This window comes from Manihot esculenta, chromosome 12 (genome assembly GCF_001659605.2).
Source record: "Manihot esculenta cultivar AM560-2 chromosome 12, M.esculenta_v8, whole genome shotgun sequence".
NCBI lineage: Eukaryota > Viridiplantae > Streptophyta > Magnoliopsida > Malpighiales > Euphorbiaceae > Manihot > Manihot esculenta.
The window spans coordinates 2,646,997-2,699,739 of record NC_035172.2 but is presented as its reverse complement, the minus strand read 5'-3'; the positions used below and the strand labels follow the sequence as shown (position 1 = coordinate 2,699,739).

The 52,743-nt window shown below is 31.9% G+C and overlaps 4 protein-coding genes and 3 non-coding genes across 12 annotated transcripts; 3 read left to right on the top strand and 4 right to left on the bottom strand.

Annotated features, from left to right (window-relative positions):
• Positions 1–10,534: 10,534 nt before the first annotated feature.
• On the top strand, positions 10,535–18,173 carry LOC110628274 (transcription factor bHLH155). Of its 6 annotated transcripts, none has more exons than XM_043948815.1 (11): positions 10,535–11,609; positions 12,016–12,186; positions 12,433–12,517; positions 12,671–12,712; positions 13,694–13,753; positions 14,684–14,803; positions 14,943–16,172; positions 16,279–16,380; positions 16,693–16,812; positions 17,132–17,257; positions 17,810–18,173. In XM_043948815.1, the coding sequence occupies exons 1-11, from the start codon at positions 11,515–11,517 to the stop codon at positions 17,888–17,890; spliced, it is 2,232 nt and encodes a 743-aa protein (XP_043804750.1). In that variant the 5' UTR covers positions 10,535–11,514; the 3' UTR covers positions 17,891–18,173. The 6 variants fall into 6 exon arrangements, 4 of the variants coding, with proteins under 4 accessions (XP_043804750.1, XP_043804749.1, XP_043804751.1 ...); XM_043948814.1 differs by having other exon boundaries at positions 16,681–16,812; XM_043948816.1 differs by lacking the exon at positions 12,671–12,712 and having other exon boundaries at positions 16,681–16,812.
• Positions 18,174–21,716: 3,543 nt separating this feature from the next.
• LOC122721428 lies at positions 21,717–21,800 on the bottom strand. The gene has a single exon (XR_006348107.1). It is a non-coding gene; the product is annotated as a small nucleolar RNA Z102/R77 (small nucleolar RNA).
• Positions 21,801–21,881: 81 nt separating this feature from the next.
• On the bottom strand, positions 21,882–21,971 carry LOC122721427. Its single transcript, XR_006348106.1, has one exon. It is a non-coding gene; the product is annotated as a small nucleolar RNA Z102/R77 (small nucleolar RNA).
• A 78-nt stretch (positions 21,972–22,049) lies between these two features.
• Positions 22,050–22,138, bottom strand: LOC122721426. Its single transcript, XR_006348105.1, has one exon. It is a non-coding gene; the product is annotated as a small nucleolar RNA Z102/R77 (small nucleolar RNA).
• A 418-nt stretch (positions 22,139–22,556) lies between these two features.
• LOC110627763 lies at positions 22,557–29,264 on the top strand. The gene is made up of 8 exons (XM_043962234.1): positions 22,557–22,815; positions 23,601–23,879; positions 24,282–24,481; positions 25,457–25,807; positions 25,963–26,163; positions 26,340–26,410; positions 27,848–27,987; positions 28,733–29,264. Exons 1-8 carry the CDS (start codon positions 22,776–22,778, stop codon positions 29,056–29,058), a joined length of 1,608 nt encoding a protein of 535 aa, XP_043818169.1. The 5' UTR covers positions 22,557–22,775; the 3' UTR covers positions 29,059–29,264.
• An 8,742-nt stretch (positions 29,265–38,006) lies between these two features.
• LOC110627277 (LOB domain-containing protein 29) lies at positions 38,007–39,120 on the top strand. Its single transcript, XM_021773526.2, has 2 exons — positions 38,007–38,350; positions 38,436–39,120. Exons 1-2 carry the CDS (start codon positions 38,072–38,074, stop codon positions 38,838–38,840), a joined length of 684 nt encoding a protein of 227 aa, XP_021629218.1. The 5' UTR covers positions 38,007–38,071; the 3' UTR covers positions 38,841–39,120.
• A 2,973-nt stretch (positions 39,121–42,093) lies between these two features.
• LOC110628268 (potassium transporter 6) lies at positions 42,094–48,763 on the bottom strand. Its single transcript, XM_021774843.2, has 8 exons — positions 48,188–48,763; positions 47,380–47,869; positions 47,185–47,238; positions 45,873–46,133; positions 45,739–45,791; positions 44,520–44,643; positions 44,172–44,426; positions 42,094–43,266 (listed from the first exon to the last, which is right to left on the bottom strand). The coding sequence occupies exons 1-8, from the start codon at positions 48,224–48,226 to the stop codon at positions 42,206–42,208; spliced, it is 2,337 nt and encodes a 778-aa protein (XP_021630535.1). The 5' UTR covers positions 48,227–48,763; the 3' UTR covers positions 42,094–42,205.
• Between the last annotated feature and the right edge of the window lie 3,980 nt (positions 48,764–52,743).

Sequence of the window (52,743 nt, the reverse complement as noted above, 5' to 3'; positions counted from 1 at the left end):
GTTTTCATGTGTGTTTAAGAGTTTTGAATGTTTTAAGTGTGAAAGGAAATGAGTTTTGAAAGAAAAGCAATAAGGGAGAAATGCAAAGGTTCGGCCGCCGAACATTGCATGGTTTCGGCTTCGTGTTGATCCGTCCATGCTGAGATGTGATTACTTGTGATGTGATACATTTCATGAGAGCATGTTTTATCACCTGTTCTTTAATACTGTTCTACTCACTGGGCTATAGTAGCTCATCCCTCTCCCCTAACTCCAGTTGTGCAGGTTCAGAGTTCAGAGGGAAATCAGCAGGGTACAGGAAGAGTATATAGTTTGTAATAGCTAGTATGGACATGTAAATGTAAAGAGATAAAGTATGTGTACAGTGTATAGAATGGTGCTTGATTATAAGAGTTGTAATCCCCTTTTGTGTTTGTATATTTATGAGAAAACCAGGCTTAACATTATGAGTTTTATCCGCCTAGAGCAATGAGGAGCTCTAGTAGGGATTGGTAGAGAACAGAGATAGTGCATGCACAAGTTAAGCCCTGGAAGAAAGAAAAGTTTGAATAGTTTTACAGAAACTATATGATCATGTATGGGATGTCACAGGTTCACAGTCAGGATAGCAGGCTTACTACGGGTCCCGGTGACCTTAAGTCGATCTGGATCCTAGTGCCGGTGGCAGTTCGGTTTCCGGGCTGTTACATTAGCTTTACGTGCTAAGGAGAAGATAGGTTTTGTTAAGATAGTTAAACCTCCAATTCATTCTCCACTTCATGAAAAATGGCTTACTTATGATTCTATGGTCAGATCCTGGATCTTAAATGCTATATCTCGTGACATTGCTGAAGGTTTTTTATATACTAGCAGTGCTCAAGCTTTGTGGTCTGATATTGCTCATAGATTTGGTGAAGGTCATGGTCCTTTGTTTTTTCCAGATTAAGAAAGAACTTGTTACTGTGAATCAAGGATCTTCAATTTTAGCTGCATATTATACTAAGTTGAAGAAGTGCTGGGATGAAGAATTGTCTGTTCTATGCTCTTTACCAAGTTGCAGTTGTGGAGCTGCAAAGGCTTTGACTATTTTGAGGAAAGAGAAAAGTTAATTCAGTTCCTCATGGACTTAATCACTATTATGATCATGTCCGCAACCAGATCCTGATTATGGAACCACTTCCATCTGCTTCAAAGGCTTATGCAATGGTTCTCAATGTTGAGAGACAAAATGACATTCAGGTTGCCTTTCCTGAATCAACTGAAACAATAAAGGTCTTAGCAGTTCAAAGATCTTCGGGATACAGGAAATTTCCTTCGGCAATAACTCTAAATTCAATCCTAAACCAAAATCTGACAGGTTATGTGATTATTGTCAGAATTCTGGACATCTCAGAGAGAAATGTTTCAAACTCCATGGCTATCTAGTATCTAGAATGGTTTACTGATTTTAAAAGGAAAAAACCAACTACTCAAGCCTATTCTGTTCAGCAAGCAGCTGAAACACCTTTAGCAACTGATAATTCTACTAAACCTGATCTGTCTAGTTCTGTTTCTAAGCCAAATGCTGCATTTAATGATAATATTTTCAAACTAATTCAGTTTGGAGTGCAGAGAACTCTTAAAGGCAAAATGATACAGGACAATTCTGCAGATAGCACTGCTGCTCACTTCAGCTCTACATTTGCAGGTATTGTTTCTTTTCATTCCTCAAATAGTGTCACTTGTTGTCCAAAAGGTAATTGGATAGTGGATTCTGGAGCCACAGATCATATGACCTGCCATTTTTCCAACTTTACCTCAGCTTACAAATTGCCAATACCAAGACCTGTAAATTTACCAGATGGATCTGTAAAACATGTTACACATATTGGTAACATTGTTTTACATCCAAGAATCACCTTGTATAACACTCTTTATATTCCTGATTTCACATGCAACCTTATTTTTGTAACTGCCCTAACTGATTCCTGTACTGTTTCTGTTAATAACTTCCCTGATCACTGTGTTGTGCAGGATTTGCAGAGTAAAGAGTGTATTGCTATTGGACTTGTCATTGATGGACTTTATCATTTGAATAAGCATTCCTTTCATGTTCATAAACCTAGTACAGCTTTACTTACTTGTGCTTCCCACTAAGAACCATTTGTCTTTGTTATGGCACAGTAGATTAGGACATAGTTCATTAGTTAAAATGAAACATTTGTCCTTTGTACCTGCTGTTGCAGAAGAAATCCTAAATTGTACTGATTGTCCTTGGCAAAACAAGAGAGAATTTCTTTTAAATCAAGTGATTCATGTGCTTTAAACCCTTTTGATCTTATACATTTGGATTTGTGGGACCATATAAGGTCAAATCAGTAACTGGTGCACGTTACATGTTGACTATTGTTAATGATAAATCCAGGTTCAGTTAGATTTACATGCTCACATTCAACTGTTTTAAAACACTTTCCGACCTATGTCACAAACCAATATCACAAGTCTGTTAAAACCATAAGAACTGATAATCGTTCTGAGTTCTTAAACTCAAACTGTCTCACACTTTTCCATGACACAGGTGTCAAACACCAAAGAACTCAACAGAATGGGGTAGTTGAGAGGAAATATAAACATCTTCTTCAAGTGGCCAGATCAATTCTATTTCAAGCCAAATTTCCTTCTAAATTCTGGTCTGAAACACTTCTCTCAGCTACTCACATTATTAATAGACAACCTGCAAAAGTCTCAACTGGAAAAGCCCTTTTGAAATTCTTCATGGTCATTCTCCAAACATAGACTACTTCAGAGTCATTGGTTGTTTGTGCTTTGTCACAAATGTGTATCCAAACAAAACCAAACTCAGTAAGAGGGCTATTCCAGGTGTTCTTTTAGGTTATGAACCTCAACAAAAGGGTTACAAAATCTATAATTTGAAAACTAAAAGCATCTTTATTTTCAGAGATGTCAAATTCATTGAAACCATGTTTCCATTTCATTTAACAAATCCTACTTCTGTCACAGATTTCTGTTTGCCATTATGTCTTGCAGACGATAACATTCCCATTTACCCCATCATAACCAATGATCATTCCACCACCAATATATCATCTCCTGAACCTTATCCTTTGTCTGATAACTCCAGTTCCCCACATCCCAGCACTCCCATAACTAACACTTATATACCTTCTGAACCACCTGTTTTACCACACACCAATACTGATACTTTACCTATTGTATCTGCTACTATAGATCCTGCTGCAAAAAATCAGCAGATTGTTGCTGTGCCTGATACTACTACTTCTTCTTCTCTTAGAAGGAGCACTAGACAAACACATCAACCTAAATGGATCAATGATTTTGTTCCTACAAAGACTAAGTCCAGTAACAATCTTCTTTTTACTGTTAATGATTCTGCTAACACTAACCAACCATATCCAGTTTCTGTTGTATTTTCCAAACCTTATGTAGCTTATAAGGCTCATGTTTTCAAGATCCATGAACCTTGTACATATAAGCAAGCTATTAAAGATGTGAATTAGATCAATGCCATGCAAATCGAGTTGGAGGCTTTGGAAAAGAATCAAACATGGACATTGACTGCTTTGCCTGCAAATAAGAAGCCAATTGACTGTAAATGGATTTACAGAGTCAAATACTTGCCTGATGGATCTGTTGAAAAGTATAAAGTCAGACTGGTGGCAAAAGGCTTCACTCAAATGCTTGGACTGGATTATTTAGACACTTATTCACCAGTTGCAAAGCCAGTCACTGTCAGATTATTGCTGGCTGTCTGTATTTCCTTTAATTGGCATATGCATCAACTGGATGTCAATAATGCATACTTGCATGGAGATCTTGATGAAGATATTTATATAGTTCCACCTAAAGGCTATACTAAAGCATTACCAGGTCAGTTTTGCAAACTACAGAAATCACTGTATGGCCCGAAACAAGCAGGCAGACAGTGGAATAAAATGTTCACACAAACCATTACTGACTTTGGTTTTCAACAGTCTGCTCGTGATTCATGCCTTTTTACTAAAGGTTCTGCAGATAATTTTGTGGCCTTGCTTGTGTATGTGGATGATGTGCTTTTCATAGGTCCCAATGATGTTTTACTTTCTGAAGTAAAGACATTTCTGGATAAATCCTTTACTATTAAAGATCTTGGGATTGCAAAGTACTTTTTGGGAATTGAATTAGCAAGATCTTCAACTGGTTTATTCATTTCTCAACAGAAATTTATCAGAGGCATGCTTGAGGAAGCTGGACTAACTGATACTAAACCTGTATGCACTCCATTAATTCAGGGTTTAAATTTAGTTCCTGATATGGGAGCTAAACTTGAGCAACTAGAACAATACAGAAGGCTTGTAGGCAGACTATTATACCCAAGCTTGACAAGGCCAGATATTACTCATGGTGTGCAGCAGTTAACTCAATATATGCAAGAGCCTTGTCAGGGACATTTTAAAGCTGCTATTCATTTGCTCAAGTACTTAAATGGAACTTACTCCAGAGGTATATTCTTTCCAGCTTCTAATACAATGCAGTTACAAGCGTACAGTGATGCTGATTGGGCAACCTTTTCTGCTACTAGAAAATCCATTACTGGTTATTGTATTTTTCTTGGTAAATCATTGGTATCTTGGAAGACTAAGAAACAGGCAACAAGTTCAGCTGAAGCTGAATGCATAGGTCTTGCTTCCACAGTATGTGAATTGCAGTGGATTACTTACATCCTAAATGATCTACAGGTTCCTGTTCAACCTATACCCTTATTGTGTGATAACCAAGCTACATTACACATGGCAGCTAATTCAGTGTTTCATGAAATGACCAAACACTTGGATATAGACTGCCACATTGTCAAAAATCAATTGAAGGCTGGCTTTATAGATACAAAAAATGCAGCTTGCAGACTTATTCACCAAGTCCTTACCCTCAAACACTTTCAACTTCTTAATATCCAAGCTGGGGTTAGTTGATTTCTCACCACCACCAGCTTGAGGGGGGCTACTGAGCTGTTATTTCCAATCTGTCACAGCATGTGAGCAAACTGTTTTTAATTTATGGAGGCAAAACTTTACTGAGCTGGAAGTTAGTTATCTTTTAGAAGTTTCTAGCTATTAGTTCTTGTATATAAAGACTAGATCAGACCAGTTTTAGGAGGGAAGCTCAGATTGTACATTGTATCTTTCTTATTCATTCCATAGAGATTTTCAGACTCTCTTCACAGCAATTGAATTATTGAATTTCTGATAAACATTAGGGTCATTCTTGATTTGATTAATTAAGCACTATTTAAAATATCATGCTACTTCAAAAACTATTGACGTGCAATACCTAATATCTTATTGATTTTCATTACATCAGTTAAATTTTAGAAACCCAGAAATCTTGCAGTAAATAATAAATGTTAGAATTATTATTAAATCTGTAAAAAAAAAAAAAAATCTTTATGTATATATATTAGTAAGATAATATTAAAAATTGATTTAAAATTAAAATTAACGTGTTTTCATATTAGAATTTCAAAACAAAAATCATTTAAACAGTGTTTTTCTTTTAAAAAAAAGTACCTTTCTTTTAGCTTCCAACCACAAATTCCAAACAGAACCTTATTGCTTTGCTATGGTCTTGTCAATGGATTTTGGATAGAAACATGAATAATTTTGTGATCTATTCAACAATAAATAATTTGACAGTTTTAAAAAATTGGCAATAAGCTGGAGCACAGCCATTGGAGCAAGTCGATCAACTCGTTATCCTATCAATATATGATTGAAGTCGACTCCACCCTCGTATACTTAATTAATAAAAAACCAAGTCAGATATGTTAAAATCAATTGATACCCACTTATGGATTTATCTACAGCAAGTCCTTTTAAGATATATTTCAAGAGATGAAAGAAGGTTAGCTATGCTCATTCTCTTTTGTCTTGGGTGACTGTATGTCACCAAACATGTAACTATAAAAATACCCTCCATCATATATAAAAATGACAACACAAACAACTCTTTCTTTGTCTTTCCCTCTTGATACTGCATATCCAAGTGTTAAAACATGAAAATAATAGAAAATTTTCTGGTGTTTCTTGTGTTGATGCAATTTTATATCGTTCTTGTCTATGCAACAATTCATGCTCGTGTGATTAATGAGCTTGGAGAAGGAAGGTGCATCATTGTACATTGTCAATCCAAAGATGATGACCTTGGATATATCAATTTGGATAATGGATCTGAATTTCAATGGAGCTTCAATATTAATTTCTGGGGTACTACCTTATTTTTCTGTGATTTACAATGGAAAGACTCATTCGCAATACATTTTAATGCTTTCGATGCAAATAAAGATTATAATAAGTGTGTTACAGAATGCAAATGGTTAATTAATTCAAATGAAATCTTATTTCGCTATAGTCAAGAAGTAGAGAAATGGGAGCCTTCTCCTTTCTCGGTAGTACCATCCATGAGAGAAGAGAAAAATACAACTCATGGTCACGTTAAGTGATATTTTTTATGTTCTTATTAGGAATAATTTTCATTGTAATATTCTTTTTAATATCACTTTTGTTTTCATATTATCATTTTATTTTGAGTAATTTATAATATAATTCTTGACAAATTTATAATTGAGGTTCTATGAATTTATTTTGTTAATAAATTTTTTTTTAATTTATTGTTAAACTATAATAATTTAGTAATTTAAATTTATTTTTTTTATTATAGTTTAATCTCTTCAATTTTAATAATTTATAACAATTTAATAAAGCTATTTTCCTCCTTAATTTTAAAGTTGATTTGTATAACATATTATTTTAGCAGTATCTTTTTTTTTATTTTGGTAGAGAAAAGACAAATAAAAAAAATATTAATTAATTAAAAAATGTAGTTAGATTATAGTGGAAGGCTACTCTCAAATTTGATGTAATCCATTTGAATGAATAAGACCACTAAACCTCCTTTTATCTTCCAAGTGTAGAATTTGGAGTAAGCACCTAATCCTACCAGACTTACATGAGGCTACAAATTCAGGATTTTATTTTCTACCTTACTCTCATGGTGGGTAGAAAGCATTTTTTTATTTTATGCACATTTATTCCTTTGAACACTTTTAGTTTTTGACTTACTCCTAACACCTGGATTTTCACTTGGGATTACCATTAATTTTATAATATAACTGTTATTGAAAAATAAATTATTTTATTAAAAAATATTTTTTAAATACAAATTATTTTTTAAAAATAAATAAAATCTTAAATTTTATTTTTTTTTATCCTTCTGATGTTCTGACATATAAAAAAACAGAGTTTACGGTGATTGTTACAGTGTCATCTGTCTCTTGTCACTCAGGTCTGTACGTACAGATATATCAGGATTTCTCTCTATGCTTAGGGGCCATTTAATTTTTTAAGCGTGTATACAGATAGGGTTGCGAGGTGATCTGACTTGCTCTCCTATATCTTGTCACGTCATTGGACTATACTTCTTTCGGATGAATCCACGCGTGTAGTCTATCTGGCCCACTTGAATGAGACTTGATGGATCTTAGCCAGCGTTCTTTTCCGGGACCTGATCTTATCTTTAGATATAAAAAATCCGACGGTCATCAATCTCAAAAATAGAAAATGACCCTTACTTCTACTGTTATCTATTACCATCATGGCATGAAATTAATAATAAAGAAAATCTTCTTTTTTATTAAAATTGGTAGTTCTTATTATTATTAGAGAGAAAAAATCTAAATTTTGATTTTTTTTTTTTTGCTTTTAGCTACAGCATTACAGAAGGCCAACGCCCAAAACATCAAGGTAATGTTGCAGAAGCGGCTGATATGTAGGCCTAACTTGAACTTGAAAAGGTTCATTAGATAATAGAAAATTTAATTTTTATTTAATACTCAAATAAAAAAACTAAAATTGATCTGAAATTTTTTTTCAGTATATAAAAAAATTAAAATAAAAACTTCTCACCCTCTCAAAAATGGATTTTCCTTTCCATATTCAATTAAAGTATCTCTTTGCTTTGTGATGAGTTGATTGTGAATTTTAATATTTGAATCAAAACTAATAATGAATGTTGTTCATATTAAATTGTCTTAGTATGGAAACATACTTTATTAGCTAACATTCTTTTGGTGCTAATTATCATTAGATTCTCAATCTTAGATTTCTTGGGTCCATCCCTTTTCCCTTCTAAAATTATATAAATTCATACTTCCATTCTCATTTTCTCAAAATTTTAACTTAAACCCAAAAATCAAAATCTACTGATTAATTTCTTTGAAAAAAAAAAAAAAACTAAAACCCACCCAAGAATTAAGAGATTTAATGGAGTGGGAATGTCTAGTTTATAAAAGATATATATATATTATTGAGGTAATGGGCACTAACATAACATGGATGAAATGGTGAATTGGAATTTATATTGAAAATGGGAGTTCCATTGCCTATCAATATTGACTAAGGAAGAAAGAGATGATGAGTATGGAGACTATTTGGAGTTCACCTTCCTAATAAGATTTCATTTGTTACTAAAAAGCTATGCTGCAAAATCCACTTGGGATCATTCTGCTTCCCCATATATATATATATTTTGGATTTTATCTAATTTAATATTTGAAATTTCATTTTAATGTAGAATATAATAATTGAATTTCAAATATTAATTTTATAATTCAAATATTTATTACATTCAGTTAAAAATTAATAAATTGAGAATATTAAATGATATGTATATAAAAGTTTGCAACTTTACATAATACTTGCCTTATATGGGAGGAGAGATTAATGTAATGGGTTTTTTTTTTTTTTTTTTTTTTCACTTGAGAAATTGCCCACTTTTTTAAAAAAAATAAAGAATTTTTTTTTTTCATTTTAGAAAAAAAGGTGAAGAAATCATTCTAGTTTGTCCATTAGCATTCATGATCCTACTCATTTCTTTCACTATTATATATACATATGAGAAAATGACTTATCATTTCCATCACTAACTCTTTGCTTATTCTAGTTGACTTTATTCCATAACCATCTAAAATACCCATTAATTCCTTATTGAAATCAATCTTAATAATAATAATAATAATCAAATCAAATAAAAAATTTAATAACCATCCAAAATATTTCCATCTTTAATTTCACTATCAAATTAAGAAAAAAATTTTTCAAATACTTGCATAATTATCTTGATAAGTTGATTCTTTGACCTAATTATAAAATACTCCATTTAGATGATAGCAATGGAGACAATTGGAGAACAAACTCTGGCTTTTAGAAAAAATAATTAATAATTATTTATATGACAGAAACGAGAATTTTTTTTTTAAATGAGATTGAAGATTGATAAAGTAGAATATGAGATCTCTCATATTTATTCAGATGCACTTATTATCAGACTAAACTTATGAGTGTTTTATATAATATGATAAAATGATTTTTTTTTCGATTGTATTAATTTATTTTTTAATATGGTTAAAAATAAATCAATTAATATCCAAATTAGAAAATTCTGAAAAAATTTATTGCCTTCTCACTATTTGGTGATGAGGTTTTTAAAGATAAAGTATCAATTTTTTAGATAGTAAATATATTTGAAACAAAAGTTTTTAAGGTACGGTAAATCATGATTATGCCAAATGGAGAATTTGCATGAAACAAATTAAGGTTAACTTCTCTTGATTTACTCCCGACAAATTGGATCTTTCTGGACCAAACCCAAAACATAGCTATCCAATAAGCAGTTGTTTTGGAGGATTGATCATGTGATGGATCATTTTCACTGTCTCCCTTAATTTAACCCTCCTTTTATTTCTTGTTTTTTCTTGTCATGTTGTGCTTAATGATCAATAAAATCTGTATATATTAATTAATTAATTTAAAAAAAAAAACAGAATAAAATGATTAGAAATCAATTGCCATAATAATCGCTCAAGATCAATCCCCACTCTTAAAACATGAATCATGGGATTCGGACAATGATGCTGAGTTGGTGTGGTGCAAGAAACTTTGGTTCATTAATATGTCATAACATCATAATTCACATGCAAATTTCATTTTGTTAATTTCATTTTATCCTATTTTTATTTTTTAAAAAAATAATCAGTTCTAAAGTTTTAAAAAATATATACTTGTACACATTGCTGTTTTGTCCAGAGATTTTACTTGGGTTTCCTTAAGGCAACCAAGCAGCTCACTCGTTAAGGATAGTCCATGCAGACGCAATAGATTCTCTCATATAAATTTTGTATTTTCATATTTGACACTTTAATGGATTTATTTTCAGAGACAGGAAAAAAAGAAAATCTTTCCCTTCATTTTCATAGAAACTTTGGGTATGTAGAGCGTGAATGAAAACACAACAGTAAATCAGCAATGGAGGGGTCACAACTTTTTGGCAATAGAATGATTATTCATGGGAAGGGTAAATTCATTGGGTTTAAAAAAGGGATATTGAGAAATGCATGGGAAAAAAAGAGAAAGAAGATAATGAGAGAGGTGGAAAAGCAATATATTGTGTTGTGGAGAGATAAGAAGCAATTTCTTCACTTAGGCATCATTTTGTTTGCCATCAAAATGACACTACTTGGAAAGTGTACTCATAACCCATAACCCATTTTGTGCTTCCATAAGTATAAATCCCCAAGACCATAACCTCAACTCAAATGAAGTCCAAGGATGAACATGTTGCCTGTAGCATTTTTGTCAAAAAATGCTAAAATGAACAGGGTGCGCCAAGTAGCTGCTGTATATAAAATCCCAAATTAATCAACTACATTGATTGTGTTCTTGTTGTTTGCTTGACAAAAAACATTCCACTTTTTCTCTCTCTTTCTTTCTCTTTCTCAAAGCTCAGCCAAAAGCCATTGAAGCTTCTCTCTTTTCTCTCTCCAGAACCAGTGAGAAAAAAAAAGCTTCCCTTTGCTTTAATTGAAGTCTAAGTTTTGGCAATGAATGGAGTTGAAAGCTTCAAACTTTGCTTCAGTTTGCATTAGTCTTAGCAAAAAGTTTTAATCTTTATTCTCCCCTTTTTGAAGCTTTGTAGTCACTTGATCGCTTATTTCTACTGTTTCAACTTCATTATTTCTTTCTTTTCCGACAAAATTGAGCTTACAAAATTGAGTTCTACATGTCGTCCGATATAAGCTAGAGGCTTTGCTATAACTCTGTCGCTCTAAATTGATTTTACGAGCGAAGCTTTTAACAAAATCCATGGCTAAGTGCAGTAACTATTTGTGCTCTGAAAACTTTGGTATGGATCTTGCAAGTTTGATTTTTGATTTCAAATTGTGAGATTTCTGAGAAGTAGTGAAGTTCAGTAGAGCAGGGGGCTCTATAGCCTGGTTGTTGGGGCTGGTGTGAGGAATGGGTAGGGATCGTCTGCTTTTGGCTACAGTAGGACCACCGATAAAGGCACGAGCGGGGTTACGGAGAAAACAGGCAGGAAGAGGCTCTTACAGGGGAAGCTAGCTTTGGTGAAATTAGGGTTTTGTTTTTGGTGGAGATTTTTGTTTAACTGACAAAGTTGGTTTTGAGGAGTTAGGAATTTTGAGGGAAGATGGGTACTGACTTGCATAATACATTGAGGAGCCTCTGCTTCAATACCGTGTGGAAGTATGCAGTGTTTTGGAAGCTCAAGCATCGAGCTCGCATGTAAGTTAACTTGTTGCTTGCTGTTTTTAATCGTGAGCATGTTTATGATTTTGTAGCTCTTGTTCATAGATGGCTTGATGATTCCTGTTATAGTCAAATTTTGGAAATTTTGCTCTGTTAATTATTTGGCTTGAAATTTCGGAATATTCTCTTATGGGCCGAATTGACGAATTGAGAAAAAAAAAAGGGAAATCTGTGTTGGAACTCTCAGGGAAGAGAACAAAATAGGACCACCTTATCAACTACTCACGTTTCTAATTATGGAAATATTGTTCTTCCATGTTCAAAATAGTTTATCTAATACTGAATGGCAGTCGGTGAGGAAGTGTACCTTGTTGAAGTTTCAGTACAATAATATGTTCCTTAAACTCTGTTCTAATTTTGTTTGATTTTTAATGTTCCACAGGGTATTAACTTGGGAAGATGCTTACTATGAAAATTGTGAGCAACATGATCCTTTAGAGAATAAGTGCTTCAGTGAGACACTCGAAAACTCGTGTAGTGGGCGTTATCCACATGATCTGCTTGGATTAGCTGTGGCGAAGATGTCATATCATGTATATTCTCTAGGGGAAGGGTATGGCCTTATTCATGAATGAACATGTTACTTCTTCTTTTTCCCCCCCCTATTCATCATGCAATTCTTGGAGAACAGGAGATGTTTGAATTTTCATCTGTGCCTCCCGAACTATTTGTTTAGGGCTTGTGTGTTTCCCATAGTAGATCAGTTGAACTTTTATTTAAATTTCAGAAACATGTATATGTCACTTCCATGGATTTTTATGCTCATCAGCATTTAAATCAGACTTCCTTTGTTTTACAGGATTGTTGGACAGGTGGCTGTTACTGGAAAACATCGATGGATCATTGCGGATAAGCTTGTAACCAGTTCCTTTTCATCATTTGAGGTAAGTTTATCTTTCCTTTATGTAATAGTTTCATGTAAAAAGTTTTACATTCCTAATGAAAAATGTTAAAATAAATGGGTAATTGAAGTACTATAGAAAATGTTGTTTTATCTTTCCCCTAACTCCTGAATTTTCTTGGGGTTAATTTTTCAGTTATCAGATGGCTGGCAAAATCAATTTTCAGCTGGGATCAGGGTATGCCTGCTTTCAGTTTAATGTTGATATTATTTCCCACAATTTCCTTGCAACCTTACTGATAGTTAATGTTCTCATCTCTAATTATCACCCTGGTGAATACCTCTTTGAAAGTTGGGTTTGGAGCACCGAGACAAGCTGGTCAACTAAAGGCATATTTGATTTACCAATTCCAAAAAGTCTCTCACATAGTTTTAGCTACTAATATGACCAAATGGGGCTTTTTGCTGTATTTTGGCTAATTGTGTGCACATTTCATCATATTAGTAGTTAAAAATTTGTGAATGACATTTTTGGAGTTGGTGCATATAAAATACTCCATCTGTCCTATAATTTTTGTTCACTTTGCTTTTTCAAATATATTAATTAAGGTAATTTTTTTTATTAACTTTCTAATTATACCCATCTTAAAAGCATTAAATTTTATTAACTACTAAGAGATATTTTGAGAGGTTTATTGGAAATAAAATAAAATTAAATAGGGTTATAATAGACAATTTATATGTTATTATAGTATAAAAAAGGAAAGTGGGTAATAATTTTGGGACAACTAAAAAAGAGAAGATAGACAAAAATTATGGGACGGAAGGAGTATGTTTTTAGTTGATGAGCTTGTCCCAGTGCTCCAGGCCTCATTTTCAAAAAAGGCATCCTTTTATTGGCATCACTTTTCTATATAATGCTGAATGTACTGTTTTATATTGCTTTTGAAAATTATGATATTAAGGTATTTATTTTTTTGGGTTAATGGCTTTGTATGTGAAATATTCTTTTGGGCTTGTTTGCACTCTTTATAGTTATATGATTTGTTGTGTTGAATCAGCTATGGTCTAGTAGGCACAATCCATGTTTTTCTCAATTTCTGTCCTGATGATATCAGAAATAAGAAAAAAAATGTCTTGCTGCATGCTGATGGTAGTTTGCCTTCTGTCTCTCTGTATATAAACATATAGATGAAAATATCTTTTGTTTGTTTTGCAGACCATTGTTGTTGTACCTGTTGTTCCATTTGGAGTTATACAGCTCGGCTCTTTGAATAAAGTAAGCCAATATCTAAACTTTTTGATCCACTGTCAAATCCATACTTGGTCATTAACCTTTGAACTCTAAGATTATGTTTGCAATTGTTCTCTATAGGATTCATTCAGAATCCATATGGTGCTGGTAACTCAATTTTCCATAAACTGTTTTGGCAGTATTGGTACATTAAAAGAAAAAAAAAAATTAGGCTGCAAACATAAGAAGCTCTTGAAAGTTTTTTTTATTACTTGACGAAGGCTCAAAGGGGTCTCAATGCTGCCCATTCCAGATGTTTATTCATTTTGATTTATAAGTCATATTCCTCGATCTGAGATTGATGTCATATGCATATTCGTCTCTATTCTAGGTGTCAAATTGGATTAATTAAATAGTCATTTACTAGGATAAGTTAGGTAAAATGTGAGTCCAAAGTAACATGAGTTGGGGCCATTGTTTCAGGTCTTTCCCTCTCTTTTTTCATTTGTTATTTCTAATCCTTCCTACTAGTTGTGCCTTGAGATCAGGAGATCATTACAGCCGGAAAACCGTGTACTAAACTTACTTCTCCTCAAGTTTAGTACTTAATTATTGAAAACTTGAAGTTACTGAAATTTTACCCTATTGAATCTCATGCTATACGTTAATGACCCTCGGACTCTTGGCTCAAAAGGCCTCTATGTAAAGAAATAATAACGGTTTCATGTATCTTGCAGTCTAAATTCTTATGTGTCTCAGGTATCTAATTTTATAACAGTATCTTTTCTGCTCGATCTGGGGTAATATCTCAATGTATTGAGTCTCTGAAATTCAGTTTTTTGTTATGTCTGATTTGGTTTATTGCTTGGGTTATTTCCTAGCAAAACATGTGAAATACATTATATATATATAAGCTTATCACCTAAACGTTATTAAATATAGGTTCTTTTTTCTGTTTCCATTTGATTGGAGCAGGTTGCTGAGGATGTGAAGCTGGTAACCCATATAAAAGATGTCTTTTTATCCCTTCAAGATTCCTCAGTTGGGCACGTTACTGATCTACTGCAATACAGTATGAAGAGTTCTTTATATATGGTAAACATCTCAGGCTCTCCTAATTTCTTTGTGCAAGTGCACATGAGCGTGCCTCAAATTTTATTAGTTTTCTGTTTTCACAATGAGACATGAAAATGTGAGATGTTGTGGTAATAATAGAGTGCTTTCATTCTTTCAGCCAGATTTACCTACAAAAGGATTGGATTCAGAATCAGAGGTTGTTCCTGGCAGTCTGTGCAATCTAGATACAGCTACAGACAAAGAGGGGCCAAATCAGTTGCCTATGTTTCCTTATTTACAAAAACAATGTGATAATTCTTATTTTTGTTCCGTTCCTGCTATACATCAGAACACAGAAGATGAAGTGGTAAATAAATGTTGCGAGCATGTACCATCAACACTAATGAATGATGAGAGTGTCAAATTTCTTCAGCTTAGATCTGATATTTCCTGTTTGGAGCAGCAAAATCAGGTAGGAATAGATTTTGTAGATGACCATAATTGTGGAGGGGGGACTAATGTTTGGAAAGATCCAGGCAAAGCATCAAAACTCAATGCAACTCCTCATTTTAATAATTCTGTTAAGGATAGTACAACGTTATGTGATGTTATACTTCCTAACGAGAAGTTTGGAGCTGATCCTGCGAACTACCCTGTCAACCTCCTTGACTCTACTGTTTGTGATGTACCTAAGTCAGATAGCACAGGTGTTTATCTAAGTGGGGTGATGGGTATGCCTGAAATTTCAGATATGAACATCAAAAATGAGTTGGAGAAGAAGCTGGAGTATCAAGCGGAGTCAAGTCACTTAGGTACCTCTAACACATTTTTGAAGTTCTCTGCTTGCTGTGAGCTACATGAAGCTCTAGGACCAGCTTTTTCAAAAGGGTGTCGCTATTTTGATTGTGAATCAGAGAAGACTGAAGCCGGGAACAGTATTGAAGTGCCAGAGGGGTTAAGTACTAGCCAGATGACATTTGACACTGGTCCAGAAAATCTTCTAGAAGCAGTAGTAGGCAAAGTTTGCTATAGCAGTAGTGATGTGAAAAGTGAGAGATCAGTCTGTAAGTCAGTGCAATCTCTGTTAACAACTGAGAAAATTTCAGAGCCTTCTAGCAGGAACAAACAAATGATCCATTCAGCTGGTGCAAGTAATCATAAATCAGTTGTTGAGGAGGATACACAGAATTGCTCAAGCTCGACAGGAGTCTGTGCCGCAATGTCTTCTAGAGGATTTTCATCTTGTCCGGGTACCTGTAGTGAACGTTTGGATAGGCACTCAGAACCAGCTAAGAATAACAAAAAGAGGGCAAGACCTGGTGAAAACTGCAGGCCTAGGCCAAGGGATAGACAACTGATTCAAGATCGTATTAAGGAGCTGAGAGAGCTTGTGCCCAATGGTGCAAAGGTAACTTTCCTATGGTCCAGTTGAGTTTGATGATGTGGTAGGTACAGTTCTTATTCTTGTAAGTTCCTGCAAGGTGTGAACTGAAGATTTCAATAACATTGCACAGTGCAGTATTGATTCCTTGCTGGAGCGCACGATCAAACACATGCTCTTTTTAGAGAGCATCACAAAGCATGCTGACAAGCTCAATAAATGTGCTGAATCAAAGGTAAAGACTAAGATACTTTGTAAAGGATTTTTATGTAATACGATCTCCATACATTCAATAGAGAAAATTTAAATTTGGTGACTTGATCTGTGCACTGTCTCTATTTGTTTCTGGAGTTATGCTTTCTGTAAAGCACCTACAGCTGTTATTGCATAGTTCTAATTTCTTCTCAGTAAATTCATTGACACTATAAATACCTGTTTTACCAATCTGCCATTGGATGACATGCAATATTATTATGGATTTAATGCTTTTTCAGCTTGATTGTTCTTCTGCTACATCCTATTACTGAATTTACAGATGTGTCAAAAGGGAACGGACACCTCTAACTATGAAAAGGGTTCAAGCTGGGCGGTGGAGGTGGGAGGCCACCTAAAAGTTTCTTCAATTGTAGTAGAGAACCTAAACAAAAATGGGCAGATGCTTGTAGAGGTTAGTTTCATGTCCAATCATTATTTTATTCAAGCATAAGCTCCTAATATAAAGTTACTCCACTTCAGTATTTTTCTCTCTCATTATCCATGCTCTTGGTTCACACACACCATCTTTATCACACCAAACAATTTAAAAAATAAAATAAAATAAAAACAAGAACGAAATAAATTGAGAAATTTAAGAATACAAGACATCAAAGTAGAAAGAAAAAGAAAGGGAAAAAGGAGGCACAGCAAATCTAAGTGTGCCTGAGGACAATATCCCTCAATTCTGTGCTTAGTCGTAATGTTTGGAAATATTTTGATCGACTGTTCAGATGCTATGCGAGGAATGCAGTCATTTTCTTGAGATAGCAGAAGCTGTTAGAAGCTTGGGTCTGACAATCTTAAAAGGGATCACAGAAGTGCATGGTGAGAAGATATGGATATGTTTCATGGTTGAGGTAGGATCAGAGTTCTGCCATATCAATTATATTGCACAGTGTAGAACAACACATGCATTCTCTCTCTTCATCTATGAAGTTTTGGCTAATACCTTATTAACAACATTATTTCAAACATGTATATATATTAAATTTATCTACAGAATTCCCATGAATGGTATTGTTAGAATATTTTACGCCGATATAGGAATCAGTGCTTAGTTGCTTATTTTAATTGCATATACCAATGGGAGAGGCGCTAATTGCTTCCCAAGAAGATTATAAGGTAGCATCTCTTTGTTCTTTTAGTATCATTGATGCTTGACCGGCTTGAGCCTGCGATTTCTACTTTAACCCTCAACACAGCCCAGCTCTTCCAAAACCACCTGGCTTAGGCCTAGATGGCTTAACATAGAGCATTTTGATCAATATGAAAAGCCGGATTAATTTGCAATTGATCTGGCATAAATTGAAATATGCTCACAGTAAAATGTGTTGAGGACTTGAAATAAGTTAGGGAATGAATTTTTTTTTTTTGATTCAGAACTAATATTGTATTATGAAAAATTACAGGGACAAGACAACAGAGTGATCCACAGAATGGATATCTTATGGTCACTGGTGCAGATATTGCAACCTAAGACTTCAAACTAGCAACAAAGACCAGTCAGCTCCTGGAGATTATTGTGTTGCTCCTGTGTAAAATAGTGAGTCATTGACTCGTTTGTGATCTTTGCTTGGCTTTTTTTTTTTTTCTGGTTGTGATTCTTGTTTGTATTCCCCTTTTCCTGAAATAAAAAGGAAAAGCAAAGAAATGAAGATAAGCATTTATGGGAAGAGATTAGCATCCCTTTTGCCCCCTGGATTGAAAACCATCACCTGTGTGAAAGTTAAGATATAATGTAGCGAGGTTAAATAAAGTATCATTCTTGCCTAATTTCAATTTTCAGCTCTTAATTTGTTTCTTCACAAATCTAAAAGTTTACTAATAGCAAATGTTGACAGTTTTTTTTTTTAAATGCTAAATTTGTTCTTGTACCATGCAGTCAGGTTTAAAATGTCAAATTTCATCCATCGATCCAACTTTATCCTTAAACTAGCATTTGTTTGATAAAATTAAATAAATGGAATACTGTTCATGAACATTGAAATTTGGTTTTTCAGTCTGCCATATAATTTAAGGGAAATTTGGCTTTTTACATTTCTTCTTTTGCAATGTACCATTTAAAAAAAAATGAAAAATGAAAAAAAATTCACTATTTAGTTTTTATTAAACATATATTAAAATATTTTTAATATTTTAAAAAATTTATGATTAATTAATAAATTTTTTATAAATTTAATGAATTAATTAATAATTTTTTTAAATAGTAGAGATTAAATAATAAAATATTTAACTATTAAAATTAATATAAAAAATTAATTAAATTAGAAATATTTAATATATTTTTTAAAATTAAAAAAATAATTAATAAGTTTCTTCATTATAGTAATTGTTTTTAAAAAATATATTATTTCTTATTAAGCGTTAAGCTTATGAAGCATATCATGATTGCTAAACCAATTATGGTTATCTTCAATAACCTCTAATTTTTCAAGGTTGCAGATTAATTTCACTCGTGTATTTTTTGGGATGTTAAGAGTCAATTTAATCTAAAAAACAAAAATGTTTTTAAGTGAAACAATTCTTTTTTTTTTTTTTCCTTTGAAATTAAGTAAAAAATTTCTTAATCATTGATTTAGATGAAAAATCAAGAAATTTATGTTGGATTTTTTTATTCTACCTAAATATTAAAAAAGTTTAATTTCTTAATTTTCTTATTTTTGCGTTAAATTGAAAATTAAATTGGATTCACCAAGGTGCAGTGCATAATGAAGATAAAATAAAAGAGTCTATTAAAATAATTTTGTTGTCTAACAAAAGCATTTAATTTTCTCAATACAAATGTATGTTTCTGTGCTCAATGCCCTTGAGTTGACAACTATAGCCGCAGCGACTAACGGTTTGATCTGCATGCTTTATCAATCAAAATCATCACGGCAGCAACAGAAATAATACACTTTATTGTTAAAATCATTTTTCAATTCCTAAATCTATTCGAATAAGAGTTTTTCTCTCTCAAAAACACTCCGTGGATTAGCAAGCCAATTAAAGCAATTCTCTAAGATTGAAGAGACGGAATGTGTATATGCTTCCATTGATACAAAGCCAATATTTGTTCCAAGCATTTCTCTTGGTCGTGTAGATTTTGCAGTCTTAGCCGATACCCAGATGGAAAATTTTAATAATTTTGTCTATAATGAGTGATTACACAATAATATTCAATGCAATAACCCAATTCGAAACTTTCAATTTTATGTATATGCTGAGAACTGAAATATTGCTTATAAAATTGAAAAGGTTATCCATTTCCAAAAAAAAAAAATGAAAAGGTTATGATCAGCTGTATATATTATTTATTTATTGATACACCCAATGACGTATAAGATTTTATATGTGTAGTTGAATTTAATTTTATAAAATTTTGTAATTTTTTAAATGTCATTTTATTGTTTTGATTTCAAAAAGTAAATTCATACATCAGTTATAATCAAAATAAATTCATGTCTGATAAACTGACATGCATTTCGTAAAATTAACATAGCTCATATTAAAAGATTTTCTGTAACTATCCACATTATACATTTTTTGAGCTCTAATGGATGCCATTAACAGTAAAGCACTTGGCTATTACAATACCATGGGTACTAAAGAAAATCAAATATCCCCAAGTAACTTTTTTCCCTGTCTATATTATTAATATATATATATATATATATATGAACAAATATATTAAGTATTCCATATTTTGTACCAACTTTTTAATATTTAAATTAGTTATATATTTAGTATCGATACTATTCATATTATATCTATATATTTTTTTTAAATTTATATTTATTGTTAGACCCTTCCATACCATAATTTTAATTTATTTTATTTTATATAAATAATCTTTTATTAACTTTTTAATTATATCCATCATAAAATATTAATTTGTATTAAATATTAAAAAATATTTTAAATATCCATTTGACAAAATAACAGTAAGTTTATTTTCAAAATAAAATAAAATTATAATAATCAATTTATGTTGAAAATAATATTTTTCATCCATTTGTAAGTTTATTAACGGACCCGGTAGGAGGGATTTCCATTCCCAAGACGAGATTGTTTCGTAGATGCCTGAAAAGAAGAGAGTTGCTTGGAATACTTCCATTGATGGGTATGCAAGATTGTGAGACAGATCGGCCAGAGGTTTTATTCTATCAAATGCCAGGGACAAATGATATTAGGCTTCATTCGGAATAAAATATAAAATAGAAGAAAATAAATTCTTAAATAATAATACATACATTGTGTTTCTTTGAAGTGAAATCTTTTCCAAAGTTTGAAAAAACTGAATTTTTTTCATTCCAAATATAAAAATTAATAAAAAAAATAAGCAGAAATGTTTCTTACAACCATTTTACAGTAGTTGACTACCACCAAAGAGAAAGGATAATGAGAACAACTTTCATTTAGATTTGAAATGATAAAAGGTAAGATACATGTAAACATAACTTTGGTAAGAAAATTTTCACAAGGGTTTCCATTGTTTGTTTCATATCCATCTCAATGACATGGAATTCTGGCCTTAATCACATTTCGATACCAAAATACCCGACTACATGAGAAATTGAATTTCCAGTGTACAAGACAATGCCAAGGACAACAAAGGGTGCCATATGTTTACTTCCATCTCCAGCACCTCTAACCTGATGCCATGCAATTGTGCTTGACTACAGTGTTAAAAGGCCAAAATCTTATTTTATAAATACCATTAAGCATATGTTGAAGGGGAGCTTATTATGCAGCAAAAACGGTGATCCCCAGAAATGAAGCCCACAATTATGCCATATAAAGAACAAGTGCTCCAGTCCCACACAAAAGTTATCCACAACTACAAGTATATCTACAACCTAAACTCTTCTAGGCCCATTTGACTGTGTCAAGCACATTAAGGACTAGGAACTAAAATGCAGTTCCTCAAGTACCTTGAAAAGAAGATTAACAGGGACCAAACATCCAATTGCCTCTAGAATAAGCAAAGAATAACGGCAAGCACAAGCACAGCAAGAGAAATGAGAAACCACTCAGATCTATTTTTTCATAAATAGTGGAAAGCAAGAGCGGTTAGAATGCAGTTAAAACTATAAATGATCAAAACACCATAAACATTAATAACAAAAGCAATGACAGCTAAAAACAAAAGTATATAAATATCCATATTATGTAAAATCAAATCTCTTTTCAAATGGTTCTACCGCAATCTATTAGAAAAGGGGAGATAATAATTTAGTGCATTTTATGCAAGGACAGTGCATTATTCACAATACCACTTCTTTGAAACAAACCTACTACCATAATTTCATACATAGTTACACACAGAGAAGAGAAGATTGATCAGATAGAGCTAATACGTTTGCCATCATTTCGGCGATCAAACCAATAGGGAAACATATTATAATCATCATTTCACCCTTAACAATGAAGACAAAATATGATTAACATTTAACTCTCAAATCTAAGTCAAAAGTTAAGCAGTCAAGTCAGTAGCCAAGAGAATGATCAGATAGAGCTAATACATTGGAAGATGCCATCATCACGGCTATCAAACCAATAGGGAAACACAAATAAATCATCATCTCATTCTCAGAAAAAACTTGACAAATCAATAGAAGACACATGACCTGATTTAGGTATAAAACAAAGTTAGCATAATGTGAAAGAGAATGATCAGATAGAGCTAATACAGAATGTTTGCCATCATTTCGGCAATCAAACCAATAGGGAAACATATCATAATCATCATCTCATTCTCTTCACAATACTTTTCATTTTTACCAAAAAAGAAAACACAATAGAAAATTAAACAACTACCAGATGAAGTTCATTAACGTTACGAGAAGTTGAGATTTAGAAGTTGCTGGTAGGCCTGTTGCCGGCCGAGTGGGCGAACAACGGCGGGTTATATAGGGCTCCAGAGACAAGTGGACCGGAACTGGAATGGAATGCTGAAACCCTAGGTGAAGTTATTTATAGGGAAAGAGATTTTAAAGAAACCACAACGCTGTCGTTTTCCTAGATCCATTTTGGATTTCGGCCCTACAAGATTAAGAGTTTAAGACTGCAAACAATCCTAGCCCAATAACCCGATCCAACCTCAGCCCGAATGAGTAATTAATTTCTGAGTGACGATAATGCCCTTTTATCTATAACATAATGACGAAATTAGCCTTCTGTCCCTTGCCTCTTCTTCCTCCACTTCCTCTTCTCCGCACCTGCTAATTCACCGCCACGGCGGCCGCTAACCAGTCTATAAGCTAAGTCAAATAACCGCCCTTATCTTGTCATTATTCAGCCTGTGTCGCGCTCTGACAATAGCCACGTAACTCCATCCTTGTCGTCATCTAATAATATACATAGTCATTCGTGTCTGCGATTCTGTATCTCGAAATGGCAAATAGATTTATGAAGCGCTTCTTCCAAGAATTGTGTAAGTGCATTCTTTGGCTCTCTTTTTTCTATTTTCCGTGAGTTGAATTCAGTTGCAAATGCTCTTTAGCTGCTTTCTTCTCGTTTAAATTGAAATTTTTTGTGCTTTGATCTTCTACTTCAGTTGGTGAAAATTTTCATAAAATGATGTTCATTTTGACACTTAATCGATTTTCCTGTGATTAATTCTTTGCTTTCCATGTAAAACAACCAGAGAGAGCAGACTAGGAAACCTGCTGCTCCTAGAAAAAATTGATAAATAACATGTAATGTTTGGTAATGGGATTTCATGAAGTTCAGTGATTGTCTTGAAAAGCAAGCCGCTTTTTGCAAGTTTGGAAGCATATTACTTGTTTTTAGCATTTTTGAAATGTCTTATGAGCACGCAATGGAGTCTAAAGCAGAAAACGTTCTTAGATTATAGATATTGAAAGGAAGGGAAAAAAAAAAGAGGTTACTTGCATCGTTGTTCTACTTTGGGCTATGAGTAATGGCCTAATCAATGGCCATTTGTTGCACAGAGCCTCAAAGGTGTAACAATTGGATAAATTTGTTTGTCTCTTAAGTAAATAATGGACACTATATCTAACTAGTGAGAAGGACAATTATTTTCATAAATGAAGCCTGTCAGAAGTCAGAACAGTAAAGTGTATGTTTGAAGTTGAAGTATTTGATGATGTTCATGGATAATATTTATCTTAGAGTTTAGTTTGCTCATACCAGCGGTATGTAATTGTTAATTTGTATGATCATTTGGGATTCTTGTTTCCTTGTGTTGCTATGCAGATTACACAAATTTGATCAAGAGACAAAAAACATACCAAAGGTTTGTCTATGGAGTTTTGAGTCGATGTCAATCACAAATGTCAAAACCTGATAAGGGAGAAGCAGATGTAGTGAAAGAAGCAAAAAATGCAGCGCAAGTTTCTTCAAGGCCTAAACTTGATAAAATGACAGACTATAAAACTGGACTTGGATATAATTCTGGTAAAGATCTGAGTGATAATAAGTGGAGGTTAGAGCTTGCTTGGCTTACAAAGGCTCTTGAACCAGCTTTGCAACTGTGTAAGTGAGCTCTGCTGACTGATTTGATGCTATGAAATTATCCTTCTCCTTCTCCTAAGAATATGGCTTTTCTTTACTACATGAGACAGTTTTGACATGGTATCCCTTGTTGTAATGAACCTAGTCTTGTTTAAAAGATGATAAATCTTCATGTAAATTGTTGACTTGTGCCATTGCTCAAGTTCTAATCCATATAATTTTGCATCAAATTATCTATCCTCCCTGCCATTTCACCTTTTGATTCTGTATATGGCTGAATTCTGTTTCTTATACATCCTTTAGTATTCCCTCTTTCAGTACTAAAATTATTAGTGTGTTCCAGTGTTTTGTAAAATATTTCCTGGCACATTTTTCTAGTTTGCCCTATGATCATGGAGGGTTATTCAATGTTCCAATGTGCAGGGAATGGACTTGGAAACAAAACCCCTCCTAGTGGTCGATCTCTTATGGAGATCGTTGCAAGCATTCAGCGGAGCAAGATTGCGATTGAGGGTTGGAGCTTGAGTGATCTTACAATTGGTCTATATCTTATTTATCTTCGACAATCATCCTTAAATCCAGTTGAGGATTTTAAGGGTGTTCATGTCTCTTCAGAGTTAATAGTAATTACATAACCTTTTACCTTTTGTTTGGAATGGATGATTTTGAGAAAATTCAAATGAATTAAATTCTTCTTTCCCAACTGTTGTGTTTGGTAAAACTCATAGCGTAAGGATTCAATTCTATTGAATTCTTATGAGAATTGAATTTGAATTAAAAATAATTCTTGTCAAAACAATTCTAAATTAAAAATAAATCTTATCAAAATTGTTAAGATTTTGCAAGAAATGATTTTACTAATGCTATTTATATCAAAATTACTTAATTAGCCGTTGCATCTTGAAAACTCCATTCTTTTTCTTTCCTTTTATCCTTTGTTTTTTTAGTTATCTTATTTTAAAATTTCCTTGTGTTTTTTCTTAAATTAAAAACTGCTTTTTTATAATTTAATTTTTTAGTATTGAGTATTAATAATTTAATGTATTTATAATTGATATTAAGAAATTTATTATATAATGTTGTTAATCTCTTAAAAAAGAGAGTCCACTTTAATTTATGTTGTTTTTTATGGTAAAAAAAAATTATGCAAATTTAGATTTTAAATATTGTCAAATATATTAATAACGGTTTTTCAAAATAGTATTTTCGATGTGATAAAAATGATTATATTTAGTAGCATAATATTTATGTATAGTTTAGAAAATAATAAAAATAATGATTGAAATAAATCAATTTGATTTCATTATTCATTAGTGTAAAACAAAATAATTCAATTGAATTCTACCTTCTTAAAATTTATTCCAAACAACAGAATTTTTTTTTTTAATAGAAACGAATTGAATTATATTAATAGAATTCATTTTTTTCTTGTGAGAAATGCATTCTAAATAAGGTGTTAGAATTGCTTCTTCATTATGGAATACATTTTTTTAATCCATACCTTTTGTGTATATCAGCTGCTTATTGGGTTAATATTATATCAACTTGCTTTATTCTACAATATAGAGCTTACATAAAATAATTACTTCCTGGTGTAGGTCCAAGATCTCATTTATCACATTGAGTTAGCAAAAGGTTGTTATAAGGACGATGCTTTTTGGCTCGCAAGGAACAGCATGCTTCTTGAAAGCAATATTCTTAAATTTGTAAAAGATTCCAGTGTGATGAGGCCTGGTTATTACATAGGGATTGATCCTCGCAAGAAACTCATAATTTTTGGAATTCGTGGAACTCACACAGTCTATGACATTATAACTGACATTGTTTCTTCAAGTGATGGAGAAGTCACATTTGAAGGATATTCAACCCACTTTGGCACAGCTGAAGCTGCTCGTTGGTTTCTTACTCATGAGATGGGAACCATAAGGGAGTGCTTGAAGAAATATGAGGTAGTTAGGAAACTATATTCTCACCTCCCCTATTTTATGTACTCTGTTTGTACATCAGACTTCTTTCTATACCCTACTGCTATCCTCTTCTTCTATTTTTTCTCTTATCTGCTTGCTTTTCGATAAAATTTTTTGAGAATCTAATTTTTCCACAGGGATTTAGATTAAGGTTAGTGGGTCACTCTCTTGGAGCTGCTATAGCTTCTTTGCTAGCAATCATGCTCCGAAAAAGGTCACATGAGGAACTTGGTTTTAGCCCTGATATTGTTTCTGCTGTTGGATTTGCAACTCCACCATGTGTCTCCAGAGAACTTGCTGAAAGCTGTGCTGATTTTGTTACAACTGTCGTAATGCAGGTGGGGAAATGTACTTGATTAACTAATGGTTGTGTTGGCTAGTGAAGCTTTTTTGAATTCCCCCTTAAACAACTAGAAAGTGGAATTTTCTCACTATATTGATTCTTCCTCAGTTTGATTCTTGTCTCTTTTCTCTATCCTTAATCCTTATGGCTTATTAATTTTCATGTTTTTAGGATGACATTGTACCCAGGTTAAGTGCAGCTTCTCTAGCAAGGTTAAGGAATGAAATTCTGCAAACTGATTGGTGAGTATATGAAGGCAAAGGCAACTTTACTTATTTTATGTTGAGAACAGAGACCTGCTTGAATCAAACAAATAGGTACGAGAGCGAAAAGATATAATGTTGCTTTACAAGGTCTAATCTGAGCATATAGTACAAATTTGACTTGTTTAGAATATCAATTTAGGGATATTGCAAACTTCTGAAGTGTGACTTCCCATGCTGTAGAATAAAAGTTACTTGTAAAGTTCATCTTCTTACTCTAGTTATATGCCTATGGAAGTGGAATCCAAAATCACTACCTATGGATGTTTCTCCTACCAAACAATCCAATTCCTAGCAATGTTGAGAAATGAGAATAAGCAATTCTTAGTGTAGATTCTGAGCAATTGGAATAGCTTTCTCTGGAAGTAGATTGCAAGGCGTGATCTTTTGATGCTGATTTGTAAACACTCTATATTAATGTTTCACAAGATTGGGATTACAAAATAAATAATAGCAGGCTTGCACATGTAGCCATAAGAATGCAGTTTTGAGTCTTGGACTTTGGTGTAACACTGAAGGCTACATCTGTGTCCAAATTTTCCTTCCAATTTAGGCCATAAATGGAGATTAATTCATTTACCCCCTTTTCATGGTTGACAACTTGGTAGTGATTTCTTTATTGTTGTGCTTGTTGGCTTGTAACTACGTATGAGTGTGTTAGGGTTTGTATTAAGCATAAGAACCCTAACTATTCAGTTACAGCTGGAATTGAGGAATAACTAAGTGAAAGAATGGGACAAAGATATGGAACAGAAGCAAAACTAGAGAGCATGAGAGAAAAGAGAATAGATATTTAATTGATTAAACCTTGGTTTTTGCTATGATACCAATTGTTATGTTGCAGAACCCTTTACTCATTATAGCTGAGAATATAGAGGAAAGAACAAGAACAGAAGCAGAGAAAAGACAGAGAGACGAATGAGAATTTCATTGATTATATTACGGAATAGCTTCTCGATTTAGAATAGGTGCTATTATACAGCTTTAGATCTCTCTAGTAACAGTTCTCACCACTCTCTAACTAACTCAACCACTTCAGTTCTTCTCATAATTGCTAACCACTAACTACTTAAAGTCTGTCACGCTACCTATCTTATTCCCTTTTATACACAACCTCAGCTCTTCTACTCAGGTGTATAACACACTGTGAGAAGTTTGTATTGTATGCCTTTTACACAAGGATATTCACATCTCTGCCTGCATGTTGCATCCCAGTCTTGAGTATTTTATTAAAAGCTGTAAATGATTCATTGAGGAGCAGTATAGAAAAAATGATAACTTACATGAAGGCTCCAATTTTTAGTTTTTCATAGACTTATGGAGCACTTCTCTATCAAAACTCAATTACAGAAGATTGAGGCTAGTGTTTTGGGCATCAAGTTTTTTCCTCCTCATGATTCTTTGCTATCTGTACAGGATGAGTGTCATTGAAAAGGAAGACTGGAAAAGTGTCATAGGATTGGTCACAAATGCGAAGCATGTTGTATCTTCTGTCCAAGATGTAGCTTGGAAACTCGCTGATTATGCAAAGCTCAGGAGCAGCAAGAATTCTCCTGGTAAGTTCATCTTGCTGGGTCCCAGGTGTTGCTAAAACGTTATGATCGTGGAGCTTAATCAACTGTTTCTATGATGTTGGTATTCTATTGGAATTATCTTTCGAGTACAATATTCCCATGTTTTTGTGGACATTAAGAAATTGCAAAATATGGGAATTTAGACTTTGAGTTACAACAAGATGGAATAAAGTTTTGTAAATTATGTGGCTTCAAAATAATATAATTTTTGTGGCTGTTAGGAGGCAAGATATTAGAATTGAAGTTCCTTTCTGCAAGTGATGGAGTGAGGCTTTTAATAGGCCTGTAAAATTAATTAATTTGATGGCAAAGGTTAGAGAACTATGAAGTTTCTGTTTGGGAATTATTATGCTTCAAATGAAGTGCAATTGCCCTTCTAGGTAGAGCTAAAACTTGACTAGTCCTCCAGACACAGACGTTGCATATTGAGTATTTATTTAGTTTCAAATGCATTATTCTATAGACATTTTTTTTTTGGGTTTGCACCACGTGGTGTCCCGCGGATAGGACTAAGCCACACTTCAACTGAGGGTGGTATTCAGGTAAAACCCTCTTAACAATGGTGACTCCAGGATTCAAACTTCTGACTTTGTAGGTGAAGTTCGCCTGGGGATATAATCCACTTCTGCTAATGCAACTGCATATTGGTTTGTGTACAGATTATGTTTAGACATTTTTATTTCTTTTACTAAATAGTCGAATGTTTCTGCTTTGGTGTCTTTGACAGACAGTCCCAACCATAAGCAATTGCAAAATCCAACTTCTAAAACTACAATAGACGATGATTCTGTCTTGAAAAAGGAAGGAGCTGGTTGTACAGTGCCAGAGGAGTTATTAGTTCCAGGTACCATTTACCATCTAAAGAGAAACATAGACACTAATGCTTACAGCAGAAGTGGCAGAGAGGTGGAAGTTTTCACAATGTGGAAGAGGCATCCAGGTGAACATTTCCAGAGGATAGTGCTCTCTAGCAACATAATCTCAGACCACAAGTGTGATAGCCATTACTACGCTCTACGGGATGTACTCAAAGGTTTGCCAGTTACCAACTGATGAGACACTTAAATGATTAAAAACCAATGATCACAACAATTTTCTCCATAAGATGTGAAAATTTCTTGCAGAAATTTGTGCAGTAGTTTGCCATTCGTAATTTTATATGAAGTTCTTTGTTGTTGTTGTATAAGTACATGTAATTCCAAACTGATTTTGATCTGATTTTAATTTAAAATTAAGGAAAATTTATTATTTAGTCCTTATGACATGAGAATATTTATTAATTAATTTTTAAATTTTAAAAAATATATTAAAATATTTTTAAAATTTTAAAAAATCTGTTAGTTAGTCAATTTTATAAGAATTTTACTAATTAATTTTTTTTTATTAGGATATTTTAAAATTTTTTATAATATTTAATGATTAAAATTAATGAATGCATTAATTATTTTTTTTAAATATTAAAAATATTTTAATATATTTATTAAAATTAAGAAATTAATTAATAAATTATTTTATAAATATAGGATTAAAAAATAATTTTTTTAAATATTAAAACAATTTAATTCTGATTTTGAACTAGAATCTATCTTCTAGCCTACTATTGTCCTGACGGCCTATGTGCTATAATGTGAACAAAAATGGAGCATTCTCGTAACTGTAAGGATAAGCTTTACTAATCCCACCATTGCCTGCTTTACCCTATGAAAAGGTAGTGGCTAAGGAGACATTGACCTTAGACTAGATCATAGGCCACCCTATGGGCTCATAGCATCCAAGATAAAGTAGCAAACCAAGCTTTACAAGCATACTCTTACCCATTGATATTGCTTAATTCAATTAAAAAAAAACTTTTGCTTTCCTCAAATTTGTCTGCATTTTGGTCCATAATATTTAAAAGAAATATCATATTCTCCTCCAGAATTAGAAATCATTTTTTAATTAGAGAAAATTGCTATTTGATGTTTGTGATATAAAAAAACTTATTAATTAAATTTTTAATTTTGAAAAATAAATAAGAAAGAAGAAGTAGTAGAATGGTGTCTGCAAGAGCAAATTGGGCTGAAAAATGGCTCTAAACAGCCCAACATCGAAAAGAGAGGATTTATTATTATTATTGAAGGCAGAAAGAGCAGATTTAGGAAGATCCTATTTAGGCCAAAGTTCCTGAAAAGAGGTAATGAAGATGTTGAAGTGGTCACACATTAATCTTAAATAAAACAGGTGTAATGGGGGCCTCACTTAATTAATCTATGACCTTCAACAAATTTTTTCTTAAATATTATTATTATATAATTATGTAATAACATATTTGTGATGGACTGCACTCCACAGCACACCACACAATATTCAATTTAGAAACAAAGTTTATATATATATATTTTTTTTAATTTGGGGGGTGGGGGTGATTAAGAAATTAGTGTACGAGTTTCTTTTGGTCGGGGGAAAGTTGTGTAAATCAAAAGTGAAGGTTCTAAAGACAATTTTCTATAATGTCCAGATGTTTATGTATTTGTGTTTCAAAGTTTACTAACAAAGAAGCTCTTGTGGGGCTTTAATTGCTCTCACTGTCAACTCCAAATGGAATTTATTCCTATCTTTCAAGGAAACTTGCTTCAATTTTTATTTTTGGGCCAGCTTTTTGTCTAATAAATAGAATTAATGCCATTAGCTGAATGGTCACAAGTGATTCATATAACCAATTCTAACTAGTTTGAATTTAAGGTTTAGTTCTATTAACTAAGTAGAAATATATTGATAAATTGAGACTCGATGGGTTCACCAGATACAAATACTTGAGCTGTGATTTAATATGAATCATTCTATGTTCAGTCTAGAGAAGAGGCCTGCAGAATATAAAAAAAATTATTCGATATCTACCGGTGATGATTTGGTAGAAATCCTTAGATATTAAAGTTAGATCCAAACTTTTTAGAGCGATGACTTCAAGGAAAAAGTTGATAATGAAAAAATGAAGAAGAAAGAAAAAGCTTCAGAAAGAGGATGCGAGAGTGCATGAGAGTGTCATGTCTCATCAAACTGGATTGGGTATCTCTTGTAGGTGTATCAGGCAGTTTATTAACGATGCTTGATTAACTAATAAGTACGAAATCAACTAGTTTATCCTATTTATTATTTTCATTATGTCAACCCATTTTACCACACGTGCATTTATGATTTCAACAGCATACTAAGGAGACGATCATGCATAGCAGGTCGACATTCTACTCTAATTTTGTCAAATCGTGCTATACTTAACTTGTATTGAGGTAGGTGCCCCTGAGGTAGGTGCCCCTAACTATTTATAATTGATTGGACTTACATTCAATATCAAATCTTGACGGGTCTATCTACTTGTTTTAGATTTTAGGAAAGTCTAGGGTGTCGCTTTAATTTTTATATTTCATAAGTCAAATTTTTTCTGCCCAATCAAATTGTTTAATAAAATTTATAGAATTCTTTTAAATTCTGTGCACACATATCATAATCTTGTTATTTATATCTACAAAATAAAAAGATGATAACATTATTATTTTATTACATATACAAAGTTATCCGGTTAGTCAAACAAGTCCTAGAAAATTGAAGTTAAGTTGTGTCTGAAACTCTCTAATGGGTGTTCTCCAAGGTTGTCTCCACCATGTGATTTAGATTTCTAACATACAAAGTTATAATAAAAACTTAGTCCAAAGTCATTTTTCTACTTTGCACAGATAAAAACAAAAACTCATTTCATTATAACAAACCAATATCTTCCATTGATTCAAATTGAAATGACAACCTCAATTGTCTTCAAGTGCATTTCCTATACTCTCAAGCTTATATCATCTCCCATATATTATGGTTGAGACTTTGAATAATTGCCCCCTATTCAAAATACATACCAAATTTAATTTAAATATTTCTTATGTTTCTCAATCATTAAGCAATGTCATTTTCATCCTCATTTCTATTGTTGGCCTATAAATTGATGTTTGAACTTCTCTCTTTTCAAAAAATTATACTAAATTATTGGGAGATTTATAATTTAATCCTTAGATATTACCATTATTAACAAGTTAGTCCCTACATTTTTATAAATCTATTAAAACGTCTTTATCTTTTCTCTCCGTCAACAAACTAGTCCTTCCGTCTATTTCTGTCGTTAAAAATATAGTAAAATACCAAATTACCCCCTTCTTTTCCTCCTCCTTCTCCTCCTCCTCTTTTTTCTTTTTCATCGATTCTTTCTCCTCCTCTTCTTCTTCTTTGATTCTTCTTTTTCTTATTCTTCTTTTTTTATTCTACTTCAAATTTTCTTTTTATTCTTCTTCTTTAAGGAGGAGGAAGAGACGATTTTTCTTCTTCTTCTTCTCCTTCTTCATCATCATCTTCTTCTTTTTTGAGGAGGAAGAAGGACTATTTCGTTGACAGAAAGAAACGATAAGGATGTTTTAATAGATATGAGAAAAAATAGAGACTATTTCGTTGATGAAAAAAATGATAAGGACGTTTTAATAGATATGAAAAAAGATAAGGACATTTTAATAGATTTCTGAAAATATAGGAATGTACTATTTTATTGACGGAAAGAAATGATAAAAACGTTTTAATAGATATGAGAAAAGATAAAAATATTTTAATAGATTTTTAAAAATGTAGGGACTGAATTGTTAATAATAGCAATATTTAAGGACTAAATAAAATATTTTATTTGAGGATAAAATTACATTTTAAAAATTTTATCTCTTATCCATTATTTATTTTTAACGTAAAAGAGGTCTTTATTTTTAACGTAAAAGAGGACAGGACTATTTTGTTGACAGAAAGAAAAGATAAAGATATTTTAATAAATTTCTGAAAATATAGAAACTGATTTATTAATAATGACAATATTCAGAAACTAAATTATAAATTTCTCTAAATTATATTATAAAATTCAATTTATTTTTTTTCCTATTACAATTTTATCCTTTTTCATTACCATATAGAACATAAACTATAATTTTGATTAATACATCTTAAATTAATTAAAACAACAATCAAACTAACCCTTAATTAGATTAATTGGCACACGTATACATCAATTAATAAACATAGTTTAATAAGTAAGAGATTGATTAAGAGAATTAATTATAATAATTAATTAGGAGTGAAGAGTATAGATAAAGAATGGAAAATTGGAGTCATGTTCTTCTAGATTGAGAAAATAATAATAAAAAAAAAACGTTGCAATGATACAGCACACGTGCGATGGACCCATTATGAAACAAGGGTGTCGGCTTGACTGGTCTTTAACCAAGAATTTACAGCCTGTCTTTTGTACATCAAGATTTGCATTATTTCCCTTTAGAATGATACAGAGTCCCTTCTCATTTTAAATAAAAAATTTAATTCTTTTAATTAATTAAAATCATAAATATCTTATATAAATCATTCATAATATTATTTGATATTTACCAAGCAAAGAATAAATAAAAAATATTTAAAATTTTTAATTTATGAATAAAAGCTTCAGTGAATAATTATTAAAATGTAGATTAATATAATTTTGAAAAAAAAAATAATTTGACCATAATGTTGTAAGTATTTATACAGTCCGTCGTCAGTCCAATAAAATAATAATCATAATAATAATAAACCCAAACTTATGAGTTAAATTGACCCTTGATTTATCGTATTGTTGGCCTCCACTCGATGATGACGTGGCATCCATCTAAAGGCAGGGTCCGCATGCCAGTTATCAAAGCGCACTCGTGCGGCGTGGAACAAAGTGTTACGGTAAACGGTAAAGCGTAAGCGCGTGTTTTTTAAATTTTTTATTCGCACGTGCACCGCAATCCCGAGGAATAATATCGATGTATTTTTCTTATTATTTTTTTCTTTCTCTGTATTATCAATTATAATGTGATTTTCTTTTTCTCTTACATTGTTTTTCCTAAAAAATGCTAAAAATATTATTTAATTAATTTTTTAATTATAAATAAAAAATTTATATAAAATATTTTAATTGAATTGAATTATTAAATAAATTTTTAAAAATATAGAAATTAATGTGTAGATTTTATTAAATTATAATTAAAATTTAGTTTATTCAAATAAAATTGTTTACTAGCTATAACTAATAACTAATTAACAGAACGTAATTACTCAAAAAACATATAAATTATTTCATTAATCAGTTAATTAACTAATAACTAATTAACAGAACGTAATTACTCAAAAAACATATAAATTATTTCATTAATCAGTTAATTAACTTAATTATTCATTGTCCGAAAAATGTAAAACACAAAAAATCCATAAATCAGATTCTGTGTTTATAACTTTTTGAAAAATATATTAGAAATAAAGATAGAAGATGCTCTATTATTATCACTTGCAATAATATTATTTATTAATTATGTAATCATACGGTATAAGTATTTATATACGGAACATGTCTCGCACTTTGAACCAAAATTATTCTTCTTACACACCAAGTGCTTGTGGGCCACTCATGTTTCTTTTTCACTTACACAATTACAAGCTAATTTCATATTAACTCCAAATTCATGATTAAGGAGTATTAATTTTATTATAATTTTAAATTAATTAAATATCCCGTAAAATACCTTGCAATAATATTATGTAAAGGAGAGAGTATTTAAGAATTTAATAAGGGATTGGTGTCTCCAAGATCACTCTTTTCCTCTTCATTGCTAAGTGGCCAACAAGTACACATGACTTAACAAAAAGCCATTTCCATTTTCCTTTAGTGGGATTAATATGGCTGCCAATGAGTTCCATCCCCATGCACAAACCCTTTCTTAATACGTCCACCTCTAGTGGTCCTTGTCATATTTCTTAGTTTCCCCTTAATTAATTTTCCCATTTTAATTAATTAGCTATGCAATTTCATGTCAATCTTTAATTGGGTAATTAAGGGTTTTGTCTTTAATTAATTATTTTTAATTAGCTATCAAATCAATTGGGTAACTAATTAAAAAGCCAGCCCCATTTATCCAGACACGACAAGCGTACATTAAGATCATCTTGTAGGGTATTGACCAGCAACCAAACAAATTTGGAACAAGAAAGAAGAAAAAGATTAATTATTTTATGAAACTATTCTATTTCAATTGATAACTAGTTTTAAAATATTTATATATGTGTTTATTTCCATTAAAATAAATTATTATTAAATGTATAGTTTTTATATTTAATAAATATATTTTATAAATATATTTTAATTAATAAAAGTTGTTTGAGATGTGAGATGTGAGACATCAGCGGATTATAGCAAATTAAAATGGTATATAATAGTTAGTATATATAAAATTATTAAAAAATTTAAATTAATTATTTTGATTCAATTGAAAAGTGAATTCAAGAGTTATTTGAGTAAGTTTGAGCCGGACTGTTTTAATTGGTATAGAGTCATCCTAAATTACACAAATTGAGCAGATTTGGTGGATTTACGAGAAAAAGATTACCCGAATTATAATAAATTAAAATAATACGTCACAACGAGTACGTCGCAAATTTAGCAATTATATTCAATTCAGTTGTAATGAATACGTCGCAAATTTAACGGGATAAAATGTATCAGTTAGCTTCTTGAAATGTGGGATACGTTTCACAATAGTGGATTATGATAAATTGAAATTGTATATAATAGTTATTACTAAATAACTTGAATTAATTATTTTAGATTAAGTGAAAAGTGAATTCAAAAATTATCTAAATTAATTTGAGTATAATTATTTTAAAAGTAATGATATAACAAATAGTGAAAGAATGAAGAAAATATACGAATAGGATTACATGAGATTACAAATAAAAATAAATTAAGAAGTATTAATTATTTTTTTAAAATTTATTTTTATCTCTATTAAACATAATAATTTATCTCTATCAAAGGGTAAGAGTTAAGTTGGAAGTGTTATTATTGGGATTGGAAGTGGGGCATTTAGGCAAGGTCTACATGTTGGTTCCTATGTGTGACAGAAGCAAGTGATTGAAAATGATTAAAGATTATATATATATAAGATTAGTTAATGATAATAATAGTGTATTGCTTGACACTTGTGACCTGCAAGCCTTAAAAAATCAAAGACCAGAGAATGGAAGAGAACCCCATCTCTCTCTCTCTCTTTCTCTCTGTTATTTGTGGTTCCCTTATAGTGAAGTGTTGTATTCCAGTGTCACTATCTCTTGTTTCTTTCATTTTTGGAATATGCTTTCTTTTTTCTGTTCCTTTATGGTTTGATTATCTGTCCTTAATCACTGCTAAATCACAATCCTCCAATTAATGCTTAACTTTAACAATTATTTTTCCACTGATTAACCTAATCATCTCTCAAAACTATGTTCAAGTGTTTATACTCCTCATTCATCACTTTGTTTTATTTTATCATAAAGTCTAAATCTTGATCGAAATCCGAATAACATTCCACTCGCTAAATATAGAACAACTTTAAAATTTGGTGGAGAGTGCTTTGTTTTTTTATCGAGCATATTCGATGTGAATCTAAAAAAATTAATATAATTTAGTATTCGATAGAAAAATTGTTATTAAAAGCGTTATTTTTGTGTATATAATTTATTTGAATTATAATTAAATAATAAAAGGGTTTCTTAATTTATACTAAAAATAAATAAATAAAAACAAAAACAACAGTTTGCAGAATGGGAGATGCCAATAATTAACTGAATACATTTTTAATTAAGTTGGTTTTAGATAATTTTTCATGTGTTATGTGTTATTTTACATAAAGGACTGACACTTCATATTATTGGTGTTATTTGAAACAATTTAGGAAGAATAACAGAATCCACTCTAAAGAGATTAATGATAAATATAATACCACCATTATGCAGTTTCATTACATGGAATATATCTGTCTGTCTAAAACTTAGGTCATGTGTCAGCTTTACATAGGATTAGTTTACTAAGTTTTTCTTTTCTTTTCTTTTTGGAGTTGATATTGGAACATGACCTGTTAATTACTTGATCAATTCTATGACATCTGATCTGATTTAAGGTCCCCTAGATATGATCAGCTAACTCAACCTGATCATTTCTTCTGTCAAGATTTGTCACTTTTAGTTAACAATATCAGACACACAACATTATAAAATAGTGTTCTTCACATGTTAGGAAGTTTCAGTTGAGCTGCCAATGGTCTGATTCCTACAATAATTAACTTGAATCCATTATAACTATTAATTAGTTTCCTCTTAATAAATAATTCAGCTTTTATTTTTCTTTTTTTCCCTTTAATAATGCTTCATTTCTATCATTCTAGAAAGAAAAACTTCTCATAAATGCAAGAAAGAAAAAGATTGGCACAATTATGAAAAAAATGCATAATCTAATTGAGAGTTATGAATTTAGGTTTGAGTTATATGTAAGATTTGGGAACAGGTCAAGTTAAATCATTAGAAATTGTCTAATCATTACTAATTTCTTGTCTAATCATATCTGATTCACTAACAGCAATAAGTTTTCTCTATTTGACCCTATTGTCTCTACATTATAAGACAACATATAGAACAACAATTTTGATTAAAAAAAAAAAAAAATTCTCTGAAATCAAAACCCATGTGTTGCCCAATATATGCTGATTCTCTTCTTCAGCATCAACTAGAATTTTCACTTAAATATAATAATTAATCCTTTATTTTACCAGAGATTGAAATATTATTTTAACATATTAAACAGGAAAATATAGTTGCAGTTATCACATAGTTAGAAAATTTTAAAAAAAAATCTGTAATAAATCCAATCATGAAGCAAATAGAAATGGGTTTGGTTAATTGCTAGCTCTTTTGTCGTTTAAGGATGTTAAAAGGAATCTCATTTGGAGGGTTTATAAAAATTTTAAGATGGAAGGGTGGAAGATAGTTTTTTGAGGAATAAATAATCAATTATGTAGCCCATTATGGGAACAAATTTTAATTAATAATTCACTAAAATATGATCCACATCTCTCCTTCTCAAGTGTTTATAAGCATAGTGATAATGCTTGCACAAAGCTGAGAAAGAAAAAACCAGAAACAGCTAGAAGAAAAAAAAGCAAAAACCCACAGAAGATCATTGATCAAGATGACTGGTTCTGGTTCTCCTTGTGGTGCCTGCAAATTTTTGAGAAGAAAATGTGTGAAGGGTTGTGTTTTTGCTCCTTATTTCTGCCATGAACAAGGTGCTACACATTTTGCAGCCATTCACAAAGTTTTTGGTGCAAGCAATGCTTCAAAGTTGCTTGCTCATCTCCCTGTAAGTGATCGATGTGAAGCTGCTGTTACAATTTCTTATGAAGCTCAAGCTCGGCTTCAAGATCCCATCTATGGCTGTGTTTCTCACATTTTTGCTCTCCAACAGCAGGTTTGAGCACCCTTTTAAGCTTTCATTTATAATCGTTTTCCAACCCTAGTTCTTTCCTTCACTATAATTTGATAAAATTTTGCAGGTCATGCATCTTCAAGCGCAACTTGCTTCTCTCAAAGAACAAGCAGCTCAAAGCATGATCAATACCTCAGCTGCCACAGCAAACCCTAATGAAAAGTACTATGGAAAAGCTGCTTCTCTTCCGCAAGATCTTCAAAGCTGGCTTCAACCGGATAATTCAAACATGGTGCCGCAATTCAATCCAAGCCTCGGTAATGGAAACACAACATATGCCGAAAATGGGTTTTTGGATCCATACTCCATGGGAAATTATGGAAATTCTTCAACAAGTACTTCATTTGATAGCTTTGAAGAGGCTTCTCATTCCATTTCTTCACTTGACATGCAAACTGACAACCGGCGATGGACTTATCAAGATTCCGATGACCTTCGGTCGGTGGCCTTTGGGTATATTCAGCACTCATGAAGAGAGAGAGAGAGAGAGAAGGCTTGTGCAGGAGATATATAACTGGTGAAGACAGATTGTTTACTGTCAATTTTTGAATTGCTGCTGCATACTTCGAAACATGCACTTTTGTTGCTATAAATAAAAAAGCTAGGAACCCTAGAAATGTTCAAGCAAATGAGAAACCCTAATTAAATTTCTCCCACCCCCACCACCCCATTTTATTCTTCTTTAATCTAGTGCAATCTTGAATATTTGTAGAATATTAGCACTATTTCTCTAAGAAAATCTAGTTCATCTATGATTTTTAGTTGATTCCTTTGTTTATGCACCTAGGACCTAAATTTTTGACCTAATACTAAAAACAGTTATCTAGCCTGCTTTTTCAATTCTTTCATACACAACCCAGTAAATTTCACCAGCAAAAATTTTCAATGGATTGCTAATTAACACTTTCTTTTCTTGATCAAGAATTAAATCCATAACTTTCGTCAGTGAGTGTTCATGATTTAGCAATCTCAAAAGACTGCCTATGTATTGTTGATGGGTCTCTTTATATATTTGGATTTCTGCTGAAGAAGACTAGCTTTCTGATATGCTCACACGAACATTAAGGATCAGTATCTGTTTGTGAATTCCGTTTGTATTTCGATGAATTCTTGTAGTGGAATATGAAGTTTTGGAGCATAACTCCAGCATTTGCTGGATATGCTTGTTGACTAATTATGAAACATAAGCTAAAATACAATTAAAATGTCTTTAATATGACAGATAATCTAGAATTTGGAGTTCATCATTCTCATAAGAGTTTGTGGTGTTTGATCCCAAGAAACTTAAAATATTCCCTCTACAAAACCATAGGCCACTGGGCTTAAACCTAATTAATAATCTAGCATTCATCCTTTGCTTGTTTCCTTTTCCATGGGTTTTCTTTCCCATTGCTTGATGATTGCTTGACAAATACATTAACAATTTGAATGCACATTGTCCAAAACGATAAAGAATCTGCAAATTACAATAGTTTATTTCTCTCATTTCATGTAGTATTTATCAAATCGTTAATTAAACAATTCATCATCAGCTCGATGTTCGAAATACAAGAGCAATGATATTAGCTTTGTTAAATGTGATCCTCGGGATGCCTTTGATTTGAATTAAAAAGCTGCTAATGCTTTGTTTAAACATTAATTTCTATATATGCTTCCATTGGAACTTGCTCTGTGTTATTGTTTATTTGTTTAGTGCAAAAACTACATGATTGAGCTACTCTCACCTAAACCTTCTCATGCAATGCCTTGCTTCTTAATTATAATATTCCTTTTTTATATATATAATATATATACAACTTGGTGTAGCATCATAATGCAGAGACTGAATTATGCATATGTTTCAGGTTCAACAAGTTTTTGAAGGTTGATGAGAATTGAGAAGAGAAATTAATCTCTATTGTTCTTCAAATCATTTGGAAGATTCTTGAGATGAATGTTGCTCGATTGCTGCATGAGTTATTAGTAGCTAGTGATTATTTCTTGCTTATTGAGTGAGACTAGATAATTAGTATACTACATTCTTCTTATCTTTATATGAATATCTATGTTTAATAATCAACAAGCACTGAGATGAGTGGTTCAACACTCGAGATCGAGGGTCTGATCATTATGAATGGAGCAAATGCTCGCTTAAACACTTTACTTTTTAGTGAGTTGTCCCGATAATACATGTAACAAAATATATATGTAATGAGTAGTTCGACACTCAAAATCGAGAGTTTGATCATTATGAATGAAATAAATACTGGCTGAAATATTTTACTTTTTAGTGGATTGACCCGATAATACATATAATAGAATATGTATGTGTGTTTGAGAAATTGATATTTTTAGTATAAGCTTTCAGGGGATGGCAAGAATCATGATATATAACTTAATATATGAACAGATTTTGATGAAATTATGAAGCAAAAGATGTGTAGTTAACTTTTTTCGACTTTTTTAAATTTTATAACCATTTTTTTCGACTTTTTTAAATTTTATATTTTAGATGCCAACAAATAATTTACATTTTTAAGATTCATTCTGATAGTTAAAAAATTGAAATTTTGTTTAGAAAAATCTCAAGTTTAAACTACTTTTGTGAATGACTAATGAATATTTTAAGTAAAAAGGAAGGTTGTCTTCTGGTTTATGGTCTAGGCCTTTACCCTTGTGGACTTGAGTGAATAAGAACAGATTTCTTTTATAACTTTTGGATCCTTTCCAGTAACTAAGCCTGCTTTGTTTTGAAGGAAAAGAAGAAGGAAATGATAGGAAATTCTTTGCAGCTGACTAAATTTCATGGTTTTTTCTGATAATTTGATCAGTGGATTGCAATCTCTAATTAAATTCTACACTCTCTGCCAATCCTAAAAGCTATTAATTTCTGCCCATTTCAAGATGTGGACATTTTGTCCTACCCATTAATATTGTACCCAAATTAAGCCCATTCTGAAAACTCCAGCGTACTGTGTTGTGATTTCCTGAGAAGATTGATAATGGACAAAGCCCAATTACCCATCATGCCATATTCACCCTCACCCATCTTTATCAGTTGTCCAATTTTAATTTATCTTGTATTAATCCCCAATAACTACTCTTTTTTCTCTCTGGAAAATCCATTATTCCATTTGTCAAAGTTTGAATACATGCATAGATGATATTCTTTAAAGTTTCTCCATGAAACATGAGTATTTGTGTTAGTATTTACCGGTGGTTAGATTCTGTTGATATTTATAATTCGATTGCTACACATTTTTGCCATGAAACATGAGTATCTATGTTAGTATGTTTAGGTTCGGTTTAATTGATCTTTATAATTCAGCTGCTACACATTTTTGGCATGAATAAGTATTTATTTCAGTAATTTTATGATTCAGTTCGATTCGATTTCAAATTGCACACTCATATTTACCAAAAATTATGCCCTTGTTGAGACTTGAAGAACTCATGTGGCTAACAATTTCAGCAGCTTCCATTGCAACCTCCATGCCTTGGATGGATAGTCACATTATTTATGATAGATAGCTGTACCAATTGTTGCCTTTTCAAATGAAAATTTTACTATTAAGAGCAGTAAGGACCCATTTCCTTACTGGTTCTGTTTTTCCTCCCAAGTATTTGCTCAGTTTCAGAACCCATTCCTTTTGCAGTTGGCTAAAACAAAAATGGCCATTTTAAATATAATCTCTCATAAATCATAAGGAATGGGTAATGGTTAATTTGCAAGAAAAACGTGCCATGACTAAACAACAGGATAGCTCTATAATCCACCTAAAAAACTGAGGTGGTGATTGATCTATTTCACAACATTACAAAATGTACATGACTAAGTATATCCTGTATAATCAAAACTTAAACATGGTAGACCATTCCTACTTCTAGAGTTGATGCATGAGGAACACTAAGAGGATAGGCTGGTGCCCTACTGTTCCTCCTTAGGAATTCGTACCCGTAATTAATTACAAGCTTCTTCAGCATGCTAGATCCTTGCTTGGCTCTCATGTATGAGTGTCCTAGTATGTAAGCAATTCCGGCTTCCCTAGCTTCCATTAGTTCATGCAATTCTTCTCGTGCCGCTCGGTCTATCTGTGGGCTTTCTGGGATGATGAATCTCACCCTTTTCCTCGGGTAAATCACTGGCGGTGATCTTATTTCTCTCATCTCTGATGTGCTGGCTAACTCTATGATATCGCCATCATCCTCGCTCAGTTGGATTCCATCTGTATTCGTAGAACATGTTCCAACTACTGTCATTTTATTGTCTTCCTTCCCCACATCTTCATTTGCACCAGCAAGTTCTGTGCTACCCGAGCGTATGAACTCTGCTATGCTACATACAAGGTCCTTCTCAAATTCCATGTCATCCTTGTGAAAATCACGGTATCCATATCGTACAATGCACCTATAAAGCCTGTATTCTCTTGGTCCAATATGGCCGACAAGAAATCGCTCGTCTGGTTTAACATGTGGAACTGGGACAGATTTAATGCAGAGAAAGACTAGGACTTGGTGGAATGCTGGAAGGTTGGTGACGAAGTGGGAGAAGATAGACGGGATTCCAGACACAAGCTCAGTTTGTACAAGGCCAATTCCACGGACACGCACGATACCAAGGCTGGGACCCAAGCTTAGTAGCCAGTTAATGGAGACCTTGTTTTGGACATCAAACTCGTACTTTTTGCGTGTGCCAAAGTGCCAGACACACATAATGATCAAGAAGATGAACGAAAGCGCAATGGGGACCCAGGCCCCTTCCAGGAACTTTATGAGGGAAGCAGTGAAGTAGAGGGCTTCAATTGTACCAAAAAAGAATACGAAGCCTATTGCAAGAAACACACTCTTGTGCCAGCATAAGACGATTACCAGAGACATTAAGCAGGTGGTAACCAGCATAACCGTTATAACTGCCAAACCTGTTCGACCATAAATGTTCTGTTAAAGAATATTCACTGAAGTCTATAAAAATAAATGATAAAATTTCAAGTTTTCGTCTTATCAAAATTGCAGTGGTTTACTTTGCACACAGAGACATCCTTTTTTTAGAAGCACTATGAAAGAATTCATCTCTTCTCAACCTTAACAGTTCCACATCTAAGGATTCATCTTGAAAAATCCTAAACTGTTTGGAAAACTTGTAGAACAGATCTATATTATGTAGAGTTTTTCTAAGTATCAGCTATTTAAAAGAATTTTCGTTGTTCCCCAATTAGGTTTCAGTTAAATTCAATTTTCTCTATTAAATTGTTATTTTAATGCAACAAGACCCATCCAAGTCATGACTCTTCCTTGGGCACAGAACAAGCATCTGTGGCATGGGGTTCCATGTAGTTGCCTACCATTCTGGAATACTATAGCAACAGATAACACAGGCATGCCTACACATTTGTAATCGGCACACATTTGCATACCTTAATATCACCTCGTCTAATCTCCTAATGAATAATAAATGGAGTGGTGTAACATCTAATCGCAGAAATAGAAAAATTTTGATTTGGAATATTTATTCCATCCTGTTGATACTATTCAGGGATTCTAGAGAATATCATCCAATGAAATGATCTGTTTCATCAAGATTTTATCATAGGCGACCTTATAGAAGCCCCTTCAGCAGCTATTCCTGAACCAATGTGTATTGAACTTCTGCCATGATTCTTTTAAGGAGCTACATACTAGACCTAGAATGTACCATGCTCCACAAAAAAGTATTTAATCAAACAAGCATGAGCACCTATTCTATCATCAAACTATAAATAAAGATATTAGGTTGCCATATTTGTCATAAGACGACATATAATTGGAACTGTTACTGTAATCATACCTGAGGCATTGCCCATTCGTTTAGTGTCTCTGAAACCAACAGTAACAGCCAAGCATAACAGCAACAAAGTCCAGTTAATCTCAGGTATGTAGATCTGACCATGGATTTTGGATGATGTGTGGACAATTTTTACTCTTGGGAAGCAACCCAAAGCAGAGCACTGTTTGATGATTGAGAATGTTCCAGTGATGATAGCTTGGCTTCCTACTACTGCCGCAAGTATGGCTATGACAAGAACTGGCCATCTCAATTTATCTGTGAAAAATTATGTGGGTACATCTGTTTAGCTAAAACTTTCCTGCAATCTGAATGATATAAACTCAACAAAAAACAAGTCAAGGGGTGTACCTGGTACAGATACATAAAATCCAATTCGATAATCATTATCGACAAAATGATGCTTTGATAGGTAGGCAGCTTGCCCCATATATGCAAGGACCAAGGATGGATACACCAATGAGGTGAAAGCAATCTGGAGAATTATGAATGCCCATTAGACAAAGTTGTTGCTTTTGAAACGACAGTTGGCTAAAGAATAATGATTGCTCTTTATGGTTTTTCGAGATTATAAACAATCCAAAGGTGGTCAAGCAGCATGCAACCGATTTACTACCCAAAGACCAATTTTACCCTTAAAGCATATGAAGATCATAGATATTAATTAATTAAGTAATCGAATGTGTTAATTTATTAAGTAGTAAATTCTGAATGTGAAAACTGAAGTGTAGAAGGGTATCCCCCATCAACAAGGTTCCCCAATCTGTAAAGGTTGAGGAATGAGGAATTTCTATCATAAACAGCCTTCCTCTAGCTTTTCACAAAGAGGCTATTTCCACAACTAGAAATGACTTTCTGGTCACAAAGAAGAAAAAACCTTGCCATTACTTCCACTCTAAAATTTTAGGTCTCCTAAATAAAAAGATCTTCTCAGAAAATTTAAGATGCCCTGTGGAATAAATTTTTATAGCAGAACATTAGATATAAACGCATTGTCTTTTAATTCAATTCAGTAGAAAGCAGTTGACAGTTGACACAGCCAATCAGCAAGAAGTAGTTCAAAAATCTTATCTGAAAAAAAAAGGGTGTCAAACACAATATGAACTTGCGCGTCTCAAGAAACTTAGTATTTGTTAATGAGATAAAACTGCCATGGTGAACCAGGAAGGAGAGCATTTATAGTAAATATACATCAACAAAGGGCGAGTTATATCATGCAAAATCTAGTATACTGTGATCAAAATTCTTTTGCAGAAATACTTATGCAACACATGATTCACCAAGATAAGATCAGGGAGAAAGGATGGAGGAGGAGAAAAAGGAAGAAGCACTTCAAATTGTAGTGAAATTTTTTAGCATTCTCATTTTCCATTGCTACAGAATAATAGGTGCACATGTAAAACAGACAATTTATTGTGCAGAATGCTTTTAAAAATACACAAAAGCTCTTAAATAATATAAACATTTTGGGTTGCTTCTAATTTGTCCTTAGTCCTTAAAGTGTCAAAGTACTGCAAAGTGTATACATGGTTCAAATTGCTGCATAACTGAACCTTCATGATTATTATACCTTGATTGACAATTGAGAGAAGTGTCCCAGATCAGCAAACATAGCTTCAGAACCTGAAAATGGAAATGTTAATTAAAAAATCACGCATGATAATGTTGCTTGGGACAGTTCAACTGAGTTAATCAAGTACTTACCAGTTATGCATAACAAAATCCCACCCAATGACATCCAACCTCCTCTTTGAGTTTTCCTCAAGAACTTGTACATATAATATGGTGATAATGCTTGATAAACATGAGGATTCCAGTGTACAATATTATATACACCAATGGCACTGATGCACAAAAGCCAAGTTAGAACCACCGGAGCAAACAAGAATCCGACCCTGTGGGTGCCATAATGTTGAAGGGCAAACAAGCCTATCAGTATGATGCATGCTACTGGAACTTCTACATCTGCAAATTTATTGAATTTTCAGGAGAGAAGTCACTTTAAAAGGCATGTCATATTATGGTATAGTAGGGAAAAAATCTAGAATTGAATCTTCTCAGATGGGAATAAGACAAACAAGGAGCTAGCAGAAGCAACAACAGCAATTAAGGCAGTGAAGAACAGAATAATAGGCAGCAGCTGTTTCCAAATCCAGCAAGCTCTTGAACCTCAAAACTAATACCTAGTGAATCAAGGAAGGCAATCATTATTTATATCCTTATATCAGTAATGCAGATAGTTCCACTAATTCTTTTACAGAAAGAATAGGTCTGCTGCTGTTTCCATCTTACAAAAAAATTCTCAAATTATCTGACCAATGTCATAACTATGGTAGGTATATGCAACTATACCGATATTAAGGCTGAACTACTGGCATTAATACAATTAAATTTTACTAAATTTTAAATCATCATAATCCTCTTCCCTCCCACAAACCTCTTGGACACATCCTTTTGGACAGATGAAATATTAAAAAGAAAGGACAAATTTTGCAACATGTCTGCACACATTTAATTAATGGAATTCATGTCCCATATGCTCTGAACCTCCACAAAAGCATGGACAGTTCAACCACTAGTATCCTCCCACTCACACCAAACCAAGCCACTTGTAGATGACCTAACAGCCAATATAGAAATCAACCAACTTGTGCTCACAAGAATTAAACCTGTTAGGTATCACACGGCCTAAGGTATTCAAAGCAGTGTGGATTGAAACACAAGGAACAATGGCAAGATACAATTTAAAAGAGATGAGATTTAATGTTTACTAGATTGAACACAAGGAAGATGAACCTGAAATTGCTTCCTGTTGGCATTACAATCCAACAATTCCAACCCTAAAGTCAACCAGTTTATAAATTATTAGCAAAGAGAATCAAAAGCTACAGAACTAATGCCCAAGCGTTGCCCCAAAAATAGTAAACCATGAACAATATACTATAATGAAATTGACAATCAACAAATAAGATAATTCAAATAAAAGGGAGAAGAAAGAAAAAGGAGAAATTGTTACATTTGTGATGCTCGTTTGACATTGAAAGCTCAAGCCCAGAGACCGCAGAAAATACTGCAACAAACAAAAACAAAATAAAAATAAAAATGAAACCAGCCCAATGATTAAACAATCAAGCAAATTGGCCACAAGAGCAACAATATACAAAAATTGAGAACCAGAAAAAATAGATAAAAAAAAAAAACTCTAGCTTACCAGAAATAGCAGGGGTCAGGACACCATCACCGATCACCATACAGGTCCCAATCAAAGCCAAAACAAGCAAAAACCTCTGCAACACCCTGTGCTTCTCCAGCGTAGATTTCAATCTCGCCCCAAAATTTGAACTTGGTGCCAACCCAATATTATCCTTCTTATATTCATATAGTTCCTCATCTGCCACCTGACAACTGGGTAGTGAGTTGACTCGGGCGTGTCGACACAGTAACGAGTATAAAGCAAAAGTCCCCCCTTCCCCATTATCATCAGCTCTTAGCACTATGAACACGTATTTTAACAAAGGGACCAAAGTGAGAGTCCAAAACACAAAAGACAGAACCCCAAAAATCTCCTCGTTAGTCTCTGAGTGCCGAATATCTTCAGCAAACGTGCTCTTGTACACGTACAATGGGGAAGTGCTTAAATCTCCATAGACAACTCCCAGACTTTGATAGGCCAAAGTCAATACTGTTTTCCATGATTCTTTCTGCACAAGAAAAAAAATGAATCTGATCAAGCAACTGAAATGGGATTGGCAGACAATTTGATACAGGTTTAAAAGAGTTAAGAAAAAAATAATGATTCAGGCATAATGAATTAATCATAAAACTTAGACCCCAGAAAAAAGAAAAATTAATCATAAAACTGAAAATGGGCTTCTTTAAAATCAGAAGAATGAAATATTTATTACTCCTTTTATTCCACAAACAAAGGCAGCAAATTTGGCAACAAGACTTAAATGGATTTACTCTCAAGTCTCAACCATTAACAATCAATGTATAAGTTGTGAGTATACCCATCTCACCTTAACATGGTTTTGAAAAGGCCCAATTTCCAGATCCATGATGGATGCCCTCAAAAGAAAGAAAAATCCATTTTTGCAGCAAGTTGGAGAGATTTAAAGATTGTCAATTTGTCAAAATACAGCTCCCACAAGTAATTACTTGTTTAAAACCTACACAAAGAGACAGAGTAGACCCAAAAAATTGAGTTTTTATAAAACAGTGAAGGATAAAGTTCCTTTTTTCCTCTTATTAACCCAGCAGTTGAACAACCATGAATGCAGACAGAAGAAGAACAAACACGAAACACTAAAAAGGCTAAGCAGATAAAATGATGGGTACTCAAACTTGGAATCAAATAGCCAAAAGGCCAGAATATAAATATTTTGCGTGCGTTTCTGAAAGAGAGAGAATTTTAGAGAGAGAGAGAGAGAGAGAAAGAGTTTTGTTTTGTAGTTGGCAAGAGGCTTTGGTTTTTGGTGTTTTGTAATTTAGCGAGTTCTCGAATGGAAGAAGAAAGCAAAGTGGCAACGTGCACAGCAATTGAGCAGGCAAATCGGAGCTTTTGGCATCTAATGCTGGGCGATGTGCTACTTACTCCTTTTTCTCTCTTTTTCAGCTTCTGAATGCAACGATTTTTAAGTGACTCGGTTGTTGATTGTGCGAGTTGACTCGGTTAATACTATATTTTATTATTTTCTTTACCTAGTGAGGAAATTATTTTTTTATTTATTCTTTATATATCGAAATTTTTTTTATATATAAAATAATTTTATTATAATATGCTAATATTTAAAAATACATTAAATTTAATTATTTATTATCATACAGGTAAGCTATTGTGATTGTACATTGCGAAAGCTAAAGATTGTTTCTAATTTTTTTAATTTTTATACTTTTTTTTTCTGAAAATGAATTTTTATACTTTATTTAACTATCCTCTTTCGGTACACAATTCATGTTGTTTAAAATTTTTTGTTTTAAGTTAAAAATATTTTAATTAATATAATTTAATTTTAAAATATTAATCTATTTATTTCCTATTAAACATATTTCATATATATATAATTAATTAATGAGAATATTCAAACTCTAGAATTTACTAACTTCATATACAACACTAATTAGTTTACTTAGCTAATTAATTTAATTATTAATTTATTGCTTAGTTGGCGATGGATTAAAGAAGTAGTACGTTTAAGAATATTTTTTTCATATAAGCTATTATTTCTAATCAGATTAAAAACAAAATGTATTTTTTGCTTTTATATTTTTACTGTTTATATTAATATCAATGCAAATAGATTAACATTTAATAAAAAATATAACTTCTTTATAAAAAAAAATTCAAAAAATTTATTTATAAAGTATACGAAAATGATTCTATATAATCAGTACTCACTCTTATTAAGAATCGAACAATCACACAATTTAAAAATAAATACCAAAAGAAATTAACATACAGATTTAACGCAATTGATCAATTTAACTACATTCATATCAGATATAATTTTTTTATTTTTCTGAATTATGAAATAAAATACACTAAAAGAATATTATATATTTTTCTGTGAGTTAAATTCACGATATTAAAATATGGTCTACACTTTATATTATATTATTAGGTTTTATATTTTAATGTGATTTTTTTTTAGATGATGACATATCCGTAATTATAGATATCAGATATTCAAATAGACATGTAATCTAGAATTCTTATGATCAGAGCGTAAATTATGATAAAAATTCGTCTAAGTATATTGGTAAAATTTTCAAAAATCTTGTTTTTTATTATTGAAAATTATTAGAAAGCAATTTCAGAATTTCGATCGTTACGAAACTTTTTACTTATTAGTCAATATAAATAAAATTTTTAAAGAAAATCATTAATTAATTTATTTTTTTATAATATAAACACAAATCAAGGCATACATTTAAAGTAAGTATTCTATTTCACACCAAATATTGTTTACGGTTTTTATTTTTTTATTTTTAGTGAAGTATTCTATTTCACACCAAATATTATTTAGGGTTTTTATTTTTTTATTTTTAGTGATTAAGATATCAATAAAAGTACCTAACCATCCACAAAAATAAAATTAAAAAATGGCAATACAGAAATAAAATTTAAAATTTTTAGAAAAAGGTGAAATGAAGAGAAGCAAAAGGGTTTGAAAAATGATAAGAGAGTTGTCGGTTCATATAATTGAAGTTTATTATAAAGTAATAACGAAAAAAGCAGCTTTCAATATATAATTAAATAATAAAATTTTTTGCTTTAAACGTCATCAACTTGACAATTATATGATGCTTTCAATGCTACCACTTAATTTTTTTTTATATTTTTATTTTTCTCAATAGAAAAGAAAATAAAAATTGGACCACATCACCACCTTTAAAGACCAAAACAGCAATAATGGTAATAAGTAGACGCACATGTTTTGCTCACTTTTTTTTTTTTTTTTCTCTGTAAAAATGGCAATGTGAAATGCAATCATCACATTTTTGTGAATGCTTTGCATTCTCATAAATATTACCCTAATTTTACATCTTTTTATTTTGATAAGTGTGGTGATATTAATTACTTTATGTTAAAGTATTACTGTACAGTATTTTTTCGTGTAAAAATATTTAGCTAAATTTATATTTTAATAAATTAAGTATAAGTAAAAATTTAATCTCATGATAAAAATATATTTAGAATACAATAGATATATTATAAATATTAATAATCGCCGAACTTTCTTCATTAGGGAGCGGGGTTTGATCCCGGAGAAGGATATGGACCAAAATCTATCGAGCCATCGCAAGTAGGTCGGTCTAACATTGCGTGACTTAACTCTATGACGAGAAGTGGATCGAATTGACTACGCATGTGAGTCTATCTATGAAAAGTCTGGTCCAGTGATGTGACAAAATGTAAGGAAAATGAGTCTAGTCACTTCACAGTCTTGATAGCATGCGTGTTAAAAGAAATTAAATAACCGCTTGGCGTTGAGGGGTGCTTTGATCCGTCCGTATGTATGGGTTGAATGACAGAAACAGATGATATTATAATAGAAAGACGATTATACATCACTAGAGAATAAAAGAAAAATGGATAAAGAAAAGAGACGTTATCTTCCCTGATTAATCTTACATACCATTATAAAATTTTATTTTTTAAAAAAAATAAGATATTATCATAAAAAATTATATTTATTAAATTATTTATTTAAATAATTTCAAATAAAATATGAATCTGAACACAATTCAATACAATTTTGAATAATAATTCTTAAATTTATTTTAATAAATTCAATAAAATAAGATGTGGGTAAATCCTTGACCTAAAAATAACAAATGAAATCGATTATAATAACTCTGGATCAGAATTTTATACTTTGAACATTAGATGTTTTAAGAAATTATGATGAAGCTTGCCTTTTTCTTTGATTCAATTCCCATTGGATTATGTTCACACAATATTTTTTTTTCTAAAAAGTGAAATCTACTCTTTTGACTTATTCACATACAATAATATAATTTTCCCAATTAGCCTATCTTAAATAATGTAATTTTAACTTCTTAAACTTTGGTCGGCATTGAATTTAAGACTCGTAATTAAAAATTAAGCACAAAGTTCATGAGTCATTGAGTATATTATTATAAATTCAAAAAAAAATCATACAATTTTAAAATGATAAGAATTTTTTGTGACTATCTCATTAATTAATTATATATAATATCAAAATTTCTTAAAATATATAATTATTTATTAACAAAAACAAAAAACGAGTTGGGTGTTATTAGTAAACGAAACATAGGTAAGATTATTGAAAATTATACATTTGTTTGACATGGAAGGTTAGAAATAGAAGTGAGGTGAAGTCCAAAGCTGGATGGTTCCTATGAAATCAAAGATTTCGGCTCAGAGGATTTGATTTTAATTGCTAAAATCATTAGAACCACAAATTAAATTGATGTAAACCAATAAAATAAGATTTAATAATGCAATTAAATGGATATATATACCTTTTTTATTTTTTATTTTTATTTGATGATGTTTAAGTTTTGACAATATACTTTTATATGTGAAAATTTTTATGCCATATATATATTCTGTTAGTTATTAATAAAATAAATCTAAAATATTGAAATTTCCGCTGTAATAAAATTAAAAATTTTACCTACTTTAAGGTTTAACTTATAATTTATTTTTTAGAAAAAATAAAGAATAAAAGGATAAACCCAATCCAGAGAGAATAAAAGAAGAAGAAGATGGATATTCTTTTTTAAGTGGTGAATCAATTAAAGGTACAAACTTTGCACGACAGAAGTAACTGAGGCGTCTGGAAAAGTCCAAAGAGCTCAGCATTAACACATCACTTTCGTAACCTAATATTACACAACTGCATTATCATAATCACACGTGCAGATCTCTCGATCCTTCACAACCCTGCTTCTTCTCCTTTTTTCCTCAATTAATTCTCGGCCCCATAATATTTCTTATTATTTTTATTTATTTTTTTTAATATTTATATAAAAAACAAAATAAAAAATTACTTATTTATTTTTTCAAACTATCTCGCTTGTTATT

Coding starts and splice junctions, on each gene's coding strand:
- LOC110628268 (XM_021774843.2), bottom strand. CDS start 48,226: ATGGATCTGGAAATTGGGCCTTTTCAAAACCATGTTAAG. Junction 46,134..47,184: donor GTCAAACGAGCATCACAAAT/GTAACAATTTCT, acceptor ATAAATTTGCAG/ATGTAGAAGTTCCAGTAGCA. Junction 43,267..44,171: donor ACGAATGGGCAATGCCTCAG/GTATGATTACAG, acceptor ATGGTCGAACAG/GTTTGGCAGTTATAACGGTT.
- LOC110627763 (XM_043962234.1), top strand. CDS start 22,776: ATGGCAAATAGATTTATGAAGCGCTTCTTCCAAGAATTGT. Junction 23,880..24,281: donor TGAACCAGCTTTGCAACTGT/GTAAGTGAGCTC, acceptor TCCAATGTGCAG/GGAATGGACTTGGAAACAAA. Junction 24,482..25,456: donor ATGTCTCTTCAGAGTTAATA/GTAATTACATAA, acceptor TTCCTGGTGTAG/GTCCAAGATCTCATTTATCA.
- LOC110627277 (XM_021773526.2), top strand. CDS start 38,072: ATGACTGGTTCTGGTTCTCCTTGTGGTGCCTGCAAATTTTTGAGAAGA. Junction 38,351..38,435: donor TTTTTGCTCTCCAACAGCAG/GTTTGAGCACCC, acceptor AAAATTTTGCAG/GTCATGCATCTTCAAGCGCA.
- LOC110628274 (XM_043948814.1), top strand. CDS start 11,515: ATGGGTACTGACTTGCATAATACATTGAGGAGCCTCTGCTTCAATACC. Junction 16,381..16,680: donor ATAAATGTGCTGAATCAAAG/GTAAAGACTAAG, acceptor CTGAATTTACAG/ATGTGTCAAAAGGGAACGGA. Junction 17,258..17,809: donor GGATATGTTTCATGGTTGAG/GTAGGATCAGAG, acceptor GAAAAATTACAG/GGACAAGACAACAGAGTGAT.